Genomic DNA, 72,089 nt, shown 5'->3' with positions numbered 1-72,089 from the left:
TTGTATGGAAACCAATTTGACAATAAATTTCATAATAAATAAATTAATTAATTAATGTTAAAAAATTAAAAAATTAAGTTAAAAAACAACTAGCATGGATGATTTTCCATTAAGCCCATGGATAAAATAACCATCAGTCTATTCCTACAATACCCAAAAATACATTCCTTAATTGCTTCTCTTAATTTAAAAATCAAATTACATGTAATAGCTTTTATTTTCTTATATCTGAGTGCAAATTCAGCGTAAAGAGGGAACTTAGATGCTTCTATGACACAGAACATACTAGTCTTAAGTTGCATATGTATCATCCTCTACTTATCCATGAGAACTCACAAATGCAGCATCTCTCTGCAGCTATCAATTATATCACATTGCTTCTCACTGACATTCCTTTCCATTGTTTAGTGTTTTATCCATTTTCATGCCTCTATTTTATTCCCTCCATTTAAAATATCTTTCATATCATTTCAAACTTCTTTCTCAACTAGAAAGTTAATTAATTTTTAATATTCAGTTCATATAACTTGTCTTCTGAATAACTTTCTCAACTTACATCCAGATTAACAGAATTAACCTGCTGTACACCATGACCTATTTGGTTGGAGGGAGGGGAAGAAGAGTGAATCTATTTTCTCAGTTATCATATTGTTTTGTCATTATTTATTTTTGTACCTCAACTACAATGTGAACATCATGACTGTGGAGACAATTTTATTTATCTAATATTCTCAGTACATATTAAATATCCTGGCACAGAGTAGGTGCCTAGTAAAAGGTCAATGAATTAATGAATGGAAAATTGACTGCTACTTTGCTCCAGTGCATAAAACTAATAGTCCCTTAAGCAAATCATGGTTTAGAAAGGAAAATGTATTGAAGGAAAAAAAGCCTTGTCTATTTCAAAGGCATATGTAAGTAATGTTGCCATTTCTTCTACTTAAATTGTTATTTGTGACATTGTAATTACAGTGCAGCATGTAATATAAAAAGCAGAGAAAAGTTTTCTTGGTAACTATGCTTAGAAATATTTGGTACATGAATAGTTAGTGATTTTGTAATTTAGATTTAGTAAAAATACTGTGAATTAATTTTTGTTAAATGTGGCTTTCTTTGAACAGGTATTATTTACATGCGTACTGTGTTCCAGTCAGCACTACTTAGTTGCCTTTAATATATGTTGAAACAAACTAATTTTCCTATTAAGTCTAATTTGAAATTAGTTATGACCTGTACAATATACACAAAAACATATAGAATGCAACCTAACTGGAACACTTTAAGAGATTAAAAAATAAGGCTCTTTAAAAAGTACCAATGAAGGGCGCCTCAGTTGGCTAAGTGTCTGAATTTGGCTCTGGTCATGACCTCACCGTCCATGTGTTCAAGCCCTGTGTCAAGCTCTGTGCTGACAGCTTGGAGCCTGAAGCCTGCTTCAGATTCTGTGTCTCCCTCTCTCTGCCCCTTCCCTGCTCATTCTCTGTCTCTCTCTCTCTCAAAAACAAAAAAATAAAAAATAAAAAATACAATGACAAGCAATAAACGGTATCCTAAAAAGGAAGAGCCTTCTTCAAAATTTTCAAGAGAGAATTGGAGGAGAAGATTTCTAAGTGGAAATATGTTCTGATGAAATAGATAAAAGGATATCAGTGTGTTGTTTGGTCTCCTTCAACAGCCTACTTACTAAGGGCACCAAGTGATTCCAAACCACAGAAAAGTCCTCTGTTTTGGGAACAGTGGATACCTATTTCCAAGAGCAAGTAGAGAAAAAAAATTATGACATGGATAGCTGATATTTAAGAAAAGAATAGTTTATTCTAATCCAGAACATAGGAGAAATTATTCAAAACCAATATATCCTTTGCAAAGATTAACCCCCAAATGCTGCCACTATGAAGATCTGCTTGAATAATCTGCCTAAGGCCTGCTTCAGTGTTTTCTTCTATCCTTTCTGAAAAAAGAAAAGATTAGTAAGGCATTTTTGTCTGAGTAATTATCCTTCCAGTCATGCTAGTGATGTTTCTTCTTTCTTGTGCTATCTTAAAAATTACATAAATCAATAAACAAACAAACAAACAATATTTCCATATAGCAACTTCTTGTTCCCTATTGCACACCAAGACTCTTGTTAATGAAAATTGATTTTTGTGTAGGTTACATAGGAGAGTTGTGTACTTCCTGGAATATAGTAAGTCATTTCTGAGTACAGCCTCAGAGAGAGATTCTTATGTACATGTGTGCATAGAATTACACGGAAATGCTAATAGAGACTCTAATGCTTGAAATGCTAGCAGGCAAACTTCACTCAAACTGAATGTGATTCACTAACACCTTCCTGTATCATCACCTGCACCCCCGCCACCTCCACAAAATACCTTAACTCTATTAGTGAGCAGAAGGAGTTTATAGATTAGTATTCAGTTCCACAATTTCAAAAAAATAATCCATTTCAACAAGCCAAAGATGTGAAGGAAATAAGAATAAGTGTCTGGCTGTTTTGACATCTGTGACATCATGTTGTTCTCTTTGTTTTGACATGAAAAAGTAGATCATATTTGCAGTGTTCATTATCCCAATTAGCAGCAGATAATCTTGGTAACAGAGTATTTCTTGCTTTACACACAATTTAAAGCATTAAGACCCAGTGTTCTAAGGCTAGGCCCACATGTACCATCTTATATTAAAATCTCTTTTCATTGATGTTATCCACCAACAAGGTCCAAGGTATTATATAAGATCTCATGGGATGATTACATGCTCGTTTCCTGTGATGATGAAAAATCTGATATACTATATACCTGATATGCATATTTTATATATACTAAAATATAAAAATATTACCATGTATTTTAATTATAACATTTAATATAAATAATTGTACATACCTTTGCTTGAAATCAATACCATTCAAATCATAGGACCTATTTTTTTTTTCAGCCTCAGCACTCAGAGCAAATTCAAGTATCAGATATGGAAGTAAGAATACTTTTCTATCTTGTACTGCTATTTTATGATCCTTCCAGGACATTTTATTTAGTCATAGCTTTATTCTTTTGTATGTTTCATTCCCCACTTGGATTTTCTTCACTCTTCATCTCTACCAATCTATGTGTCTTCTTACCTTACAAATCTGGCCCAAAATTCTAGAGCCTACTCATTCTTCCTCATAGCTTCCCTGTGAATTCTCTCAATTGTTCTGTTCTCTTCTGGATTTTTTGGGGGGCGGGATAAAAAAAAGTGGATGGTTTGGTAAATGTTCAATCATAATTCATTAGTATAAATTGTATATTACCAACTAGGGGTGCCCGGGTGGCTCAGTCGGTTGAGTGTCTGACTTCGGCTCAGGTCATGATCTCACAGTCTGTGAGTTCGGGCCTTGCCTCGGTCTCTGTGCTGACAGCTCGGAGCCTGGAGCCTGCTTTGGATTCTGTGTCTCCCTCTCTCTCTGCCCCTCCCCCGCTCATGCTCTGTCTGTCTGTCTCTCTCTCTCTCTCTCTCTCTCTCTGTGTCAAAAATAAACATTAAAAAAATTTTAATAAGAATAAATAAATAAATTGTATATTACCAACTAATTAGGAATGCCCCTCAGAGGAAGAATCAGCCTTCTTTGCATAACTCCACTTTGCTTTTATACCTAGTAGCATTTGTCCCTCTGAGTTCCTACCCCTTTATATTAGTTTTTATTTTACTCTTCTCTCTTCTTCCCTAGGATCCACCCTTTCTTACTGTTCTGCCTTTTTTTCTAGCTTCTTTTTTTTTCTTTTCTTCTATTTACTTTTCACTGATCCTTCTCAAAACATGACATGTTTTGAAATATGACAAAATATTTTTAAAATGTACTTCAAAAATAAAATTTATTTTTCACCCAAAGATGTAATGCACATTCACTATATACATTTGGAGACCACATAAAAGACAATTATTAACAGTTTCATTGCTAGCAATATCTAGATTATTTCTTCTATATTTTCAATATGATGTTAAAAACAAAAACAGTTGGAGTCATTCTCTATCTACATTAATTGCACCTGGGAATGTGTAAATTTTTCAAATTAAAAATTGTCATTATTGCTTCTTAACCTCTAAAGTGTGAATGTCTAAAGCCATTTTATTTATCTTAAAAAGAAAACCAAGAAACAGACTCTTAACTACAGAGAACAAACTGATGGTTACCAGAGGGAAGGTGGATGATGGGGATTAAGGAGTGCATTTGTTATGATGAGCACTGATTATTGGGGTGTTGTATGGAATTGTTAAATCACTATATTGTACACCTGAAACTAACATTACACTGTATATTTACTAATGGGAATTTAAATAGAAACTTTAAAAAAGAATAAATTTGAAGGCAGTATTTTTTTGCATCTTAAATACATTTTATACACTATTTAATAAAGATTATTATTTGTGTTTATATAGTATTGGGGGAAGAAGGGGAAGGTAAAGTTGTGAGTTACTTAATGCTGATTATTGATAATGAATTATTCCTTGTATTTCCTAAACCAATTTACATTTTATGCTGATATTATACTACAATGTTTTCTTTAGAATTAATGGATCTCTTTTAATAAAGTATAAAATGTTCTTTAGACATGAACTTCTTGTCTGAGATACTCTTTTGATATATATGTAATTTTTATCAAGGTATATATAGAGAGAATGCAATAATAGCTACATGGAGTGTTTAGGATATGGTTATTCAATAAGGTATGATACAAAAGGTCACTATAAGGTGAGTTCAAGAAATCATTATATTTCTTTCAGTACAGCTGACCTAGAAGACTTTTAAACGCAGAGTATGTTTCTTTGTCAGTGGTTAGGTGATTCATCAAAGGAAAACATACTTGCCTTCTCAGTTTAATGCCATCTTCTGGAGAATTGTCCCTCATTTGACCCCAATATCAGAACTCTTCTTCTGTCAGAAGACTTAAATGGGGATTGGAACATGATGATGGACTCTTCATTTTAGCCACCAGTTACCATGCCTCTTTGTCTTTTGACGTTAATCCTATTTCCTAGCTTCTATATGTTTGGTTTAATGGGTTGTTGAGTTTCATGCTCTCTTGCTCAGATCCTTTTACAAATTTTTCTTTCCTGAACAAAGCAATAATAAAAATACTTCTGCAGTTTTTTTGCCAGACATTACTTCCAAGTTCCACATAAATCAGAAAATATCTTTACCCTTGTTAGATCTTATCTCGGAACTTAGATTGCAATTTTGAATGTCTGCAGGACACTTAAAGCTTACTTTCATAGACTAGGGATGTTTGAAAAGCAGATCTGCTGGTTCTGAATAAAAGTTGTAGCTACAGACCCAAGATCGCTAGAAGAATAGGTTGTCTGAAGGCTTACCAAATAGACAGGGGTCAACTTATTTTATAACTACCTTCACCAGAATCTCAGGATCAGGTGAAAGTTTTAGGTTGGAAATTTTAAAATGCATGTTTCTAAGAGTTTCTTCAAATGAAAACAAATTGATCATCTAAATGAGCATTTTCCACTCCACAATGAAAAACCAAAAATAAAAGCCCCCTAAAATTAAAAAAAAAAACAACCCACCTCCCTAGCCCTATATGACCTAATAGTTCTGATTTATTCTTGCTTTCTAGGAACTCAAATTTCAGCCAACTGTCACATGATCTTCCAGTATAGGTATACGGATCATGAAAGAATAAAAACTGAAACCTAACAATAATATCCCCTACATAAATCTAGAGACCATCCATATATATAATGTTGATTGTAATCACTGGGAACCTTGAAGGAAATTCTCTCATTTGACCTGCATGAACTGCAGAGAACTGGTTGTACTCCAGAGAGCATGTAACTGCAAATATGCTTATGCAACTATGTTAACAGCAATGGGGGTAGGGATGCTGTATATATGAGATGGGGAAACTTACCTAAGAAATTAAAGTTTATAAGGTCAAATTACCCCCGAGTATAAATAAAATTTGGGAAATGACATATGCTTTTGTTATTTTCTATCCAAATGCCTGGTTGTACGTATGCTACCAAGTCTTCCATTTCCAATAATATTCCTTGTCAAACATGCTAAAAATCAATCAAAACAGCCCCTCTTCATCTGAAATTTTTGCACTAATCATGTGATTTTTTAAAAAAATAATATAAAGCATGCATCACTGCCTCAGTCCCCACCAGCGGGGTGAGTCAAGGTGAACACACTATTTGTGCCTCTAAGTAAAGAGAACAGTTGTACCAAGGAATTTGTTTATTTATAGTCAGTCTGCACTCTTTACAGGCAGTGAGCAGTCCGTTGAAAACCTCTGCAACTGGTGCATTATTCAGTAACTAGTTCCCTTTACATTTTGCAGTTATTGTCTATTTATAATGGCAATGGATTTTAGCTCCATTTAAAAAAATAATAACACTTTGAAAATTTAATAATGACTAATATAATGTCCTGACATTACCCAGACTGTATCATATTACACTTAAAAGTATAATTTCATATAAAAACTTCATTTAATGAAATATTTTGTTGCCTTAAACAGTATTCTCTATATGTTCTGAACAATTTTCCTTCTACCCAGAAATGATGTCCATTCTATTGTATGTAGTGTTTTTACTCCAGACCCATGTGTTTAATCTTAGATGCTTTTTGTTCAAAAGGGAAACTTATAAAATGATTATATAAATTAATATATGATATTATGAACACGTTTTTCAAATTCTGAAAATTGGAAATATTATATTCAATATATTTCTCTTTTCAAAATTTTGCCTAATATACAAATACTTTATGCACAAAGTGGATGCATCTAAGTTATAATCAACATTCTTTGATCTCTAAGGATGCACATAACTATTGCAGTTTTAATTAACCAGAAGCAGATTGTTAGTCCATACCTCATACTGTCCTTGCAGGTAGCCTAAGGAAACAATAAGGCTTTCTAAATTACCTAGTTTCCTATATTTGCATAATCTCTGCACGTGGATTCTTTTGTACTGGTTAAATCAAGAGTGCTACTCACCAAGTTGATATGCAATGTCTTTCCTTACACATACACACACACACACACACACACACACACACACACACACACTGACAAACACTTGGGTGCATATTTACTCTCATATTCTCCCCAACTCATAAAACTGACAATTATTGAGTTAAAATCATCTTTAAAATTACAGTAAGACTTGTGTAGTTTGCTGAAAGGGTAAATTGCTAAAAAATCCACAGGGCATGTAAGGGACCTTGGATAAAATACTAGAGGAAGGAAGGAAAGGAGAATGAGGTATAAGTAAGCAAACTGGTTTATTTCATAATTTTTCTTAGTTTCAGACCGTAGAGATGGGGTACAACTAGTAATATGTTCAAGCTATTACTTCTTTTGAACTGTGTATGATTTTTCAGTCTGCAGGACCATAATTGAAACCCAGAGTGTAAACTAAAATACTGTACTATAACCTTGAATAGTTAATTTGTTTTCTTTTATATGTGAAAATAGCACATGGCGTTCTACCATTTACTTATTTTTCTGTTTAGGGAAAAAGACTTTCTGACCTAATTGGAGATTTCCAGCTTTAATGCCTCCATGAGTTAAGCTTCAGCTAATATAGTTAAAGAATGAAATATTGCTTCATTTTTGAATTTCTTTGCTTTCACTGATTCGTAACTACTATAATGTCCTTTTAAATGTACTTTCAGTATGTTAATTATCATTAAGATAACTGACTGGCTGTTAACAATTAGAGTACTATGGAATAAAAAAATTTGATGTATGATTGTGTCAAGCCTATTTATAATTCAGTCATTCAGAACTCAGTAATGATATGTTATTCAGCAAAACTATTATTCCCAGTTTCAGGTCTCATTGTATTTCCTATTTTTGGTGAAAAGCATCATTTTGTTCTCATTTTGTTCTAATAAGGACTATATTATATCCATGAAAACACTGTTCTTAGATGTATAATCTATCCCTTTAAATAACAGAAGACTAGAAAACAACTTTGTTTAGAGAAAAGACTATCACCATACAGGGGGGTAAGTTACAGGGCATTTTGGAAAAGATATAGGACTTTCACTGCTCTTACATTTCTTGTGCTGAATCAGGCAATCTTGTGTTTCAGTCAAAACAGGTATACATCACATAATTTCAGGGTATATATACTGAAGATTAAAGCATATAAGCAAGGGTATATATACTGGAGATAATTAAAGCATATAAGCAAGGGATAAGGGAGATGGTTCTTAATAATTATTACCCTACAATTCTGTGAAATATAATATATTTTTGATACTGTTATATTTAGTATTGTTATATTAACTGTATATTAATAATGTAATTTATAATAATATTCACATATAAATATATATTACATATCTCAAATTTATTACTCCTAACTAAAATTTATAACTAAGTAACACCACTCAAACCCTTGTTTAGTCTTCAAAAAATTTCTTTGTAATTAAATCAAATTTCAGCAAGTTTCATCATTTATAAGAGCCATAGCATTTTCTATCAAAAAAAGATATAGAAATTATATACTCCCATCCTTAGAGTTTAGCAGTAAGCAGGCTAAATCTTGCAGATCCTCTCAGGTTAATAGCTACTTAAATGCGGTATCATGGCTCAAATCCACATTGCCTGTTTTTCATTCAAATATATCATGTTGTTTCTCCCCATTTTCCTGCATCTTAGCAAATTGTCAAATCTCTTTCCTACCTTTTATTCCTCATCTAGGTAAAACAAACAAATAAAAAAATATTTTAGCTTTAAGAATTGACTTAATATCTAGTAGAGGAGTACTAAAAGTTTGCCTCATTTGCTCTTTCCTGCCCTGCTTTTACCAACTGTAATTCCTACCATGCAGCTTTTCTAGGCTTAAGGCATATTACTGGGAGAAGTAACACAAAACTATTATCACCAATCAACATCCTAAATCGAAGTATCTCTTCAGATGACATAAATATATTCATTTTCTATTACTGCATAACACATTACCACATTTACTGACTTAAAACAACGCAAATTTATTACTTTGCAGTTCCCATAAATCAGGCTTTTGGGTCAACCAAGTTACCTATGTTCAACGTCTCACCAGCCTGAAATCAAAGGGGCAAGGGGCTGCAATCTTATTTGGTACTTGAGGTCATCTTTCAAGCTCATGTGGCTTTTGGCAGAATTCTGTTTTTGAGGATGTAGTAAAACTAAAATCCCCATTTTCTTCCTGGATGTCAGCTGGGGGTCATCTCATTTCCTTCAGGCCACCAGCCATTCCCTCCCACATGGATCTCTCTACAACATGACAGTTTTTTTTTCCTTCAAAGACAGCAGGAAAATATCTCACTTGCTTCAAATCTCTAGTTTCAAGAAGAGCACTGTTCCTTTTTTGGCTCACCTGATTGAGTCAAGCCCACCCAGCATGATCTTCCTTTTCCTTAACTCAAAAGTCAACTGATAAGGGACATTAATTCCATCAGCATAATCCCTTGAACTTTGTCACATTATATGACTTAATCATAACAGTAAAATCCTTCATATCTCCAGCAGGAATCTCTGGGGTCATTTCAGAATTTTTCAGAATTATGCTAATTGCAATAAATAGTTACAGAGATAAACAATGGGTGCATTAAAAATTTACAGAGATAAACAATGGGTGAATTAAGGGCAAAGATGAATAGCATATGTATGCTTAGGGAAGATGGCTGTGAGACAAAACCTTGCCTGCTGGCACTCGTAACCAAGGCCAACCCTGCTGTAAACAACTTCAGCCCTTTTGTGAATCTTCTCTAAATTCTTTGCCTAATTACATTAAATGAATGCTTATTAAAATAAGGATATTTGGGGCGCCTGGGTGGCTCAGTCAGTTAAGCCTCCAGCTTTGGCTCAGGTCATGATCTCGTGATTTGTGGGTTCAAGCCCTGTATCCGGCTCTGTGCTGACAGCTCAGAGCCTGGATCCCGCTTCAGATTCTGTGTCTCCCTCTTTCTCTGTTCCTCCCCCACTCACACTCTATCTCGCTGCCTCTATCTCTCAAAAGGAATAAAAAAAAGAAGGATATTTATAAGCACCTATTATGTACTATCACAAATTTATTTTAACACCCACAAAGACCAGGAAGGAAATATATTTTTGTTATTTTAAGAGATTATGCATATAATATGTTCAAAGGAAAGTATTACCAGCTAAGAGAGTAGAGCTAGACTAGAACTCAACTCTTGTGCTTATAAGTCCACTATATTTCTACTAAACCAAAGATCCCTCAACTCACTTGCTCTGTACACTGGGCTTCACTAGCACACTTAAGGTATTATCAGCATATATTGTAATCCTTGCCCTCATGGAATATAACACATAGTTGGCCATACATGCCACAAGAAAACATATATAATAATGCAAAAGTTGAAGAATGTATAAAGTGAATACTAGTTAAGTCACAGACATGTTTGTAGTACTGTAGAATACAAAGCATAGTTTTAATATAGCTTTCATCTTCTTCTTACTTCTCTGTTTCCACACTAGACCATGAGTTACTTGAGGACAGGGACCAAATCAAATTCTTTGTATTCACAAAAGTTAGCACAGAACTTGGAATGCAATAACATAATAGGCCCTCAATTGATGTTTGTTAAGAAATAATACTTATTTTCCATACTCAGCAATTCTGTATTATAATTGAGGTAATTTTTATTGCACATGTTCTTTTCTAGCAGAAGTACTAGGTTACACTTGGAAACTAAGAAGTTTTAGCTGATATTTAAAATGATAATTTAAAATTTAGAAAAAAGATACATTTCAGAAAAGAAACATTAAATAAAAAATAAGAAAAAGAAATATATTCATTTTTCATTCAGCCCTACTTTAGGTAGTAATGAACCAAAGATGATTAATATGAGATCTCTGTCCTTGAGAGGCTTATAGTCCTGTGGGGGAGAGAACAATAAACAGAAATTATGATAGAACATGAAGCATGTACCAACAGTGTCCACTATGGTAGTATTGAGGAAGAAGTAGCTAGCTCTGCTTGAAAGAATATGAACAAATGTATCTTTGTCAGTCCTATGTCAGTATTTCATAGAAAAAGAGATCATCACCTTAAGTAAATTAGCATGGTTTGCAGTTTGAGCAGAAAGAAAAAATATGTCTCTTTACGTTTTAGTTTCTAAGACAAGGGAACCATAATTAGAAATTAAATGCTGAATACACATAGGGAAACATTCATTCAATTAGATGAAAATTATTTGAAATGACTCAGTTTTATTACTTCAATGGAGGACAGAGTAATTTAAGAATGGTGAAGATCCCATATATCAATCAATGCACATATAATTGAATATATCGTATGTATTATGTATATAAATAAATCATTCTATATACTAAAAGGCATTAAAATTTTTATCATATTGATTTCATAAATATTTTCAATGCTAAATGACAAAATTGTAAAACTGTAATTAATCCTTTCTAATTGGCAAATTTTTCAAAGTCTGTTATATGGGAAGGTCTTTAGTAAAAGAAGGTCATATAAATTGCATAATGAAAGTCAAATCAGATATTCTAATAACTGTGAATATGACAGAAGAGGGATTATGTGGAAATAAATGCACACATTGTTACTGATCCTAATGAAGCATCTCTATTTTTATTCTGCAAATGTTTTTAGCTTGTAATTAATCATTTTGTGAAATTATTTTCTTCTGAAAGCCAAAAGTAAATGTTTTTTCCCCCCTCTGACCATTCATCAATTTCATCTTATCAGATAACTATTTCCAGAATAGTCAGAGACAAAGCAGTGTATTTTATACACACCAAATGTGACTTCTATTGCTACAATATAAAAATAAATGTGTCTTTCTGTATAATTTACAAAAAGATAAAATCAAAAATTATATGTGGATAATCAGTTTGATTTGATCCAATAAAGCTCTGAGTGCCAAATGCATAATTCCCTTGTTGAAACTCAAAGGAGTTGTTTAATAAGTTTACCCAGAAAGGTAATATTAGTTGGAATTATAATCAAACTCAAGAAGGGTTAGGTGTTTTCATTCTTCTTTAACCTAAAGCCTAGAATACTGTGTGGGAGTTCTCAATAAATGTTTGGTTCAATGAAGGGAAGAATTAATAAATGTGTTCTTGGCCGATCACTCCATAGTTGGTTTTATATTTGTTTAAAGAGCCAGGGGTATCTTGGGCATATCTCTAAGTTTAGGAGTTAAGTATATAAAGGATAATTAATTGTTCTAACATAAAATATTAGACCATTAGACTGACCATTTTCATCTCTATTGCTCATTTCCTATGTTATTAAGTTTTCACAATTTTTCTGAAACTTAAGAGCAGTAGAAGCATAGAATGTCAAAGCTCCACAGACCAATGAACCAATGTGAGGGTTCTGTCAACTCCGAAGCATGTCAGTTGTGATTATAAATTTGGAAATCAAAATATGACCACCAGGCAAGTCTGTGGACCCAGGAGGCAAACAATAATTCAAATGTAGGAAGCAAATTTATTTATTACCTGTATCTTCTACATATCCCCTACTCCAGACATTGATACTTTGGGCATCGATGTTGACTCATATCCTACATGCAACAGTTCTTGAAATGTTGAATATTCCTTTTTTCCCAATGTAAAACAACAGAAGCAAATGGTCATAGGTCCCTCTGGGGAAGGACTGGGGAAACGAATACCATATATACTTGTGTTTAAGGTCTTCCTTGTGGATATACAGCATTCCCCACAGTCAATTGGTCTTAGCCTGAGAATGGCTCACTGCAAAACTAGGATCATGGCTTTTTATTGGAGCAACTGGCCCCAACTTCATAATCATCCATACTTGATTATTTTGGAGCATATAGATTGGGCAATACCCTATTTAACTGCCCACCTACATTGCCCCTGGAAATACTGTGTTCTATTCACCATCTCTTGCTCTCTGCAGGTCAGATTCTACAGGCTACCATTTTGACCCTATTAATTGATATCAAGGTCAGTTATATAATAGTATCTCCTACTCTCATCCCAGGACTTAGGGGATAGCCATGTTTGAGATCCTTAATAATACTTGTGCCCCAACGTCAGTGCATTCCTTACTACTTTATCAATGGAGTATCTCCTGGGATTACATTCACCTGGAGGAGTTTCTAAACTTACACAGCATATCCACATCAGTATATGCCTCTTCTCTGAGTCTTTGATTCTTTCTTCCACTGTTTTTCAGGTAAGTTTTGGCATTTCTACTTCACTTTGTGAGAGTCATCACTTTTTTCAAGGGTACAAGAGGCAACCTAGTAGTGTACTAGAACCAATTCCCATTGTCCTTGTCAAGATATTAAATCCTGTATTATAAGAGAATCCCTTTATTCTGATACACTCTTCCTTATCCAACATTATACGTTGTCTCATTTGAATCAACACCCTTAGGGTCCAGCCATATATATATATATATATATATATATATATATATCCATCACATTGTAGTCAGTTATCCATCACATTGTAGAGTCTGTTCCAAGGAAATTTCCTAAAGTTCCTAACTCTTTTATGTTACATTCCTCAGGAAGCAGACTCTGAAGCACTCGGAGTTATTTCTAGGAGATTCATTAGTTAACACTTATGAGAGGGGAGGGAAGCAGGATTGGGCAAAGGGGTAAGTAGAACACTGAAGAAGTTACAACAGTGGCCTTGGCTGATCCTATAGGGAACTCTGGAGCAGGAATGGCCCTCCAGAGATCTTCCACATTGAGACAAGAAGGTCAGGACTTTATGCTCCATCACAGAAAAGTCGCTGGATGTGAGCTGATCCTATGGAGGAGATAAGGCAGTCAGTGAAACATCTCTTTTCTGCTAAGGGAAATTCACAAAAAGATATTCAGGTGAGAGCCATTAGTCACAAACCCTCCAAACTACTGGGGTCATTACTGCTTCTTCCTGAAAGGGGGACCTGGGATGATCACCATAGCACCCACGACACTTTTCCCAGAAAAGATTTGCAATTTTACAGGGGCTTTCTGGAAAATTTAGGCTTTACCACAATGGAATAATTTACAACAGCAATTCTAAGAATTGGAGTAACTTGAAAGGAAAGAGAATTTCAGAATAGGTATCAAAGTGTTTCTTCTGCCCTTTCTGCTTACAGTTGCCATATTTCAGCTCACCACACAATAATAACTGCTAGCTGCATGCAATGATTTTATAAGAAATGATAATTAAAATTCCTAAGAGAAATTATACTGTTAAAAGGCAAAACTCAGAAAGATTGATAAAGTGGACAAACTATACTCCTTCTGACTTGAATATGTAATTAAGGAATTAGCTTTGTCCTTTAATGGAGAAAGGTGGTCCACCATAACTTAAGAACAAGTAGGAAGAGCGTAACAGAAGCTAATTTTAACGTGTGAATAATAATTAGATACTATCCTATATTGTACCCACAAAATTCAAAAATTCTTCACTATTTGTCTTTATTTTTTCTTAGTTCAAATAATACCTCACAAATATTTAGTAATTTGAAAAATCCTCGCTATGGCAATATGGTTATTCAACTGAAAAATTAGCACTTTAAGGGACTTCCAAGCCCACAACGAAATGTTTCTTATAACAATCTCCTCACCGTTAAATTGGATTCATTTTCAAGTCAGTCTCCTTTCAGGCAAAATTACCACATGTAATTAGCTTACACAGAGACTTGCTCTAGCTGAATTAGTCTGTCACTTTATATACAAAGTATATTCTAACGTGAAGGGTCAGAGACCCTCATAATTATAACTGCAAAAGATTTTGTTAATGATAATAATACCCTTGCCTTTAATGGGACTGAATTTTAATTTTAACTAAGGTCTAGTAAACCCAGAGATAATGTATGGTTGAGGAATGGGGTGGGTAGAATTGATTACCTTTCTGAAACAAATTATCCCTGACTTTCTTCTCTATGGTTTTATTCAGGATGGTTTGTTACAGGTTATTCTTTTTCTTTCTACGTCATAAATAGTTTACAAAATCAACAAGCAATGACTATAAAAAAGTCCACAGCAGTTTAACACAAGCTTTCCTAAATTCCTGACTTGGACAAAAATTTCTTGGGAATAACTGACAGAAAGAAATTGAGTATTTTGTGAGAAAACCAATGCAAATCACAGAGAAATTGGTGTGAGAATAGCTGAATGGTAACTCTGTAAATAGAAATAACATTTCTGAAGCAGATCATACATTAAGTGGGACAGGCAAGACATGAAATGAAAACATCCTATCAAGACTATGGAACTTTTACTTTTCCAGCCAACAATGGGTAGCCCTTGTGAATGTTTTCCCCTTCTGGAGAATTGGCAATACTTGCCACAAAAGAATATATATTTGAAACAGGAAAGGAGGAAACTGAAGTGACCTATACAGTTTGAATGGGAACAAGTATGTAAATGAGTATGACATAATGCAAGAGGAAGAAATTTAATAGAAATAAGAAGTCCCTAAAAGAATGATATATTTACTATGAGAAATATCTTGGTGGCATATGTATGGAAATGACAGTATCTCACAATTTATCTCTGCTAGGTTGGCGCATTCTGCCAAACTTTAAGCAATACGCTCATGTTCATAATGTCCCTGTTGTGTGAGCCACACAACCTCAGATCTTCACTTCTACATCCCATGTATCACTCAGGCAAATTTGCTTGATAGAAGCTAGTCATATGATTACACTTTGGGAAAAATTAACACTGGAATTTACTTAAAATTCTATGTGTGAAAAGCAACTTTAGGAAACTATTAAAATGGGAAGGGGATTTTAAAAGATATTGGGCAGGCACAAATTTCATAGTTCCTCTAGGGCAATAAAGATGATTTTCCAGTCAACAGTGAAGGGAACAGAGGTCCCTGGACAAGAGATATGTTGGAGTCCTAGAGAATCAACAGTCCAGACTGGAACAGGAGGACAGAGGACTCAGGTAAATGGAATCCATAGATTAATCATTCTTTAGTATGGCTGGGATTTTAAATTTCTGTCAAAGGGTTTGGTAGAACTGATAAGTATGCAGACAATTCAGCAAATGAAAAAAGTAGGAGATAATGTTTAACTTCAAGGATATTTTTTTAAGTTGTTCAAAAAGAAGGTAAGACCACTGTACACTATTTGGCTCAGCAGTGAATTATATTTAAATAATTATAACAATGTAAACATTTAATGATGACAACAAAAAGTGATGCTGTATTGAGAGGATGGGTGGAAGGAAAAGGGAGGATTAAGATTACTAAAACTTTATCATCTTAAATATCATAAATGTAACTGAGAAACTAGAAATATAACCAAAATGTGTCATTTAAAAGTGTAAAAGTTAATCCTATATAAGAGGGTAGAAAGCATAACTGAGATAGGACTACTATTTACTGGTCTCCTTATAAACTTTACTGTACTATTTGTGTTTTGAAACTACCTGCATAATGCTTTGGTAAAAATAAAAATTAGTTGAAATTAATAAGAAAATCACAGATCCACCTTGATAAAGAAAATCATTATAAAATTCTACAATGCTAACACAACTGGTACTACTATTTTGATACATCTACTTCCCACAGGATTTTCCTAAGTATTTTCCCTTCATCACATTAAAAATATGCATGTGATGTTATATCATGCTTATTCACTTAGTATTACAACCTTAGAATTTTTCCATGTTTAACCTTTCTATAATCATCACCTTCAATGGCACACTATCACATTAAGTATATGCTCCAAAAACTACTTAACTAGTCCATTATTGGTCTGTTAATTCATATTCAATATTAACCATTATAAATAATAATAAATTAAGGCCTCTCTATCTATATATAACTTTTTTCAATAGTTTTTAATACTTCCCCAGGATAGATTCCAATAGTAGGATTACTGGATTGAAATATACAAGATAAGTGAACTAATGAAAAATATGGGCAATACACCAAGTATAATATCTAACAGTTTTCAGTGATTGTTAAATATTTACTGCCATCTCCAAATAACTCACAATTCCAAACTGCTTTATAAATGAGTAAAACCAATTGGCAAAGTCACCAATGATGAAGAATTTAAAACATATACCAAACAAGTAGTAATATTAATATTAATTCATTAAATAAATATTTATTGAGTACCAATTATGTCCCAGTCGCTCTTCTAGATGATGGGCCACTAGACTAATATCCTATTTTAATGGAGCTTACATTCTAGTGGGAGAGATAGGTAACAGACAAACAAAAATATAAAATAATATATTATAAAACAATGTGATATATTCTTAAGTGCTATGAAGAAACTAAAGCTGGGTAATGTTGAAGTAAATGAATGAGTGGAGACACAAGGAACTATTTTGAATAGGGTGATCAGGGAAGATAACTCTGAAGAAGTAACATTTAATCAGAAAGCTGACTGAATGAGCTATATGGTCAAATGGGGAAAGAATATTCCAGGCAGAAGGATGTGTAAGTGCAAATGTACTAAAGCGGAAAACAACTAACTTCGAGAAAAAAGAAGGCCAGTGTGGTTGGGAGGTGGTGAGATATGGAAAAAGTGGTATGACATGAATTGAAAAGGTAGACAGGCCTACGTAGACCAGAGTAGGGAGTTTTGATTTTATTCCAATGTATAATGAAGCTACTACATGATTTTGAGCAAAGGAGTAACATGAACTAATTCATGTTTCAAAGGATTATGTTGTCTACTTTGTTGAGAATAGACTACAAATGAAAGATGATCACAGCTTAAATTAGAGTGATAGGGATGGTTAGTAGTGGTCATTTTGGATAAATATTTTAAGGGTAAATCTTAAAAGACTTGCTGATAGATCAAATGGATTTATGATGGAAAGAGAGGAACCAATGAAATTTTGATATGCACAAGGGATGACAGATGGTGCCATTTCCTAAAATTGTAAAGTCTGAAGTAAGGGTAGTTTTGAGGCTGGGAAATCAAATGTTTTTTTTTAATGTTTATTTTTGAGAGAGAGAGAGAGAGAGAAGTGCAAGTGGAGAGGGGCAGAGAGAGAGGGAGACACAGCACCTGAAGCAGGCTCCAGGCTCTGAGCTGTCAGCACAGAGCCCCATGCGGGGCTTGAACCCACGAACTGTGAGATCATGACCTAAGCCAAATTTGGACGCTTAACCCACTGAGCCACTCAGGTGCCCCCAAATGGTTTGTTTTGAATATTGTTTTACATTCCTATTAGACATTCAGGTAAATATATCAAGGAGGATGTATTGCTTTATTCAAACTTATTAGATTATTAGTGACGTTGAGTATTTTTCCATATGCTTTTTATGGTCATGTTTTCTACTTTGTAGTATATTTGGTTTATGTCACTTTTATATTGGAGTCTTTTATATTAATTATATTAAGTGGACATGTCAGGTTAACATATTTGTGCAAATTGTATGTGTTTTTTATTTTTACATCAGATTTTAAGGACAAAATATCTAAAGAATAAATTATCAGTTACTTTAATTGCAATTTATTTTATTGCTTTTAAGACATTGTATTTCCAATGTTTTGATGAATATTCAATTTTATTTATTTTTTAAAAGTTATTTAACTTTAATTCCTTGGCACTCATTGGATTGTTATAATCTCACACACAAAATAAACTATAATTATTAATATAAACTATTCTAGGGATTCTTAATACTAAATAAAATGTTAATGCATTTCATTTATTTATATATTTTATTTAGAATATAAAATTCTTAAGAGAAAAGAACAGTTTTGTGCTTAATACAGTGAATGACTCTTGGTACCTGTCTTATACACATCCCATGGCTTAGTAGTTATCTTATACTACTCCCCTACAGTTTTTTCTTCAGGTGTATTTCCTGTAAGCAGCTCTCATAAGAGTATCTCAGACAATTGGTGAAATGAATAATTTTCACAAAAACAGCATTGTTGTGTTTATTTTATCTTTTGAATTCCTGATCTAGGTATTTTCCATTTTAGGACTCAAGAGTTTAAGCTCATGCCCTTCCACAATGACCAGCTGTTGAATACTTGCATTTTGGTACTTGTGCATTCTAGACCCTATTTTCACTATTCTTCTCATCATTTGTTTATCTTGGCTGTTTTAGAGAGTCTTACATGGTCTCCTAGTCTATTTACTCTGTACACCCTTTCTTCTACTGTTTTGCAAATGACTCTGTCATTTTCTACATTTCTTTAAATGCTTGGATATTGATTATATAATTAAACCTTCAGAAACACAAAAATTAATTAAGCAAAGTAATGCTCAGAAAAACATTCACATCTACTAGATTTTATTTTAAACAAAGAAATGATTCTTTTTTTAATGTTTATTTATTTATTTTTGAGAGAGAGAAAGAGAGCACACAAATAGGGGAGGGGCAGAGAGAGAGGGAGACAGAAAATCTGTCAGCACAGAGCCCAATATGGGGCTCGAACTTACAAACCAGAGAGATCATGACCTGGACTGATACCAAGAGTCAGACACTTAGCCAACTGAGCCACTCAGGTACCCCTCTACTAGATTGTTTTACATGTAGTATTTTAATCTCAGAATTGGTGACATGTGTTTAATGTTATATGTTGTGGAACTCTGGAGGAAAATTCAAAGTGTTGTAGTTCTTAGACTGCATTACAGTTTCATTCATAAAGGTGGGCTTCTCGTTATTTTTTATGTCTTACACATATTTTACAATTAATCATTTGCATGTATTCAATACTTAATAAAAATTAATCTGAGATTAGAAGTTACTATCTTTAGTAATAGAAATCTGGACAGAACTACGGACTCTAGAGTTCTGAGAACTTAAAGGCCACAATTAAGCATTAAATTTTGTTTCTATTGACCACAAAAAAGGGAATATATACATAGTGTTTACTAGAGTATTGAAGGTAAATCAACATTTAATATTGAATTTATGTCTATGTCCTAAAATGTTCAGAGATCTCGTGTAAAGTTTAGGTTTTTATTGAAATAATTCAAAGACTGACTGGAAAGCCAGGTTGAATAGTTGTTATTATTGTTGTTGTTGTTGTTTTGTTATGTTTTGTTTTGATGTTGGAGTTCTTATGGTAATGTCTTTTCCTTAATTTCGTTCCCAAATGTGATAAATTAATGAGACAATGCGAAGGCAACAATTTGCTTCTTCATCTGCTCTTTTTCTAACTGGTCCATGGCTTTTAATTTATATTTTTTATTTTAATTTTTATTTCTTTTTTTTTTATTTAAATCCAGGTTAGTTACATATAGTGTAATATATTACAGGAAAAAACTTTAGGGTTTCATCACTTACATATAACACACAGTGCTCATCCCAACAAGTATCCTCCTTAACGTCCATCCCCACGTAGTCCATCCCTACACCTTACACCCCAGCAGCAACCCTCACTTTGTTCTCTGTATTTAAGAGTCTCTTATGGTTTGCGTCCCTATCTATTTTTATATTATTTTTGCTTCCCTTCTTCTATGTTCAACTGTTGTGTATCTTAAACTTCACCTATGAGTGAAATCACATTATATTTGTCTTTCTCTGACTGACTTATTTCGCTTAGCATAATACACTCTAGTTCCACCCACGTTGCTGCGAATAGCAAGATTTCATTGTCTTGATCACTGAGTAATATTTCATTGTGTATACATACCACTTCTTCTTTATCCATTCACCAGTGGGTGGACATTTGGCACCTTCCATACTTTGGCTATTGTCAATAGCGGTGCTATAAACATTGAGGAGCAATTGGGGTGCATTGGGGAGCATTGGGGGACCATTGGGGTGCACCTTCTAATTAGCATTCCTGTATCCTTTGCATCAATACCTAATAGTGCAATTGCTGGTTCGAAGGGTAATCCTATCTTAAATTTTTTGAGGAACCCCCATATTGTTTTCCAGACTGGCTGCCCCATTTACATTCCCACCAGCAGGGCAAAAGGGTTCCTCTTTCTCCGCATCCTCGCCAACATCAGGTGTTGCCTGAGTTGTTCATCTTAGCCATTCTGACAGGTGTGAGGTGATATCTCATTATGGTTTTGATGTGTACTTCCCTGGTGATGAGTGATGTTGAGCATTTTTTCATGTGTCTGTTAGCCGTCTGGATGTCTTCTTTGGAAAAGTGTCTATTCATGTCTTTTGCCCATTTCTTCACTGGATTATTTGTTTTTTGGGTGTTGAGTTTGATAAGTTCTTTATAGACTTCGAATACTAACCTTTTATCTGATATGTCATTTGCAAATATCGTCTCCCATTCCATCACTTGCCTTTTAGTTTTTCTGATGGTTTCCTTCTCTGTGCAGAAACTTTGTATCTTGATGAGGTCCCAATAGTTCATTTTTGCTTTTGTTTCCATTGCCTCAAGAGACATGTCAGTCAAGTAACAAGTTACTGTGGCTGAGGTCAAAGAGGTTGTTGACTGTTTTCTCCTCTAGGATTTTGATGGCTTCCTGTCTTAGGTTTAGGTCTTTCATCCATTTTGAGTTTATTTTTGTGTATGGTGTTAGAAAGTGGTCCAGGTTCATTCTTCTGCATATTGCTGTCCAGTTTTCGCAGCACTCTTTGCTGAAGAGACTGTCTTTTTTCCCTTGGATACCCTTTCCTGCTTTGTCAAAGATTAGTTGGCCATACGTTTGTGTGTTCATTTCTGGGCTCTCTCTTCTGTTCCGTTGATCTATGTGTCTGTTTTTGTGCTACTACCATTCAGTCTTGATTATTACAGCTTTGTAAAAAAACATCTTGAAGTGCAGAATTGTGAGGCCTCCAGCTTTGGTTTTCTTTTTCAGGATTGTTGTAGCTATTCGGGGTCTTTTCTGGTTCCATACAAATTTTAGGATTGTTTGTTCTAGCTCTGTGAAGAATGCTGGTGTTATTTTCATAGGGCTTGGATTCAATATTAGATTGCTTTGGGTATTATCGACGTTTTAGCAATATTTGTTCTTCCAATCCATGAGCATGGAATGTGTTTCCATTTTTTGTGTCTTCTTCAATTTCTTTTCTAAGCTTTCTGTAGTTTTGAGTGTATAGATTTTTGACCCCTTTGGCCAGGTTTCTCCCTAGGTATTCTATGGCTTTTGGTGCAATTGTAAATGGGATTGATTCCTTGATTTCTCCTTCTACTGCTTCATTATTGGTGTCTAGATACGCAACCGATTTCTGAACATGGATTTTATATCCTGAGACATTGCGGAATTCACCTATCAGTTCTAGCAGCTTTTCGGTGTGGTCTTTTGGGTTTTCCACATAGTGTATCATGTCTTCTGCAAAGAGTGCAAGTTTGACTTCCTCATTGCCGATTTGGATGCCCTTATTTCTTTTATGTTGTCTGATTGCTGGGGCTAGGACTTCCAACACTGTGTTGAATAAACAGTGATGAGAGTGGACATCCTTGTCACGTTCCTGACCTTAGGGGAGAAGCTCTCAGTTTTCCCCCATTGAGGATGATATTAGATGTGGGTCTTTCATATTTGGCACTTATGATCTTGAGGCATAATCCTTCTATCCCTAGATTCTTGAGGGGTTTTCTCAAGAAAGCATGCTGTATTGACACTTTTTCTGCCTCTATAGAGAGGATCATGTGGTTCTTATCCTTTCTTTTATTAATGTGATGTATCACATTGATTTGTGGACAGTGAATCAGCCCTGCATCCAAGGAACAAATCCCACCTGATCATGGTGAACAATTCTTTTAATGTATTGTCGGATCCGGTATGCTAGTATCTTGTTGAGAATTTTTGCATCCATGTTCATCAGGGAAATTGGTCTGGACTTCTCCTTTTTAGTGGGGTCTTTGTCTGGTTTTGGAATCAAGTTAATGCTGGCCTTGTAGAATGAGTTTGGAAGTTTCCTTCCATTTCTATCTTTTGGAGCAGCTATAAAAGAATGGGTGTCAACGCTCCATTAAATGTTTGGTAGAATTCCCCTGGAAAGCCATCCAGCCCTGGACTCTTGTTTGTTGGGAGATTTTCAATTAGTGATTCAATTTCTTTACTGGTTATGTGTCTGTTCAAATTTTGTATTTCTTGCTGTTTCAGTTTTGGTCGTTTATATGTTTCTAGGAATTTGGTCGTTTCTCCAGATTGTGCAATTTGTTGGCATACAATTGCTCATAATATTCTCCTATTATTATTTGTATTTCTGTGGTGTTGGCTGTGATCTCTCCTCTGTCATTCGTGATTTTATTCATTTGGGTCCTTTCCTTTTTCTTTTTGATCAATCTGGCTAAGGGTTTATCAATTTTGTTAATTCTTTCAAAGAACCAGCTCCTGGTTTCATTGATCTGTTCTACTGTTGTTTGATTTTGATATCATTGATTTCTGCTCTAATCTTTCTCATTTCCCTTGTTCTACTGGTTTGGGGATTTATTTGCTGTTGTTTTTCCAGCTCCTTTAGGTATAGGGTTAGGTCGTGTATTTGGGACCTTTCTTATACTTCCTTCTTATGGTTGCCTTTGCTGCATCCCAGAGGTTTTGGGCTGTCATGCTGTTATTTTCATTGGCTTCCATGTACTTTTTAACTTCTCTTTAATTTCTTGGTTACCCCATTCATTCTTTAGTAGGATGTTCTTTAATCTCAAGTACTCATGGTCTTTCCAAATTTTTTCATGTGATTGATTTTAAGTATCATAGTATTGTGGTCTGAAAATATGCGAGGTAGGATCTCGATCTTTTTGTACTTGTTGAGGGCAGATTTGTGACCCAGTATGTGATCTATTATGGAGAGTGTTCCATGTGTACTCGAGAAGAATGTGTATTCTGTTGCTTTAGGATGAAATGTTCTGAATATATCTGTTAAGTCCTTCTGGTCCAGTGTGTCCTTCAAAGCCATTGTTGCCTTGTAGATTTTCAGTTTATACGATATGTCCATTGCTGTAAGTGGGGGTTTGAAGTCCTCTACTTTTATGATGTTGTTATCAATGAGTTTCTTTATGTTTGTGATTAATTGATTTATATATTTGAGGGTTTGCATTGCGGGCATAAATATTTACAATTGTTAGATCTTCTTGGTGGATGGACCCCTTTAATTGTGCCCTTCTTCATCTCTTATTACAGTCTTTATTTTAAAATCTATTGTGTCTGACTTAAGTGTGGCTACCCCAGCTTTCTTTTTGCGACCATTAGCATGATAGATGGTTCTCCATCCCCTTACTTTCACTCTGTAGGTGTCTTTAGGTCTAAAATGAGTCTCTTGTAAGCAGCATAGAGATGGGTCTTGTTTTCTTCTCCATCCTGATACCCCATGTCTTTTGATCGGAGCATTTAGTCCACTGACATTTAGAGTGAGTACTGAAAGATATGAATTTAGTGCATTGTGTTGCCTGCAGAGTTGGTGTTTCTGATGATGTTCTCTGGTCCTTTCTAGTCTTTGTTGCTTTTGGTCTTTTTTGTTTTGTTTTGTCTTTTCTCCACTCAAAGGGTCCTTCTTAAAATTTCTTGCGGGGCTGGGGCACCTGAGTGGCTCAGTTGGTAAAGCGTCTGACTTGGGCTCAGGTCATGATTTCATGGTTCATGAATTCGAGCCTGGCATCAGGCTCTGTGCTGACAGCTCAGTGCCTGGAGCTTGCTTCGGATTCTGTATCTCCCTCTCTCTGCCCCTTCCCTGCTCATGCTGTCTCTCTCTCTCTCTCTCAAAAATTAAAAAAAAAAACATTAAAAAAATTTCTTGTGTGGCCGGTTTAGTGGTCACAAACTCCTTTAGTTTTTGTTTGTCTGGGAAACGATCTCTCCTTCTATTTTGAATAACAGCCTTTTTGAATCTGTAGGTTTATTTTATTTTATTTATTTTTTATTGGAAAATTGGAAAGTTTTCTGCCATTGTTTCTTTAAATATTCTTTCAGCTCCACTCTGTTTCTCCTCTCATTCAATGTTAGATATTTTGTTATTGTTATACAGATCATTGAAATTTTCCTCATTTTTTCCAGTTTAATTTTCGTGTGTTGTTTAGATGGAATAAATACTATTGATTCATCTTCAAACTTACTGACTCTATTCTCTGTCATCTTCAGTCTACTCTTGAGAAGTTTTTTTATTTTGGTAATTGCATTTTTTTTAGTTCTATAATTTAAATTTGGAGTTTTGTACTTATATTTCTTTGCTGATATCTATTTTTCATTTGTTTTAAGAGAATTTGTAGTTGATTATTCAAGAATTTTTATGGCTGCTGCTTTAAAATGCTTTTCACATAATTTTAATATGTTTTTCATCTTAGTGTTAGCATAAGTTGATTATTTTTCTTCATGCAAATTGTGAATTTCACTAATTCAAAGGGATACATGCACCCTATTTTTATTGCATTATTTACAATAGCCAAACTGTGGAAGCAGCCTATGTCCATCAATAGATGAATGGATAAAGAAGATGTGAAATATACACACACACACACACACACATACACACTGGAATATTATTCAGACATAAAAAAGAATGACATCTTGCTATTTACAACAGCATGGATAGAGCTAGAGAATATAATGTTAAGTCAAATAAGTCAGAGAAAGACAAATACCATATGATCTTACTCGTAAGTGAAATTTAAGAAACAAAACAAATGAGCAAAGGAAAAAAAAAGGAGTTGGGACAAAACAAGAAACAGACTTCTAACTATAGAGAACAAACTGATGGTTACCAGAGGGGATGTGGGTTGGAGGATAGGGATTAGAGAGTACAATCATTTAGCATAACACTCTCCAGTCCCATCCATCCACGTCGCTACAAAAGGCCATATTTCATTCTTTCTCATTGCCAAGTAGTATTCCATTGTGTAAATAAACCACAATTTCTTTATCCATTAATCAGTTTATGGACATTTAGGCTCTTCCATAATTTGGCTATTGTTGAAAGTGCTGCTATAAACATTGGGCTACAAGTGCCCCTATGCATCAGCACTCCTGTATCCCTTGGGTAAATTCCTGGAAAGTGTTATTCTAAGTGAAATAAGTCATACAGAGAAAGACAGATACCATATGTTTTAACTCTTATGTGGATCCTGAGAAACTTAACAGAAGACCATGGGGGAAGGGAAGGAAAAAAAAAGTTAGAGAAGGAGAGAGCCAAACCATAAGAGACTCTTAAAAACTGAGAATAAACTGAAGGCTGATGGGGGGTGGGAGGGAGGGGGGGATGATGGGTATTGAGGAGGGCACCTTTTGGGATGAGCACTGGATGTTGTATGGAAACCAATTCGACAATAAATTTCATATTAAAAAAATAAATAGTACAATCATCATGATGGAAAATAATGATAAAAAATAAATCATTTGAAAACAATACAAATAAATATATAATCAACCGCCCAAAAAAATGTGGGTTTCTTTGCTCTTGCTGTAATGAGTGATTTTTAATCGTATCTCAGACATACTGGTTATTATGTTAGATTTTCTTATTCTATTTAAAACTCCTAATAAGCAAGCCCTGACACTGTTTAGGTTTATCATGTAGATTCTGTTATACTTTTTTGGACTTTAATTCTATTAATACTTTAATTTTCTGAACTTTTGCAATGATATTCTAGTCTGCTTCATCCATGCCAAGCCAATGGGACTCCCACTCAATCCCTGATAGTGCCAACTGTTAGTGCAGAAGGTGATTCCTTGTGTTTGCACTCTGCTATTTTACCCATTTTAAGGATAAATAAAAACTTAATTTTGCATGTTGACAAATGGAGTCAATGTTTTCCCTTTTTTTCTTACAGTTTTCCTATGAGAAAGCTAGTGGTTGTGAATTCTTTTTCTAAGCTAACATTTTTGCTTTGTTTTGTTTTGTTTTTGATATACATGTATATATATTTTAGAGGCTTAGTAACTCTCTTGCCAGGTTACAGACAAGGAATGTTTTTTAAGTGTCTGGGAGTCATCCCTTTCAAATGTAAACATTTACAAAGATAGCAGCTCTAGCTCTTTGTCACAGTGTAAATTTAAGCTGGGCACCTTTCTTTCAGCTGTAACCATCTGCTTGTCACAGAAATGAGAAGATTTAATATACCTTTGGAGAAATGCAATTAACTAAAACAAATGGTTACCTTAATTCCCAAGTAAACTTAGGATGAACTTTATTAAAGAATTAATGCCTTTATTAACACCTTTATTAAAGAATTTGTAGCAAATGATGGTGTTAAGTCGTGTTAGAGAAGACTTGAGAACTTATGTACATAATGGGTTGTGACTGGCTGTATAAATAGGGTGGAATTTCTTTGACGTACCTATGAGGCATTATAATCCGGATATGCTTATTTCAAAATAAAACTTATTTCTGTCTTTCCTACACTTTGGAAGATTCTCTGGGTTGGCAGAATTATTATTTCTCCAAAACTCTACACCCATGACCTGGTTATGATTATATGAATATTGAAATAAGACACACTTGCCAGAATTCAGCCAGGGAAAGTGCACTTCATCTCCAGGTGTTTAATTAGTTGGCATTCCAAATACATTAAATCCTCCTGAGTGATCTCTCCATGAACTACAGTGTACCAAATTCCATTTAATGTGTTATCCTGGGCTTCTGCCACTGTGAAACAGAAATACCCTGTAACAGCAAAATAACAACTCAGTAAATAAATGCACATCTGAAAGAGGAAATGTAAAACAGAAATGCTATTAGTTAGAGGAAATATATTTTTTACTCTTACACCAAATCAAATTATCAAAATCTGCCTTTATTTTCTAATTTTGTTTTATTTGATCCACATTAAACTTATATTTTAGTATACTCTCAATAGTACTTTTAACTTTTGACTCCTCAGTCATCATTAAAAGCAGGTGATACTTGGGAACATATGATCTGCTGTAAGAATTGGAGTTTGGGTAAAATTCTGCATAAGTTTTGTATTATGCAGCTGGATGCTTATGCCATGTACTACACCAGGGTTCTAAGAAAAATTACTTTGAATATTTGATATGGAAATTACTGGAAAATAAATTGCCATAAAATTTAGATTTTTTCAAATTAAGAAAATCTACGATTTGCTCTAACAATTTTTTGGAGAAATATTCTTTTTAATAATGATTATAGATGAAATATGCTCACAATCTCTTCCCCTTTATTAAACTAGAATGTTTTTTAAAAAAAAGCATGTAGGGGTGCTGGATGGCTCAGTTGGTTGAGTGTTTGACTCTTGATTTTGGCTCAGGTCATGATCCCAGGGATGGGGGTTAAAACCCCACATCAGGTTCCCTGCTGAGCATGGAGCCTGCTTAAGATTCTCTCTCCCTCTGGGGCACCTGGGTGCCTCAGTTTGTTAAGCATCCAACTTTGGCTCAGGTCATGATCTCACGGTTGGTGAGATCAAACCTGGTGTCAGGCTCTGTGCTGACAGCTCAGAGTCTGGAGCCTGCTTCAGATTTTGTGTCTCCCTCTCTCTCTGCCCCTCCTCCACTTGTGCTTGCTCTCTCTGTCTCTCTCTCTCTCAAATATAAGTAAACATTTTAAAAAATTTAAAAAAAGATTCTCTCTCCCTCTCCCTGTGCTCCTCTCCCCCACTCGTGTTCTCTCTCTACCAAAATAAGCATTTAAAATTAATTTAAAATTTCATGAGCATTATTCAAATGTTTGCCAGTCACTCTCATGATATAAAATCTGAATTTTAAATAAAGGAGTATTAGAGAAAATTCCAGTTACTGAAAAATTGAAAAAAATTAATTTTATAATAAGAATGAGACAAATGCTCAGTACAAAAGCATCCTAATGCATCCTAACGGCAAATGCTAATTCCCAGGGTCTCTTTGGTGACCATAAAATCAGTACTCATTCAAGTTGAACTACTTGTAACTTTTATTTGCACAGTACAGAATTTAGAATTACAATGAGTACAATGGGGCACTGGGAAGACTATGTAGTGTTTTGTAAATCATAAAAAGTTGTATTTAGTCTAGCTGTAGAGTTAAGTATCTTATACTTTCTAATTTTATTGACTATATACTCTTCTGGAAAAATGATAGAATGTATATAGATGCCAAGGATCTCCTCTTAGTAACCTGTAAAATTGATGTGAAAAAGGTATATGTATTCCATTGGGTTGAAAAAATTAGAAATTTATTTATAATCCTGGCAGAAATTGATACAATCTTCTCTTTATGAGAGGTTGGGTTCATTTATTTTCTGTGACCTATATAGTCATTTCTCCTAGCTCCTAGAGTAACTCGGGTTTCTACCCCGGCCTACTCCATAGTTGATGCTATTAGTAGCTCAGCGGTCATCAAAGAGCCACACCTTGGAGTCTGATTTGCCTCAGAATTTTTTAGGTAGTGCGGTTGAGCCCCTAACATATCCCCCTGCCCTTGCCTTTTTTAAATCTAAAATGTGAGTTTATTTATCAAGGATGATTCCAATTGACCACACCAAAATGTACCTTTGAATTCCTTGGTCTCTCACCTTGAGAGAGAAACTATAATTTGTTGAATCACTGCTGTGTGCCGACAATCTATGCATGCTGCAGGAAATACGCTTTGAAAGCAATAAATAACAGACTTGATGTTGGAGAAAATTGAATCAGTGGTGCAAAGGACAAAATTTCTAACAAATATGAGAATACAGACCAAAAAATAAAGGAAGGAAAATGGGGGAAAGTAATGGATACAGAAGATAGATTATAAAGGTCCAACTGGCAGATAATAGGTATTACTAAAGAAAAGAGAAAAATGTATTTTTCCAAATAATCAAAGAATAAAACTGCTATTGCATATTAGCTGTACATGAGGCAAGTGAAATTAATAGACAAGAATATGTAGTAGTAAAACATTTTCAGTATAATTTAGAAGAGTAGTTCAGTAATGACCAAAAGACAGCCTAGGGGAAAAAGAGAAATTAAACCTGCTGGAAAGGGTAAATAGGAAGATAATACAAAGTTGCAAGTGGGCTATGTGGGCAGAGCTCTTGCGGATGGAACTTTAATCAGAGACCAAGTGTGCATGGGGAGGAGTGAAAGAGCATACACTGAGTCCAGTTTGGCCAAATATGGAGAATAGATGGGCATATAAGAAAATACATAACATAGAAAGAACATAGTCTCAGGAGTAAGAGACACAAATATTAAATATTGTCACTTCTGCTTGCTACCAATGATACTGTCAATATTTACATAATTCCATAGTTCAGCCTAGATATAGATAGATAGATGATAGATAGATATAGACAGATATGTAGATAGATAGATATAGATAGATATTTAGATATAGAAAAAGATGATATAGATAGATATAGACAGAAAGATAGCAGATAATACCAATGCAGCAAATTTTTGAAGAGGAGAGCCAGCATTCCAGTTTTGGATACCTGCTTCAGAAGGGAACAGAGAGATCTTTGCTACCAAAGAATTGCGTTTGTTTGTTTTAATTTGTCTGGGGGTTTCCTAAAAGACTGATGCGAGACAGTTGTTTTTGTTTCACCTAATTTAGAACTCTTTCAGGGCAGAAAAGAAGCTAAGCAGACAGTATTCTTTGAACACATTGAAAGGCAAATGAAGAATTTGCTGCCATCTGGGGCAAGGGATTATAAGGGGCAAACAATTGACATGATGAAAGACTAGTAGACGAACTTGGGAATTACTTTCAGGAATAAAGTCTTGAAATGTTCTCCTGTATAACAGAAAATCTAGCAAGTGAAATGAATGCCAAGAGGAGGAAGAATGGTCAGAAAACCTGAGATAACCCCAGGCTTTCACCCATGGCTGGGTTTTAGGCTCAACAAGCTGAAAATGAGGGTAAAGTTAAAGTTGTAAATAGCATGGCTAAATTTGCAAGTGTCCCAAAACAGAGGCATTTTGTAAAAACTGGAAAATATTTTTGTTTTCTATTACTATGCTTTAAGGAAATTTTTGTCAAGCCCCTAGGTATCCATAAACCAAAGGACCTGAGGCTTCATAGACCAAAGACAACTAAAATATATTTAAAATGTAATTTAAAAAGTAATTAAATAAGCCAAAACCTACAACCCACAGCAAGTAACAACAAACCTTGAGAAAGGGAAAGATTCTGACTACCAAACTTACTAAATTATGACATTCAAAACAACAGTATTCAACAAAATTTATGAGGCATGCAAAGAAACAAAAAAGTACGGATTGGGGCACCTGGGTAGCTCAGTCAGTTAAGCATACAACTCTTATTTCAGTTCAGGTCATGATCTCACAGTCATGATATCAAGCCCCACATCAGGCTCCAAGCTGGGTGTAGTCTGCTTAAGATTCTCTCTCTCTCTCTCTCTCTCTCTCTCTCTCTCCCCCACCCCCTTTCCTAATCATGCTATCTAAAAATAAAAATAAAAATATAAATATAAATATAAATATAAATAAATAAGTATTTAAAAATTTTGGACCAAAGGAAAATAACATATTAACAGAAACATTCCTTGTGGATAGTAGACATTTAACTTACCTGACATCAGCTGTGTATGCCAACAAATATTTTCAAAAAGTTAAAGGAGACCATGGACAAAGAAATGAAGCCAGAAGACTGATGTTCTAACAAATAGAACATATTAATGAAGAGATAAAATTATTAAAAAATAAAGTAGAAATTCTGGGTGTTAAAAGTACAATAAGTGAAATGACAAAATTATTAGAGTGTTTCAACAGCAGTTTTGAGCATCAGAAGAAGGAGAAAATTTGAAAATTCACAAAATACACTGACAAGGAAACAATTATGAAAGCAGCAAGGGAAAAAAGTCCTTAACCTATTAAGGGAAGATAGATCAGGTTCGCAGCTGACCTATGCACAGAAACTTGGTAGGCCAGAAAGAAGTGGCAGAATATATTCAATGGGCTGAATGAGAAAAATATGCAGGGAAGAATTCTTTATCCAGCAAGGCTGTTATTCAAAATAGAAGGAGAGATCGTTTCCCAGACAAACAAAAACTAAAGGAGTTTGTGACCACTAAACCGGCCACACAAGAAATTTTTTTAATGTTTTTTTTTTTAATTTTTGAGAGAGAGAGAGAGAGACAGCATGAGCAGGGAAGGGGCAGAGAGAGGGAGATACAGAATCCGAAGCAAGCTCCAGGCACTGAGCTGTCAGCACAGAGCCTGATGCCAGGCTCGAATTCATGAACCATGAAATCATGACCTGAGCCCAAGTCAGACGCTTTACCAACTGAGCCACTCAGGTGCCCCAGCCCCGCAAGAAATTTTAAGAAGGACCCTTTGAGTGGAGAAAAGACAAAACAAAACAAAAAAGACCAAAAGCAACAAAGACTAGAAAGGACCAGAGAACATCATCAGAAACACCAACTCTGCAGGCAACACAATGCACTAAATTCATATCTTTCAGTACTCACTCTAAATGTCAGTGGACTAAATGCTCCGATCAAAAGACATGGGGTATCAGGATGGAGAAGAAAACAAGACCCATCTCTATGCTGCTTACAAGAGACTCATTTTAGACCTAAAGACACCTACAGAGTGAAAGTAAGGGGATGGAGAACCATCTATCATGCTAATGGTCGCAAAAAGAAAGCTGGGGTAGCCACACTTAAGTCAGACACAATAGATTTTAAAATAAAGACTGTAATAAGAGATGAAGAAGGGCACAATTAAAGGGGTCCATCCACCAAGAAGATCTAACAATTGTAAATATTTATGCCCGCAATGCAAACCCTCAAATATATAAATCAATTAATCACAAACATAAAGAAACTCATTGATAACAACATCATAAAAGTAGAGGACTTCAAACCCCCACTTACAGCAATGGACATATCGTATAAACTGAAAATCTACAAGGCAACAATGGCTTTGAAGGACACACTGGACCAGAAGGACTTAACAGATATATTCAGAACATTTCATCCTAAAGCAACAGAATACACATTCTTCTCGAGTACACATGGAACACTCTCCATAATAGATCACATACTGGGTCACAAATCTGCCCTCAACAAGTACAAAAAGATCGAGATCCTACCTCGCATATTTTCAGACCACAATACTATGATACTTAAAATCAATCACATGAAAAAATTTGGAAAGACCATGAGTACTTGAGATTAAAGAACATCCTACTAAAGAATGAATGGGGTAACCAAGAAATTAAAGAGAAGTTAAAAAGTACATGGAAGCCAATGAAAATAACAGCATGACAGCCCAAAACCTCTGGGATGCAGCAAAGGCAACCATAAGAAGGAAGTATAAGAAAGGTCCCAAATACACGACCTAACCCTATACCTAAAGGAGCTGGAAAAACAACAGCAAATAAATCCCCAAACCAGTAGAACAAGGGAAATGAGAAAGATTAGAGCAGAAATCAATGATATCAAAATCAAACAACAGTAGAACAGATCAATGAAACCAGGAGCTGGTTCTTTGAAAGAATTAACAAAATTGATAAACCCTTAGCCAGATTGATCAAAAAGAAAAAGGAAAGGACCCAAATGAATAAAATCACGAATGACAGAGGAGAGATCACAGCCAACACCACAGAAATACAAATAATAATAGGAGAATATTATGAGCAATTGTATGCCAACAAATTGCACAATCTGGAGAAACGACCAAATTCCTAGAAACATATAAACGACCAAAACTGAAACAGCAAGAAATACAAAATTTGAACAGACACATAACCAGTAAAGAAATTGAATCACTAATTGAAAATCTCCCAACAAACAAGAGTCCAGGGCTGGATGGCTTTCCAGGGGAATTCTACCAAACATTTAATGGAGCGTTGACACCCATTCTTTTATAGCTGCTCCAAAAGATAGAAATGGAAGGAAACTTCCAAACTCATTCTACAAGGCCAGCATTAACTTGATTCCAAAACCAGACAAAGACCCCACTAAAAAGGAGAAGTCCAGACCAATTTCCCTGATGAACATGGATGCAAAAATTCTCAACAAGATACTAGCATACCGGATCCGACAATACATTAAAAGAATTGTTCACCATGATCAGGTGGGATTTGTTCCTTGGATGCAGGGCTGATTCACTGTCCACAAATCAATGTGATACATCACATTAATAAAAGAAAGGATAAGAACCACATGATCCTCTCTATAGAGGCAGAAAAAGTGTCAATACAGCATGCTTTCTTGAGAAAACCCCTCAAGAATCTAGGGATAGAAGGATTATGCCTCAAGATCATAAGTGCCAAATATGAAAGACCCACATCTAATATCATCCTCAATGGGGGAAAACTGAGAGCTTCTCCCCTAAGGTCAGGAACGTGACAAGGATGTCCACTCTCATCACTGTTTATTCAACACAGTGTTGGAAGTCCTAGCCCCAGCAATCAGACAACATAAAAGAAATAAGGGCATCCAAATCGGCAATGAGGAAGTCAAACTTGCACTCTTTGCAGAAGACATGATACACTATGTGGAAAACCCAAAAGACCACACCGAAAAGCTGCTAGAACTGATAGGTGAATTCCGCAATGTCTCAGGATATAAAATCCATGTTCAGAAATCGGTTGCGTATCTAGACACCAATAATGAAGCAGTAGAAGGAGAAATCAAGGAATCAATCCCATTTACAATTGCACCAAAAGCCATAGAATACCTAGGGAGAAACCTGGCCAAAGGGGTCAAAAATCTATACACTCAAAACTACAGAAAGCTTAGAAAAGAAATTGAAGAAGACACAAAAAATGGAAACACATTCCATGCTCATGGATTGGAAGAACAAATATTGCTAAAACGTCGATAATACCCAAAGCAATCTAATATTGAATCCAAGCCCTATGAAAATAACACCAGCATTCTTCACAGAGCTAGAACAAACAATCCTAAAATTTGTATGGAACCAGAAAAGACCCCGAATAGCTACAACAATCCTGAAAAAGAAAACCAAAGCTGGAGGCCTCACAATTCTGCACTTCAAGATGTTTTTTTACAAAGCTGTAATAATCAAGACTGAATGGTAGTAGCACAAAAACAGACACATAGATCAACGGAACAGAAGAGAGAGCCCAGAAATGAACACACAAACGTATGGCCAACTAATCTTTGACAAAGCAGGAAAGGGTATCCAAGGGAAAAAAGACAGTCTCTTCAGCAAAGAGTGCTGCGAAAACTGGACAGCAATATGCAGAAGAATGAACCTGGACCACTTTCTAACACCATACACAAAAATAAACTCAAAATGGATGAAAGACCTAAACCTAAGACAGGAAGCCATCAAAATCCTAGAGGAGAAAACAGTCAACAACCTCTTTGACCTCAGCCACAGTAACTTGTTACTTGACTGACATGTCTCTTGAGGCAATGGAAACAAAAGCAAAAATGAACTATTGGGACCTCATCAAGATACAAAGTTTCTGCACAGAGAAGGAAACCATCAGAAAAACTAAAAGGCAAGTGATGGAATGGGAGACGATATTTGCAAATGACATATCAGATAAAAGGTTAGTATTCGAAGTCTATAAAGAACTTATCAAACTCAACACCCAAAAAACAAATAATCCAGTGAAGAAATGGGCAAAAGACATGAATAGACACTTTTCCAAAGAAGACATCCAGACGGCTAACAGACACATGAAAAAATGCTCAACATCACTCATCACCAGGGAAGTACACATCAAAACCATAATGAGATATCACCTCACACCTGTCAGAATGGCTAAGATGAACAACTCAGGCAACACCTGATGTTGGCGAGGATGCGGAGAAAGAGGAACCCTTTTGCCCTGCTGGTGGGAATGTAAATGGGGCAGCCAGTCTGGAAAACAATATGGGGGTTCCTCAAAAAATTTAAGATAGGATTACCCTTCGAACCAGCAATTGCACTATTAGGTATTGATGCAAAGGATACAGGAATGCTAATTAGAAGGTGCACCCCAATGGTCCCCCAATGCTCCCCAATGCACCCCAATTGCTCCTCAATGTTTATAGCACCGCTATTGACAATAGCCAAAGTATGGAAGGTGCCAAATGTCCACCCACTGGTGAATGGATAAAGAAGAAGTGGTATGTATACACAATGAAATATTACTCAGTGATCAAGACAATGAAATCTTGCTATTCGCAGCAACGTGGGTGGAACTAGAGTGTATTATGCTAAGCGAAATAAGTCAGTCAGAGAAAGACAAATATAATGTGATTTCACTCATAGGTGAAGTTTAAGATACACAACAGTTGAACATAGAAGAAGGGAAGCAAAAATAATATAAAAATAGATAGGGACGCAAACCATAAGAGACTCTTAAATACAGAGAACAAAGTGAGGGTTGCTGCTGGGGTGTAAGGTGTAGGGATGGACTACGTGGGGATGGACGTTAAGGAGGATACTTGTTGGGATGAGCACTGTGTGTTATATGTAAGTGATGAAACCCTAAAGTTTTTTCCTGAAATTATTATTCCACTATATGTTAACTATAAAATCTTACTTGGAAATTTATAAATTTCAAACACAAGATTTTGCTTGTAGAAGCAGGTTTTATAGAATACCCTTACCACAAAAAGACATTACGTGTCCCTCAAAAGATAAGTTAAAGGTAATATAAATAATTCAATGAAAAAAATAATTGGGGAGCAGTTGATAGTAGGAAACTATCAAGCGCTGTGATCTAGCTAATAGATGACCATTTTTCAGCTCTGCCAGAAATGTAAAGTGGTAAACACATGTAATTTTGTCCATTTTTTGAGAAAAGTACATGTGTCATATATTATGTGGTATTGCATATTTGGATACAAATTTAATTAACACACACTTTTGTCACCAATATTTTCTTATTTAAATGAAACTTCATTTTAGGCAATACGTAGCATTTGCCTTGCCAATTTGCAACATCTAATAGTAGTGATATCTGAATTATAGATATTTGAATTAAATGCTGCTGTAAAATTCTTACCATGTTGTAAATTAGATGATTCTATGTTTAAAGTATCAATGGCTGATATTGTGTAAATCTTTCAGCATCTAGAATCTGGAAGCAATTGGTATCTCTTTTTGCAATTGCAGTTTAAAACATGAATACGGTATGGGTCTTGAAAAAAAGAGTTTGTCAGCTATTTTTTTCTCATATGCTTATGGAGAAGTCAGTAACATCTTAAGGTTCCTCTAAATATTTTGTAATAAATGAGTGAAGTGTAAAAAAAGATGTGAATTAAAATTATCCAGTGACTTGTCATATATACGAGATCCTGAATAAAATTAACATAAAATATTTCAACAGAATTCATGGAGGACAGAAGGCAATGGAATGACATTTTTAAAGTGTTAAAAGAAACAAACCTGTCAATTAAGAATACTGTATCTGGCAAAAAAAAATCTTCCAAAAATAAAAACATTAATACATCCTCAGATGGAGAAATTCTGAGGGAGTTTATCACTAGTAAACCCACCTTACAAGAAATACTAATGGAATCTATCAGGCTGAAATAAAAAAATACACTAGACAGTACCTCAAAACTATATGAAGAAGAACAATGGTAAAGTTCACTACACAGGTAAATATAAGAGCCAATAATATTGTATTTTTAGTTCATACCTCCTATTTTTATTTCCTATATGAGTTAAAGTACATATATATAAAGCTAAGTATGAATCATGTTAATGGCCACAAAATAAATAAACATGAAACTGATGCAATAACAATGGTAAGAAGAAGGAATAAAGGTGTAAAGGAGCAGTCTTAATGCTATTGACGCTAAATCCATATCAATTAAAACTAGAGTGTTATACCTTTCACAAATTTGGGATGTTAAATGTAATCCTTATAGTATGCATAATAAAATATATTAAATTATATATAATATATAAATATATAAGAAAACATATTAAAACTGTACGTGAAAGAAAGGATGGATTGAAAATAGAATCTAACTATATGCTGTCTATAAGAGAAACACTCTGAATCCAAAGATACAAATAGGTTGAAAGTGAAATGATGGAAAAAGATGTTCCATGCAAAGAGTAACCACAAGAGCTTAAGTGGCTATGATAAAAAAAAAATAGCCTAAGTAAAAAAGTTATCTTAAGAGAAAAAGAGTGATATAGCATATTGATAAAAATGTCAATTCATTGAGGAGGTTTAATGACTATAACACATATACATCAAACAACAGAGTTTCAAAATATATAAGGCAAACATTGATAGAACTAAAGAAATAGACAGTTCTGCAATAATAGCTGGACATTTTATAAACCCATTTTCAATAACAGACTTAGAAAATCTTGACAGAAAATCAGTAAGGAAGTAGAGGAATTGAACGACACCATAAACCAAGTAGAACAAACTGACATAAATAGAACCCTCCACCCCACAACAGCATAATATACATTCTCCTGAAGGGTATGTGGAAAATTCTAAATTTTTTTAACGTTTATTTATTTTTGAGAGAGAGAGAAACAGAGTGTGAACGGGGGAGGGTCAGAGAGAGAGGGAGATGCAGAATCTGAAAGAGGCTCCAGGCTCTGAGCTGTCAGCACAGAGCCCGATGTGGGGCTTGAACCAAGGAACCGTGAGATCGTGACCTGAGCTGAAGTTAGACACTTAACTGACTGAGCCACCCAGGTGCCCCAAGGACAATTCTAAATGACAAACAAATGTTAGGCCAAAAAAAAAAAAAAAAAAAAAAAAAAACCAAACAAACAAAACGTGTTTCAACAAATATAAAATTGGAAATCCTTGGAGTCCTTATCAGAATGTAGTGAAATTAGATATAAAAAAACAGGAGGGGCGCCTGGGTGGTTCAGTGGTTAAGCGTCCAACTCAGGTCATTAGCTCACCACTCGTGGGTTCGAGCTCCACATAAGACTCTACGCTGACAGCCCAGAGCCTGCAGCCTGTTTTGGATTCTGTACCTCACTTGCTCTCTGCCCCTCCCCAATTTGCATTCTGTCTCTGTCTCTCTCTTTCTCAAAATAATAAACAAGCATTAAAAAAAAATTTTAACAGTCTCTTATGCTTTGGCTCTCTCCCACTCTAACCTCTTTTTTTTTTTTCCTTCCCCTCCCCCATGGGTTCCTGTTAAGTTTCTCAGGATCCACATAAGAGTGAAACCATATGGTATCTGTCTTACTCTGTATGGCTTATTTCACTTAGCATAACACTCTCCACTTCCATCCACGTTGCTACAAAAGGCCATATTTCATTTTTTCTCATTGCCACGTAGTATTCCATTGTGTATATAAACCACAATTTCTTTATCCATTCATCAGTTGATGGACATTTAGGCTCTTTCCATAATTTGGCTATTGTTGAGAGTGCTGCTATGAACATTGGGGTACAAGTGCCCCTATGCATCAGTACTCCTGTATCCCTTGGATAAATTCCTAGCAGTGCTATTGCTGGGTCATAGGGTAGGTCTATTTTTAATTTTCTGAGGGTTGATGGGGGGTGGGAGGGAGGAGAGGGTGGGTGATGGGTATTGAGGAGGGCACCTTTTGGGATGAGCACTGGGTGTTGTATGGAAACCAATTTGACAATAAATTTCATATATTAAAAAAAAATTTAAAAACAGGAGGACAAAGAAAAGCACTTTAAGTATAAAGGTACATAGAAAAGTAAATGGATAGAGAAAGATATAAAATGTTAACACTAACCAAAGAAAGTCGGAGTAGAAATATTAATTTTAGACAAAGCAGATTTCAGAGCAAGGAAAGTTATCAAAGACAGAGAGGGCATTACATATGATTAAAGGGTCAATTCTCAACAAAAGGTGTAATGATCCTTAATATGTGTAAACTTAACATCAGAAACACACCTTAACAAATTTAAAGCTATAGAAAGTAAACAATGTCTGCTCTCAGACTACCATGGAATTAAACCAGAAATCAGTAACTTAAAGGTAGTTGAAAAATCCCAAAATAATTGGCAATTAAACACACTTCTAAATAATATATGGGTTAAAGAAGAAATTTCAAGATAAATTTTAAAATATTTTCAACGAGGGGCGCCTGGGTGGCTCAGTCGGTTGAGTGTGGGACTTCAGCTCAGGTCATGGTATCATAGTTCGTAGGTTTGAGCCGCGGGTTGGGCTCTGTGCTGACAGCTCAGAGCCTGGAGCCTGCTTTGGATTCTGTGTGTGTCTCTCTCTCTCTGCCCCTTCCCCACTCGTACTCTGTCTCCCTCTGTCTCTCAAAAATGAATGAATGTTAAAAAAATTTTTTTAATATTTTGAACTAAATGAAAAGAGATACCAGATCTTTCACTTGTTGTCTTTGTGAGCTACACAAGAGGCTAAATTTCTCCTAGGCACAGATTGCAGTTTCCTCACCTGTAAATTAGGGATAGCATTATTCCTGACTTCTGGGAGTTGTGAAAGTTAAATGAGATATTTGTAAAATGCTTGAAACACTTTTGATGCTAAATAAACATTAGTTCTTCCCTTCCTAGTCCAACCACAATAGATTGCATCCCTAACTCCCAGGATTTTCTAAGTCATTGGTACAAAGGTGATTGAATCCTAAATCACATAGAAACAGTTGATAGCAAACTGACAGATAAAATAATCTCAAATTGGAAGTACAATTTCATACAAATATTGATTAAAATAAAATAAAACTGCTGCATTTTTGACTACTATTTCTCTTATTTCACCATTTTTCATCCTCATATTCCCGGCCCATTTTTTCCTGAGGACTCTTCAGCTTTGATCCAAAGATCTGTAGGCATCTAGAGTACAAAGAATTGATACTGTCTTTTAAATATCTACATGAATAGCATGAGGAAAGAAACCAGATGATTAAAATTGTTTGGCTATAAAAATCATCAGGAAAATGCACTCATTATAAATTATTAGAAAATGATAATGAAAAAATCAAACAAGTGGATAGTGTAATTTTGATTCAATGTTCTTTCTTTGCTGGTTGTTATTGCTGTATTTTTAATGTGTACCAACTTTCACCTTGCTAATTCCATTTCTAAATATAAGTCCCAAAACAATGTTAAATGGCTTATATTCACCATTATTATTCCAAAGTCAAACCCTCTAGAGGAAAATCAAATAGTCTGTTGTACTTATAAAATATACACACATTTTGTCAAGATACAATAAAGAAAATGCATGGAATATTATACTATGTAAACCCTTCCATATTAGAAAAAATGTGTGTCTCTTCTGAGGAACTACTACTGAGAAACCTGTTAAAATAAAAATTATTTTTTCATCTCCCATAATTTTTTTCTGTGCATACAAATTTGCCTGACCTAACATTTTTTTTCTAGGAAGCATTTGAAATAAATTAGACTAAACTCTTAAATTAGTTACAGCATAGAAATTCTTAACCCACTGAAATTAAAATTTTACTTACTTGGCTTCCAATGTCAAGTGTTGATCATTAGATTAATGGAACGACATGCCCCCTAGTGGCTCCAATGGGGGATAAGAAAATTGGACAGTATTGGCTACTGTCACTTTTGTTGATGAATTACTGTCTTCGGAGAAGACTGATTTAATGTCATAGATATATGCATGGCTTATAAGTATCAGAGCTGTATATATAATAAGTCCTAACTCATGAGCATGTGAAATCTAATAATCTTACTAAATCTCTGTGTCTCTATTCAAACATTTGTTTCTTGGGGTGTATGCGTGTGCACCTGTGTGCCTGCGTGTGTGCCTGTATGTAAAATAGAAATGCTGTCTTTCCAGATGAAAGAGGCTGTTGCTGTCCATAGAAATAATTTTAGCAAAAATTTTGTAAAAATATTTTAGTATTTCTCACAAGGACCTAATCTTCTTGTTTTACTTAAAGCTACTAAACTATATAACACCTATAATGTGATGCTCTCTAGAATGAAGAATTGAAACAAACTGAAACCGAACTAAAACAGAAAATGCTCTCTTTTACTAAAAGTGTTAAAGTTAAATAACACTGTAAGGAATATTTAATGGTATTTGTTGCATAGTGTAGAAAGTTAGTCTGGGATTACCTAACTCTAAGTTTAGATGTTGGTGTATCTTGCTTAATGTAGAAGTTTTAATTCTGAGAGGAAGAATAAGTACAATACGTATATTCAGTAAATAGTGTATGTGAATCCTACACTATATTATTTTCTGGAGTTAAAACACCTTTCCATAATGTGCATAATCAATTCTTAATATTTTACAACCTTGATTTTTCAGTATTGTCTCTTCTTAAAGATCTTGAATATTTAGTAGAATTTAGCAATTAAAAATGTTTCCTTGGGCATCTGGTGCAAATGGTCTGCCTGTATTAAGGTTTCTGACCTTTTTGAAAAATCAAAAAGCATAGTAATTTCACCCATATTTTCTGTAAATCCAGCTTTTAAAGTAGCTTTATCTGCAAATATTTTTACACCAATAGTATTTCATACCATATTGAATAATTGTGCTAAAATTTGAAATTAAGGATTAGCATAGTGCAATATTTGATACATACTTATTGAATGAATGATAGAGAACACAATTGAGTATATCCATATAACTGCTTTCTTAACCGATATCAGAAATAAAATTAATTCCTTTAGTAAAGAGGTTATCTTTTGAAAAAAAATATTTCTTCATTAAACAGTATCACCAAAGGGAATATGATCACTCACTCTAAAACTCTCTTCTTACTCATTTTCCAGATACGTTTCAATCTCTATTTATCTTCCTTTTCCTTGTTTGGATTCACCTTGTCTTTGTTAAAAATAAAAATAAAAATAATGCCTTAAAAAATACATGTTGTTTGATTAATTAAGTTGCCTGTCACTAAACTAAATTAATCAAATGAAGAGAATGGAAAATTCAAATTAAAAATCAACATTTCTAGTAACACAGGGAGAGGGTGGAGACAAGGATTTAAACATTTGCCAAAGCAAAACAAGCTTGAAGGGAACTATTCCAGGGGCTTCATTTTAATACTCTTATTAATGAACAGCATATATAATTGAATCCATTGTTGATGTCAGTATGAACTGATAAAATCATTTAGTGACTAGGTGTGTGCTCAAACTCTGTTTCTTATATTAGCTTTCCCCTTTTTAGAGGTTTCTAACATGCAAAATATATTTAATTAGTTTGCCTTTGAGATTCGTTTGTTTAAACTTTGAGTTTGCCTTTGAGATTCGTTTGTTTAAATCTTTAAGTATGTTGTTTATATTACGGTCAATACACTCTAAAGGAAATTTTTTATTGTTTGGAGAACAGTAGTAAAATACATCACCATTAGACCTTGATGCAGCTGAAACAAAGCAAAAACAAAATTATATTCAAATATCCTTGAAATCTTTGTTGTTTTGTAGTAAATGTGGATTGTTTCTTTAGCTTTGTTTTTTGAACAGATGTGTATTTGCATAATGTGAAGATTTAGTTAGACTTCTGAAAGGAAAATCACATCTCTATTTTACAGTGGGACTAATATATGTATAAAGAATTAGATAAAGCAATCCAAAAACAAGCACATGATTTACACTTTAGTTCTAACCCACTCTTTGTACTTGAGGAGCTACACGATGTATCATGAATGTGTAACACTATGCCTAATTTTCAATAGAGTGCAGAAAGGTATACTTCATTGGTAGAAAATTATTCTCTTTGCATCCTTGGGAAATCAACTTGTACTGTTGCACTTTTTAATTTTTTTTAATTTGTATGCTTGGATGTTTCCTTGTGAATGTCAACTACGAATCTTAGACAATATCCAAACCAATAGTAGATAACTAAAAATTTAATATAGTATAACACAAAATTTTAAACAGTTGAGCTACTATTGTGCCCTGAATTATAATATCTAATTACTTTGAGCCCTTTTATACTACAAAGACTTCTGTGCACCAAATTTTCATCTTTCCTCCCTTTTCCCCTCTGGCATGCAAGGAATGATTGTGTACACAGCATGCTCATATTACACATTTTTTTATGATGAGCACAAAAAGCAGGTTGCCTTGTATTAGGAGTATATTTCCTATAATAGTAATGTTTATTGGATGTACTGATAAAGAAAAATAGAAGTTTACTAACTTATTAGGAGAAGGTAGGCTGATATGACACACGTATTAAAATCTATTGCAACTCAGGTCCAGCACAACCTATTTTAATCCAGAGTAGGACAAAGTATATTGTTTTGATTTTAGATTCAATACATTTGGATTTAACATAAAAATAAGGGTTTAAATTGAGGTCACAAATGTCTGAACTAAACTTGAATATTTTCTCGTTTCCCTGTTAAGTTAAAGACTTTTAGTGCTTAGTAGTGTCTGACCTTCAGTATTGAAAATCCTGAATCCTCTCAACTGATATAATGTGATAGAAGCAGAGAGCTTAAAGAAAAAACATTCAACATAACACAACTGCAAAGAAAAATAAACACATTCAACCATGTTACTTTTTGACCTGATTTAAATGCATCACTGTAACAAATTTCTTATATTTACAGTTACAGGAGTCAAAACCACTGACTCACTTGAGGTTAACTTTTGATTTGTCTTAAGAGGACTTCTGGAAGACTTGGGGAGAGATTTTGCAAAAAAGGAAATAAGGTCATAAAGAAAAAGTTATAGCTTCAGGCTTTTATTTTTAATTAAAAAATTTTTAAACATTTATTTATTCTTGAGAGACAGAGAACCAGCAGGGGAGGGCCACAGAGAGACAGGGGACACAGAATCTGAAGCAGGCTCCAGGCTCCGAGCTGTCAGCACAGAGCCCAATGCAGGGCTCAAACTCACAGACCTTGAGATCATGACCTGAGCCAAAGTTGGACACTCAACTGACTGAGCCACCCAGGCACCCCTTCAGGCTTTTAAATAATATATAGAAATCAAAATTCTCTCAAAGAATTATTTTCATTCCTTTTGCTTTAGAATTCTGTACTATTATGCAAACTTTAAGCAGTTTTTTTATTCTAAAAAATTATAAACAAAAGTTCAAGACAGACAATATTACATGAAATATTCTCTTGACTTAATCCAACCCCTTAGTAATAAAAGTTAACAAAATAAAGTGAACATCAAGTAGCTCCTCTGATACTATCTACTTACAAATCTACTGCAGTCAAATCCACAAAACAGAATAGTATTTTATAATACCTAGAAAAAATACAAAACTAACATTAACATAAGGAATTTCATCAAATTGTTTAACTTTGATTAAAACGAGTTCTTTGTGCTCTATTTCTAGCTCTGAAAATCTTAGCAATATGTTTGTTTTATTTTTTCCTGCAATCTGGGAGAGATAAAATTCCTTATACCAATTGGTAAAGAAGTAAAAAGCCTTAGAGGAAATAAATCACAACATGCATGCAAGGCATCTTGTTTTTAGATTCTATTTATTTATTTATTTATTTTATAGATTTATTTATTTATTTTATAAATTTTATCTACTGGACATCTTGTTTTTAGATTTAATATTACACTGTTAAAACAATCGATATTTATATAGCATTCTCATAAGCATTGCCTCAATTTTCTAAGACATATATGGAACATTCAAAATAATTAATGGATATTAGAAACTATTGGTGTTCATAATCTCTTTTTATATTTTCACCTTTTATAAATATTTTCCCCTTCTGAATACTTACCATGAGCAAAAACCTCTCAATGAAAACTATGTTTTTCTTAAATTCATTCTTTTATGTAGGAGAAATTTTTGTGGTGTATACCCAAACTGATGACAGCATTCTTAAATTATATTTCATAGTAAAGCCTATATTTATGTTTTAGTTTCTTATGGTTAGAGTCACATACTTTCTAAAAGCAAATAATAACTTTACTATGCATACTCAAGGGCATAGTTAGGCTATTGTATCTCTGATAGATACAAGCTGAATCACCTTGTCTGGCTTCTTGCAAATGCATTTGCTTCCTTTCTACATTTTGTCTTTTCTATGATAAAAAGGCATGAAATGATCGTGTTTGAAAATTCCTTTTTGGGGGTGCCTGGGTGGCTCAATCAGTTGAGCGTCCGACTTCAGCTCAGGTCATGATCTCACACTCATGAGTTCGAGCCCCGAATCGGGCTCTGTGCTGACAGCCCAGAGCCTGGAGCCTGCTTCAGATTCTGTGCTTCCCTCTCTCTCTCTGCTCCTCCCCTGCTCATGCTCTGTCTCTCCCTGTGTCAAAAATAAATGAAAACATTAAAAAAAATTTAAAAAAAAGAAAATTCCTTTTGTTTATAGTTCATTATGTCTTTTAGTTACTGACTTTTCTTCATTTATTCTATTTTTGGTTTATGTACAAGTGTATTTTTTGAAATTACATAATTTCAATGCCAGAGCACTTTGCTAAGCCACTTTATTTCTTTGTAATCCAGGTGGCTTTGGGGAGGCAGAACTTTTGTAGAGTGGTATAAAGCTAATTCATGAAGTAATTTTTATTAGAGATCTCTGTAAATGTTATAATACTAGTCAAGATAATATAGGTCAAAAACAAAAATACTTTATTGGTCTTAAAAAATTTGTTTCCTTGGTTCTTTTCTTAATTATAATATTAAAAGTAATAAGTATTACAAGCCACAATGCCAATGTACCATCAACGATAGCTAATTTTCCTTTTTTTAAAAGCTTATTTATTTTAAGAAAGAGAAAGAGAGAGAGCATGAGCACAAGAGGGGTGGAGAGAGAGAGATGAAGAGAGAGAATCCCAAGTAGGCTCTGTACTGTCAGCGCCAAGCCCAACATAGGGCTCAATCTCACAGACCATGAGATCATGACCTGAGCCAAAACCAAGAGTTGGATGCTTCATTGATGGAGCCACCCAGGTGCCACACAATTGCTAATTTTCATTGAGCACTATTCTGTACCAGGTGAAAGTCAAGCTCTTTATATAAATATCTCACTTAATCCTCAAGCAACCTTATGAAGTAGGTACCATTATTATATCTCTTTGAAGATAAAGAAACTGGTAGAGTAATAGGAATAAGAACTCTGGAGTCACACTGTCTAGATTTGAACACCTATCACTAGAGAAAACTGGGGATAATGTTTCTAAACCTGTTTTTTATTCATCAATAGGGTGTATGTATTAGAAGATTGTTGGACTTAAGGTTAGAGCAGTGACCTGGGACTGAGTTTTGGAAAACCTTGTATATTCAGCTAAAGATTTTGAATTTCATTCCATAGACAGTAGAGAATGACACACTGTAAAATTTTTTTACCAATTCCTATAATATAAAGATGTATTTTCAATCCAATTTATGACTCATCTTAAACATGCAATTGAAACATTCATGTTTCTACTACTTTTAAATATATGATGTTACATTTATTTTTAATATTCCAGACCTGCTCTGTCCAATAAGTAGCGATTAGCTACACAAAGCTATTTAAATTTAAATAATTAGAATTAAGTTAATTTTAAAAATTGGTTCCTCAATCACACCAGACACTTTTCAAGTGTTCAATAGCCACCTATGTCTAGTGATTATTAGACTGTATCAGACATTTCTTTATCACTGAAATTTCTATTGGATAGCACTGCTCTAAAGCATTTGCTTGTTGGGACTCATCCGAATCCCTTCACCTCCACAGTATTACTCAATTATTTCTTCATGTCCTTAGAGGAGTGCCTCACATTATAGTCTGTAGATTAGGAGGGCTTGCACTATGTTTCCTTTCCTATTCTGATTCCCTTCAGCCAATGTTTTCCTACCTTAAAGCCTTCTCAAAAGGATTCTCCATTGCCACTACAGTGTCCATGTCAGAGTTTTGTCTCCCAGTACTCTCAAAGCACCATTCTCTCCGTAAATACAAACTTTCAATGCACCTTGACATTTGTGTGCACCCAAGAAATTATTTTCCCTTCTTTTATGTCTCTTTCAAAAAGCAAACTACAAAATCCTCCATAATCTGAAGCATTCACAGCAATTTAAATGACCAAACTGAACTATTCAATATCACATTCAGATTACCAAAGTTTACAGTCTCTCTAAAGGCATTTGGAGGTGTGCCTACTTTATATTTGATAATTAAGGAGCCTATTTGGATATTTCCTAAACAGAAGAAACTATTTTCCCTGAAGATGATTTGGAAATTGCTGCCACCACTAGATAAAACAGACCTACAGTAACTTTGAAAATGCCTCCTCCTTTGTTCTCATTTGTATTTCAAAAAGTTAAGATGAATTTATAGACAGAGTATACCATAACTAACAAAATGCTGATTGATACCATTTATATTGATTTATAATGTGAAGTTACACTAATGTCAATATTCCCCAGTTATTACAAATGATAAAAGAAAGAAAGAAAGAAAGAAAGAAAGAAAGAAAGAAGAAAAAGAAAGAAAAGAAAGGAAGAAAGAAAAAGAAAAAGAAAGAAAAGAAAAGAAAAGAAAGAAGAGAGAGAAAGAAAGAAATGAAGGAAGGATATTTGCATTGACTACTTCAGCTATTTCATTACAACACATTGAATTAGATAGCAATTCAAGTACATATTTGGATTTACTATATTTGGGTAATCTGCGTCATAAATCCCCTTACTTTGTCTCCTTTCTACAAATTAGGGGTAATACAAGCAAGGCAAAAATAATTGTTGTAAAGATGTTTGATGTGATATAGTTGTGGTATTCACATAGTAGAAATTGGGTCTGAGCATAAAATGAATTAAAGAAAGGAATGAAAATAAGATGGAAGCAAAAAAATAGTTTAAAAATGAGATTACTGATGATAACCCTAAATCTCTGAAAATGCACTTTAAATTTTTCATAAAAATGTGACATGCTAATAGAGATGCTGAAAAGTGATTTTAAGAACAGCCAACTTCCTTTTTAAAAGTCAAAAAATATCATTAGAAATTGTGATATTATTTTTCCTCACACACAATTGCATATCTGTGGCTATAAACATGTCCATTTTATGATTGCTCAGTGTCTGTCTGCCCAGAAGTGACTCAGGACACTGTGTAAACAGAGGTCAGCATTTATTTCCAGTTTCCAGAGTACTCATGTAATAATATTTTGCTTTTATAAATATAGGGGGCTTGCCATTAAAAAGAAGTATGTGAACATTATAGAGTATTAAGAAAGATATCATAATGGCATGCTACTTCACACCCACTAAGATGGCTATAATAAAAACGACATATGATTACAAGCGTTAACAAGGATGTGGAAAAATCAGAACCCATATATACTGTTGGTGATAATGTAAAATGGTGCAGTCACTTTGAAAAACAGTCTGGCACTTCCTCAAAAAGTCAAACATAGAGCTACCATATGACCTAACAATGTCACTCCTAAGTACATACCCAAGAGAATTAAAAACAAATATTTACACAAAAACTAGCTAATGTTCACTGCAGCATTATTAATAATATCCATAAAGCCAAAAGAACTCAAATGTCTATCAACTGATGAATGGATAAACAATAGGCGATATAGCCATATAATGGATTACTATTCAGCCATGAAAAGTAATGAAGTGCTGATTCATCTTATAATATGGATGAACCTTGAAGACATGCTAAGTAAAAGAAGCCAGTCACGAAAGACCACATTTTATATAATTCCATTTATTTAAAGTGTTCAGAATAATCAAATATATAGTCACAGAGAGTAAATTAATGATTGCCTAAGACTATGGGAGTTGAGGATAAATAGGGAGTGAATGCTACTGGGTGTGAAGTTTCTCTTATGGGTTATAGAAATGTTATAAATTAGATACTGATGATGGATGTGCAATCCTGTGAACATATTAAAAAATAACTGAATGGCTTTTCAAATGGGTGAATTATATGGCATATCAATAAAACTATTTTAAAAATTTCATGGAATAAATAATACCTCATAATCCCCCCAAATAGAAATACCTAGAATTAACATTTTGATGTATTTTTGAGTATTAGGACACACTTCTTATTTTTACGTCAAAACTGCATATAAGAATATAAAATAATATTTTAATTAAGTGAAATATAGCATATTCATAGACTTGATATATAAAAGTTGACAATTCTCTACAAATTAATGTATGCCTTTAATATAATACAAATCAAAATTTCAATAGGATGGATTTAGAAATTAAAAAAATAATTATATAGGTTTTTTGAATAAAAATAGGCAAGAATAGGGGTGCCTGCATGGCTTAGTAGGTTGAGCATCTGACTTCGACTCAGGTCATCATCTCATGGTTCATGGGTTCGAGCCCCACATTGGGCTCTGTGCTGACAACTCAGAGCCTGGAGCCTGCTTCAGATTCTGTGTGTCCCTCTCTCTCTGCCTCTCCTGCTCACACTCTCTCTATCTCTCTCTCAAAAATAAATAAACATTAAAAAATATTCAACATCATTAGAAATTAAAGAAAATAAAATTAATATAAGGTTTTAATTTTTGCATATAATATTAACAAAGATGGAAAGAAATATTGGTATTAATTGCAGGTAATAATGAAGAAATAGTAACTTTCATACATCATTAATAAGTGTGTAAACTCTGTACATACTTTGAAGGTCAACTTAGTACAAAAAGAAAAACAAAACGTCTTTTAAATGTTTCCTTTGAGGCAGGCAGCAATTTTACTTCTAAACATTTAACCTAGCGATAAGGATATTCTTTACTGTGTGGGTTTTAATTGTGAAAAATAGAACCTAATTACCTACCAACTCAAGCAAAATTTTACAGATATGCAATTGATTATTATGCAAATATTAAAAGGAAAGCGCTGAGTTTCTCAAAGATGCTGGTGGGATATTGCTGAGAACAAAAGCAGATTCAACATATTATGATAAAAAGAAAGAGACAGAGACACAGAGAGACAGAGAGAGAAAAGAAACTGGAAGCAAGGAAAGATATACTCCACAATGTCAATAGTCCATTATCTTTGTATTGTGGAATTACACATTTTTAATAACACATTTTTTCTTTACATTTGTATTTTCCTTAAGGAACATATGTTGTTATGATAAATTTTGTTTCCATATACTTTATATTTTAAGAAGGCCATCCCTAGTCCTAATCATTTCCTTCTTGTATTTACATTTTAAATACATAAGAAGTATAATTTGATATAGATTGTGACATAGAATTCTAAGTTATTTTCTGAAATGATTAGGCAATTTCCCCAACACTATTTTTTTTGTTTTGTTGCTTTTTAATTTTTATTTGAGAGAGAGAGAGTGCACGATTTGGGGACAGGAGCAGAGGGAGGGAGAGAGAGAGAGAGAGAGAGAGAGAGAGAGAGAGAGAGAGAGAGAGAGAGAATCCCAAGCAGACTCTACACTCAGCATGGAGCTCCACTCAGGGTTTGATCCCACGACCCTTGGATTATCACCTGAGCCAAAAGCAGGAGTCAGAAGCTCAATCGACTGCATGACCCAGGCACCCCCCAACACTATTTCTGAAAATTTCACACATGCTTGTTTGAAAGAGTGATGAGTTGAACTTGTTGCCCTGAGATTTTGAAACTACCTGCTACTTTAAACTTCCACTCTAGCTCATCCCACTTTCTGGTTTATTTTTAAATGTCCAAAGAAAGCAAATTAATCAAACCTCAATTTAGGAATAGACTTCAACAGCTTTTCTTGGTCTTGTCATGGGGGAAGGAAAGAGCTACCCTACCAAATTCTAAAGCCAAGTAATGATAGCCCATTAGGGCTGCCTAAAAGAAGCAGAAAGTAGGAACTAATTGCCGAGGTGGACACCTACTTATGCAGCAGACTTGTTGATCTGCTCTGTGCCTAACAGAGCAGAATAAAAGTTATCTTGTCAAAGAAAGAGGTTTGGACAAAGAGGACACTAAGGAAAACAGCTGAGCATGAGGGAGCTTGCTGGTAGCCCACCAAAAAAGCTGGCTGTACAGAGTTCCAAGAATAGTACGGAAGGAGAAACATGGGAAAGTGACCCCATAAAAATACTAATCCAATCCTGGGCTCATCCCTGAGCCTCACGTGTATAGATTAGACCCTATTCAGAATATCAAAGACTTTGAGACCTGAACAAACAAATAGACTACAACCCAAGTCCCAAACTGACCAAAGATTAGCTCACAAATGGGGCATATCCAAGTATACTTAAGAATCTTAGTAAGGTACAGGACAAACTAAAAGAAACCAAAGCCAAACATACCAAAATTAGACTGTTGAAAACCAAAGACAAAATTATTTTTTTAAAGAAGCCTGGTAAAAATTATGCATTACCTATAAATGAACATAATGTACTGAACTGTGTTTCCCAAAAATTTATATATAAAAGTCCTAATCCTTAGTACCTAAGAATATGACCCCATTTGGAGATAGGGCCTTTAGAAAAATAATAAAGTAAAATGAAGTCATATGGGTAGGCTCTACTCCAATATGACTGGTGTCCTTAAATAAGAAGAGGTTACAGACACATGAAGAGGAAAGACCACGTGAAGACACGAGAAGAAGATGGCCATCCACAAGCCAAGGAGAAAGGCCTCAGAAGAATATAACCCTGCCAAGACCTTGATCTGAGATATATAGCCCCCAGAATTGTGAGAAAATAAATTTCGGTGGTTTAAACCATCCAGTCTATGGTACTTTGTCATAGCAATACTAGCAAACTAATACAATGAATACAATGACTGATGAGTCTAACTGGATTTCTCATCACCAAACATCGAAGTCAAAGGGAAGTGGCATATTTTTCAATGTACTGAAAGAAAAGAACTGTCAGTCCAAATTCTATTCCTCAGGAATGAAGATGAAATAAAACAATCTCAGATGAAGTAAAGCTAAAATAAATTCATTATCATAAGACCTTTTTAAGAAGAATTGCTAATGAAATATATTCAGACCAAAAGAAAATGATATCAAATAAAACTCTGGAACATCGCAAGTGAGGGAATAGCAATAGAAATGGTAAATATGAGAGTAAATATAATAGACTATTCTTGGAACTTAATGGTTTCCTGAGGCTCACCATTTTGGTCCTGTATTCAGAAATCTGGGGCATTATTTGCCCCAGTCTTCCACATACTTCTGCAACAGCACCTATTTCTAGAGCCGAGCGGTGGACAATGAGGGGGAAAATAAACAGAACGTTTTAAAAGAATGTCTTCCCTCCTCTTACCTTTGACTCCTGTGAGCTCCCACTGGGTGTTTGTAACCACCACCATGAGATTTCTGGGGGTCTGGGTCAAGAGAATTGAGAGAAATAACAGAAAAAGGAGTTTATAACACTCTTTATGACTGTTAAGTGTTTTCTTTTCTCCACCCAGAAACAATGGGCTTCTCATGAAGAAGAAATCTAAAGTTAATATGTCAGTGACTGGAAACAATGGTGGTTGTATGCATTATCCTCTTACTCTTCAACTCCTAGCATTTTACTAATATATAGTAGTGCTAGATACATTTATGAAAAATTTTGTTTAAACGTAAGATATTTACATCGGGTTTACTGATAAAGCAACTATTTACTTAAATTCAGATACAGTTTTCCTGTTGTTTTCCAAAGAGTGGAATGTTTCAGCTTTAGTTTTTGTTTTGCTTTTTATTTTGTTTGCTTTTGTTTGTTTTAGCTCTTTGCATAAGAAAGCTTTAGGTGTATCAGAATGGATAAAGGAAAGAAAAATCAAATGAGTTCTAGCTTCAATTTTATCTCTGGCTCTGTGACCTTGGACAAATAATTTAAACTCTGTTTTATCAGGTAAAAATTATTAGGTTGGGTGAGATAACTAATAATTAATAAGGTTCCTTGGAGTTCTAATACTCTGACCTCTTCAGCTGTGTAGTGGACACTGTAGTGTGCTCCCAGATTCCTCCACTTTCCTGCCCATGAATGCTACAAGTACTCCTGGCTGATATTCATATCTAGGAATTGCTTTCATCTGAGAGTCCAGTCACATAAGGGCATTTCCCTGTATCCAATGACTTGTAGATAGGGAAATATAAATGCCCATTCCCCTCATCCAAACTCAGAACAATTATGAAGGGTCACCCTAGTTTCACAGAACACTGTGAGGTTAACTGAGACTTTTATTCTAAGAACAGCTTTTGCAGTCCAACTTCTCTCTTTTTTAATTGAGGTATAATTTACATATAACATTTTATTAGTTTCAAGTGTAAAAAACATTATATTAGTTTCAAGTGTACAACATAATGATTTGATATTTGTACACATTGCAAAATGATCTCCCCAATAAGCTTCATTAACATCCATCATCTCTTCCCAATCTTGTTTCCTTTCTTTCACATAAAACGTGTAAATTCTGAAAGAACTTCCTAATAAAATTCCAACATGCTAATCTTTGTCTCAGAGTCTGCTTCCCAAGGAGGCCAGACTTCAACAAGCTGGAAGTAGTATTTCCCTCCTCTGGAAATTTTATTTTTACCTCAGTCTCCATGGTGCTTACATTCCATAATGTATATACTTGTTGCATGCTCTTTATGTAGTTATTTCTTTCCTATTAATTTTCAAATTCTTGAAGTCAGAAGCAATGCATTTTTAGAAATTTTTCATAGCAGCTAACATATATTCATTACTTGGTTGGTTGAGTGAATGCATAAATGAAGTGCTATTGAAATAGTCATAATTTTCGCTGCTTGATCTCTCTAGAATCACCAATAATTTTTATAAGTTTTTCTGTTTATTATAGACATTGTGGTTTCTTTATTCCTATGAACTTTGAATTGTTTTCATAGTTTTGTGTGGCTCTGTTAGTTTTGTGGCATCTTTACAATCACATGATACTTAGAGTTTTATTGCTGACAATAAAGGTATTAAATACTGTGATCCCATGATTGCAGTTTCTCAATGGTAAATTTAATCGGTTTGTCAATGGTAAATTTAAAAACTTTAATTGTTAGAACTAAAGAAGAAAATGTAGGCTATATCAAGGATTTAAAAAGAAGGTTGTTAGTTTTTTTTTTTTTTTTTTTGCTTTCTATTACATTTGTAAATCCAGTTGGTGATTTTGTTTCAGTATCCAAGTTTCATTTTTAATCACATATGGTTGGAATAGAAGTTCTTTCAAATATTACAAAGTGATATTACTATTCTTAAAAGTGAAATCCATAGGTATAATCAGTTGCTATTCATTTGAAAGTCATAGATAAGAATGCCATATCATTTGTAATTGCACAATTTCATTCTTTGTCTAGGCTTTCATTTCTAAAGAGTGTTCCATTTAGCGGGGGTTTTCAGAATAATGTAAGAGACCAATCACGTACTATACAGCATTCACATTGTATTAGCCCTTTTCCAAAGCTTTCCCTTCTGTTTTCCAAGTCATGTTTCTGTAATTCATGAACTTACAAGTTCTCAGCAATTTGAATTTCATGTTCAATCTCAGACGCTCTTTCAATATACTGTGCCATTATTCAGTACTCCCCTTTTTTTAAAAAAAGAAAGTAAGTAAAAAGAAAAGCCTTCACACTGAAGATCCATTCAAACCATTCCACTTTTGTATCACTGAAACTCTTCATACTCTTAAAATATCATCTTTGGAATTTTCATTTCAAATAAAAATAGCAACTTCTACCTTGCAGAAAGAAAACAGCATAAAATATGAGCATTTCTACATTGCCACACCCAAACTGCCAGTGATGGACCAAAACTCCCCTTAAGCATCTGTTACCATCAGATACATTTGTCAACATTGGTAACAAAGTCATGACCTATTTTGCCAATGTCAGAATTCTTTCAGCCACATTATATATTGACCTCTACCATGCTCCCACCAAACAGTTCCAAGAAGACACTTCCAAGGAAATATAATAATTTTTTCAAGGTACAGTATAATTATTCTATGGATTTACCCAAAGTGATATCCAGGACATCTTGAGTGAAAAGAAAAGGAAGCATTAGAAAAAAATATTAATAGCCTGATTGTACTAAAAAAAAAAAAAGTAAACTAAGGAGAACCTGCGTGGCTCATTAGGTTGAGCATCTCACTCTTGATTCCGACTCAGGTCATGATCCCAGGGTTGTGGGATCAAGCCCCGTGTTGGGCTCCATGCTGAGTGTGGAGCCTGCTTGGGATTTTCTCCCTCTCTCACTCTCTCTCTTTCTACCTCTCTCTCTCTCCCCCACTCACACACTGTCTCTCCCTCTCTAAAATTAATTAATTAATTAAAAAAATAAACCAAGAAAATGTGTATATATAGCTGGCAATCATAGGATAGAATATAGAGGTATACAAGAAACTATTATCATTGGTTATCTTGGGATAGTGGGGAAAGGGGGATACTTGGGGTAAGAAGAAACCATTAAGCATTTCTTATATATGGCTATAGGGCTATGTGGTTTTAATTATTAAATGGAATATACGTGGCTTATGTAGTTAAAAATGAAGCAAGGTAGTTAAAGGACAAGTAGTAAATATTACCACCTGTTAGCATCCATTAGCTTTTATTCTCTTCTCAAAACAAAATTACTTTCCTTCTTTGGTATATTATAAATGGAATCCCCATCTGAAGCATTTTTACCTATCAGAAAAATATCTTATATTTCATACAGCCTCCTATGCTTCTTCTTTGTTTTAAAACATTAATTATGTTGAATCTCTTCATGAAATTTATGACCAACCCAATGACAACTTCTCAGCACTTAAGAGCAAGATAGGGTGGGCAAGGATCCAAGTACGAAAGACCAATTATCAAATCCATAATTAGGGCCCTGCTTGCAACCTCTTTAGCAACTTAAATCATTTATTGTTTTAACATCTCATTTTATTACAGACAGAAATGATTTTTAGTGAATGGTAATCTGTCTAAATTTCACAAGTATGCTAGAATTTCACAGTCTGCATTTATCAGCAAAACCTTAATCAATATTTTCATAAACCAATACCTTTTACCAGTGTATGATAGATCTTAAGGTAACATGTGGCATTTCTTAGTAACAGTATTTTAGCAGAAATTTTAATCAGCTGATTACCTGTGGTGTTTTCTGAGAATACTTTAATCTTAACTTAGGCTCATATATAACATGTCTGCCTCTCTGTAGCCAATATTTTTAGGTATATTTTTGAGTCTTTGTGATTTGTGTTTTTGTGTGTGTGTGCATATGTGTGTGTGTGTGTGTGTGTCCTTGTGGCTGTGTGATTTTTCCCTTCTTCACTGGATTGCAAACTTCCCAATAGATAATATCAGATTTTCTATTGTAATACCCCATAGTTTCTATTACTTCTTTCCAAAATCTGGTTGACCTACTCCATAAATGGGGTAGAAACAGAACAGCAGAGTTAGGAACGTGGCATGGGGAGGTGTTAAGATAGTGTTGTAGGGGAGAAAGAAAATGTATTTTTCATTTTTTACTACCAAGGTAGGAAAACAAAATGGAGGTCTTAATGCTAGAATTTTAGTCAAATACATTTTCTTGCTTGAATATAAATGTTAATCATGCTTTGTGTGTTAGTTCTTCCTTGGTATAGTAAGATAGATGTTGACAAGTCTTAATTCATTCTTCATATTCTTTGCTATGACAATCAACAAGCAAATTCAAGATGGGTGCTTTCTGCTTAATTCAATACAATAAAAGATGATCTGTCCAAGTCCCAAAATTGAAACTCCGGCGACTATATGCAAATAATTAAAAGAGATGTTAAAATGAAACTATATAAAAGGAAAAGAAAAGTATATTTCTCTATTTTAACCTCAGGCTGGGACCAACCTGAGGTAGTTAGAATGATTTTCAGAAGAATGATGACAGAAAAATGTAGACAAGGCCATACTTTATTTTTGAGTGTTTATCTAATAAAACTTTAACTAAAGTGTCTGAGATGTAGAATATCTTATCCGAAAGAACTCTCTATTCAGGTTTAATGGGGTTTAACATGGAAACATGCTAAGCAGAGACTCTGAATCACTCTTAGGGTAGGAGCCTAAGGAATTTGACTCAAAACTCCCAGAAAGATCGCACAACCAGAATAGGACAAGACTAGAATCAAGATCTTCTGACTCTTACTGCCTTTCCCATGATATTGAGTTGCAGTAAATTGATGTTAAATATGAGTAGGTTCCTTACCTTTTGGTTCCACATTAGAAAATTTGGTATAAGTACTGTGCGCTAACCGATTGCGCCACTGGAAATATGGGCAGAAAACATGAATAGACACTTCTCTAAAGAAGACATCCAGATGGCCAATAGGCACATGAGAAGATGCTCAACGTCGCTCCTCATCAGGGAAATACAAATCAAAACCACAATGAGATACCACCTCATGCCAGTCAGAGTGGCTAAAATGAACAAATCAGGAGACTATAGATGCTGGAGAGGATGTGGAGAAACGGGAACCCTCTTGCACTGTTGGTGGGAATGCAAAGTGGTGCAGCCACTCTGGAAAACAGTGTGGAGGTTCCTCAAAAAATTAAAAATAGACCTACCCTATGACCCAGCGGTAGCACTGCTAGGAATTTACCCAAGGGATACAGGAGTACTGATGCACTTGTACTCCAATGTTTATAGCAGCACTCTCAACAATAGCCAAATTATGGAAAGAGCCTAAATGTCCATCAACTGATGAACGGATAAAGAAGTTGTGGTTTATATACACAATGGAATACTACGTGGCAATGAGAAAGAATGAAATATGGCCTTTTGTAGCAACGTGGATGGAACTGGAGAGTGTGATGCTAAGTGAAATAAGTCATACAGAGAAAGACAGACACAATATGTTTTCACTCTTATGTGGATCCTGAGAAACTTAACAGAAGACCATGGGGTAGGGGAAGAAAAAAAAGGTTAGAGAGGGAGAGAGCCAAAGCATAAGAGACTCTTAAGAACTGAGAACAAACTGAGGGTTGATGGGGGGTGGGAGGGAGGGGAGGGTGGGTGATGGGTATTGAGGAGGGCACCTGTTGGGATGAGCACTAGGTGTTGTATGGAAACCTATTTGATAATACATTTCATATTAAAAATAAATTTGACTTATAAGTAAAAAAAAGAAAGAAAATTTGGTATATACCCTGAATCACAACTGTATGTTTAATGAAAAGAGGATAATTTAGCTCTTATTACATGTTGTCTACACTCACTGTATGCTATTCCATGGAGCCACTAGGTTACTAGCTGGCATATGAACAATTTTGAGTTTGACAACTTTATATCATTTTGTTACCACAAAGGGATAACTTACAGAATGGATTTTAAAACAATTGAACAAACAAGTGAACAAAATTCAGACCCATAACCATAGAAATCATTCAGCAAATACTTTTGAATGTAATCTTAAATTCTATAGTTTATACTTCTCACTATGATGATACTCTCAGTTTTCAGATGATTATGTCTTAGAATCTAACCTTGAAAGGGTTACCTGCTCCAATCTTTTCCTCCAAGTATGAAGAATAAGATCAATTTCTTAATCTGAAATAGATATGTTGCTGAGGATGATGGCAAAGATAGTTCTTATAAACTAGTGGGCAGTAACAATAGTATTCCATTTTGAAACATCTACCATCTGGAGTTCAGCATATTTTGTCTTTTTATTTCTGACCCAATAGGTCCTATTGTTTTAAAAGGTCTCATGATGGATGCCTGGGTGGCTTAATTGGTTGAGCATCTGACTTCGGCTCAGGTCATGATCTCATGGTTTGTGGGTTTGAGCCCCACATAAGCCTTTGTGCTGACAGCTGAGAGCCTGGAGCCTGCTTTGGATTCTGTGTCTCCCACTCTCCACCTCTCTTCCACTTACACTCTGTCTCTCAAAAATACATTTTAAAAAAAAAGGTCCCATGAATCTCCTTCCTGTTGCTGTATTTTTAAAATAATTTAAAATTTTCCTAATGCATGCATTTTAGTTTTCTTTCTCATATTGTTTTTGCACTTATATGGCACATTTATAGCTATTATAAACCAGACCAATGTGACTGGTCAACACTTCATAATAAGGAAACATCTAAATAATCAGAAAATGTAGATGTTAGAAATAAAAAGAAAACTGGGCACCATGTTATTCATGTTCTCAAATAAGAAATTTACATATTTTGTCTATATAAATAAATTAAGATATAAAAATAACTTTCAGGCAATTATGAATAAGCCAGGAGGAATTTGTTGCCAGTTATTATCTAAAGAAAATCTATTTCTTTACTACTAAAATGAAGAGAATTTTTTTAATTCTTTGCAAAAGTTTTATTGACCTAGTATATTTCATGTATGTTTTATATACTTGGAGAGTCTTATAAGCCACTAGTGTTATCTGATGATTTGTTGGCATAACTTCTACTGACTTCAACAGTGCAGCAAGATATGCTACATATTCTTCTTTAGAACATGAGCCACAGAAGGATAAAATAGGGCAGTGTATTATTTCATATTTATTACCCCGTTAAGTATAGTATGTTGCAATGCAGATAGGACACTTGACTACTATTGGACAGATCAGAACACCTGAAGGAGAATTTTACTTCTCAGTTTTCTACCTGTTGATGTTCCAAGTAGAAAGTCTCAAATACTGAGTTTGCTTGTGAGTGTGTGTGTGTGTGTGTGTGTGAAGCATACTATAACAATATCTCAAATTTATCATTGAAATAAAATTGGTAATTTTAAAGCTTGAAAATTCTATGAAGTGTAAAAAACTATGATTAGAAAAGTAGTTTAAGCTCTTATTAAATTTTATATTTTTAATATATTAAATAAATATTTTCTAATTAAAAAATTAATGTTATTTAAACATTTTTGCTATTCAAAAATTTATTTTTTGTTTTCATTTTATTTCCAGTTAGTTAACATACAGTGTCATGTTTGTTTTAAGTGTACAATATAGTGATTTAGCAATTCTACACATCACCCAGTGTGCACCACGCGTGCACTCCTCAATCTTCACCACCTACTTAACCCATCCCCTCACCTACCTCCCCTTGATAACCATCAGTTTGTTTGCTATAATTAAGTCAGAATGCAATCAAGATGGCAGAACAGCATGGAGTTCCTCAGCTTTTCTTGTCCCTGAAACACATCTAGATCAGCACCAAACCATTTTGCACACCTAGGAAATTGACCTGAGGATTAACACAACAATATGAATAACTTAAGCCACAGAACTCAGAAGGTAGGTACATGGTGTGTAGAGGTGAACTGGGGAAGAGAAAAGTCATGGAGGGTAGGGAGTTGTTTCTCTGGAGAAAGGACAGAAAAGGGGGGAGAGTGCCATACATCAGGAGAGCACAGGAAAAATACTCCCCCAAAAGTAGCTGGAGATAGAGAGACTGAAAACACTGGCAAGGCACTGAACAAGAAATCTGTTCTCCAAAACCACTGACAGGAAAAAAGGAGAGGGTTTCAATACCATCTGGATTCTATAAACAATAGAGTGGAGTCTAAAGTTTTGGAGCTCAGTGCTTTGCAGTGATGAAGTAGAGCAAATCCCCAGGAGCAGGGAGCATGGTCTGAGAGGTTCATGTGCCACACAGGGAGAAGCAGTTGCCCTGCTTGGAGTGCATTTGGTGGGGGCCATATGGCCTCCCCACAGGCAAAGGTCTCAGTGGACCCAGAAGAGCAGCCATGTTTGCTGGTATTAGGACAAAAATGCCAGAGTGTGATGAAACCTAGCACTGGCTGTGTGTTGTGATTTCCCATAATCTCTGAACCTCTGCAACTGAAAAATCACATGTATGCTTTCCAGTGAAAGCTGGCACCTGGCCATTGCTCAACAAGACCCTCACCCAGAGATTTGGCATAGGTCCAAGCCACAGGGGTCTCTGAAGTGCAATGTTTTGAAACACAACCCCATCTCAGATAAAACTCTGGAGGAAGGTACCACCTGGCAGGCAGATGGCTTGGACATGGACAGGGTAGAGGTGGGGAATGAACAGAGTCCTGAGACAAAGGAGGGGTGTTTGAGAGTGTGAACTTCCTGTGCCAGAGACTAGGGAGCTTGGTGAAGCTGTTTCCACCTCTCCCACAATCATATGCACCCAGACTGCATGCACGCCACAGTGATTCACCCCAGTAAGCTAAGCAACACCATCTAGCAGAGAAGGAGCTGTTACACTAAGTGCCACCCAACTGTGCCTTCAAGCACATCCCCTAGAAGACCAGCAAAAGTCCCTCCACCTGGTTAGTGTACAGACTATAGAGTGCATCATAGTTTCAATTCTAGGGGAAACTGGATATAAATTCATTCAGCTTTCATTCTGGTTGTTGGTTCATTCATTAGATCGTTTTTTTTTTTTTTTGCTTCTGTTTTTGTTGGAATTGGTTTCTTTTTTTTTTTTTACTTTCTTTTCCTTTTCTTGGATGCAGAAAGAAAACAATTATTTTTATTTTCTTTTTTTAATTTTTAAATTTTAAATCTTTTATTATTTTTACTTAGTTTTTAATGTTTTTTTAATTTTTATTCTTTTTCTTTTTCTTTATTTCATTCTTTCTATTCTCATATCATTTCTTTTTATTTTTAATTTTCTTCTTAAACTTTATTTTTCTTTTCTTTCCCTGTTTTATCTATTCTACCAAGCTTCTTTCAACAAGCATACCAAAACAGATCTAGGATATAGCTTCCTTTATTTAATTTTTGCCTTGTTTTTAATTTTAATTTTTTATTTTATTAATTTCCTCCAAAATGACAAAATGAAGGAATTCACTCCAGAAGAAAGAACAGGGAGAAATGACAGTCGGGGCTTAATCAACACAGATATAAGCAAGATGTCTGAACTAGAATTTAGAACCATGATAATAAGAATGCTATCTGGGGTTGAAAAAAACCATAGAATCCCTTTCTGCGGAGATAAAAGATTAAAATCTAGTTAGGATGAAATTGAAAATGCTATAACTGAGATGCAGTCTCAAATGGATGCCAAAGCAGCAAGGATGGACAAAGCAGAGCAGCAAACCAGCGATGTAGGAAACAAAATTATGGAGAAAAATGGAGCAGAACAAAAGAAAACAAAGGGAAAAGAGCATGATACAAGGCTTAGAGAACTCAGTGACTTATTTAAAAGGAATAACATCTGAATTATAGGAGTTCCAGGAGATGAAGAGAAAGAAAAATGGGCAGAAGGTTTATGGGACCAAATTATAGCAGAAAAAATTCCTAATCTGGGTAAGGACACAGACATCAAATCCGAGAAGCACAGAGAACTCCCATTAGATTCAACAAAAACCGACCATCACAAATGCATATCATGGTCAAATTCACAAAATACACTGACAAGGAAAGAATTATGAAAGCAGCAAGGGAAAAAAGTCCTTAATCTACAAGGGAAGACAGATCAGGTTCACAACAGACCTATCCACAGAAACTTGGCAGGCCGGGAAGGAGTGGCAGGATATATTCAACGTGCCAAATTAGAAAAATATGCAGCCAAGAATTCTTTGTCCAGCAAAGCTGTCATTCAAAATAGAAGGAGAGATAAAGAGTTTCCCAGACAAACAAAAACTAAAGGAGTTTGTGACCACCAAACCAGCCCTGCAAGAAACTTTAAGGGGACTCTGTGAATAGAGGAACAATGAAACAAAACAAAAAAGATCAAAAGCAACAAAGACTAGAAAGGACCAAAGAACACCACCAACTCTTGAGGCATCACAATTACACTAAAAACAAATCTTTTACTACTCACTCTAAATGTCAACGGACTAAACCCTCCAATCAAAAGACAGGGTATCAGAATAGATAAGAAAACAAGACCTATTTCTATGCTGCTTACAAGAGACTCATTTTAGACCTAAACACACACCTGCAGATTGAAAGTAAGGGGATGGGGACCATCTATCATGCTAATGGTTGCCAAAAGAAAGCTGGAGTAGCCATATTCATATAAGACAAACTATATTTTAAAACAAAGACTGTCACAAGAGATGAGAAAGGGCAGTATATCATAATTAAGGGGTCTATCTACCAAAAGACCTAACAATTTTAAACATTTATGCCCCCAACCTGAAAACACTCAAATATACAACACTCAAATATAAAAAGTTAATCACAAAGAAACCCATTGATAATAATACCATAAAAGTAGGGTACATCAACACCTCACTTACAGCAATGGACAGATCATATAAACAGAAAATCAACAAGGCAACAATGGCTTTGAATGACACACTGGACTGGATGGACCTAACAGATATATTCAGAACATTTCATCCTAAAGCAATAGAATACACATTCTTCTCGAGTGCACATGGAACACTATCCATAATAGATCACATACTGGGACACAAATCAGCCCTCAGCAAGTACAAAAAGATTGACATCATACCATGCATATTTTCAGACCACAACACTATGAAACTCGAAATCAACCGCAAGGAAAAATTTGGAAAGACCATGAACACTTGGAGGTTAAGGAACATCTTACTAAAGAATGAATGGGTTAACCAAGAAATTAAAGAGGAAATTAAAAAGTACATGGAAGCCAATGAAAATGATAACACGACAGCCCAAAACATGTGGCATGCAGCAAAGATAGTCATAAGAAGGAAGTAAATAGCAATCTATGCCTTCCTAAAGGAGGAAGAAGGGTCTCAAATACACGACCCAACCTTATACCTAAAGGAGCTGAAAAACAACAGCAAATAAAGCCCCAAACGAGCAGAAGAAGGGAAATTAGAAAGATTAGAGCAGAAATAAATGACATGGGAATCAAAAAACCAGAAGAGATCAATGAAAGCAGGAGCTGGTTCTTTGAAAGAATTAACAAAATGGATAAATCCCTAGATAGATTGATCAAAAAGAAAAAGGAAAGGACCCAAATAAATAAAATCAAGAATGAAAGAGGAGAGATCACAACCAACACCACAGAAATAAAAACAATAATAAGAGAATATTATGACCAATTATATGCTAACAAATTTTACAATCTGGAAGAAATGATCAAATTCCTAGAAACATATAAACTACCAAAACTGAAACTGCAAGAAATAAAAAGTTTGCACACATAACCAGTAAAGAAATTAAATCAGTGATCAAAAATCTCCCAACAAACAAAAGTCCAGGGCCGGATAGCTTTCCAGGGGAATTCTACCAAACATGCAATGAAGAGTTAACACCTGTTCTTTTGAAGCTGTTCCAAAAAATATAAATGGAAGGAAAACTTCGAAACTCATTCTATGAAGCCAGCATTGCCTTAATTGAAAACCAGACAAAGATCCCACTAAAAAGGAGAAGTACAGACCAATTTCTCTGATGAACATGGGTGCAAAAATTCTCAACAGGATACTAGCAAACCAGATCCAACAATATATTAAATAATTATTCACCATAATTAAGTGGGATTTATTCATGGGATGCAGGGCTGGTTCAATATCTGCAAATCAATCAATGTGATACATCACATTAAAAGAAAGGATAAGAACCACATGATCCTCTCAATAGATGCAGAGAAAGCATTTGACAAAATACAGCATCCTTTCTTGGCAAAAACCCTCATGAAAATAGGTATAGAAGGATCACACCTCAAGATCATAACGCCATAAACAAATGAACCACCACTAACATCATTTTCAATGGGGAAAAACTGAGAACTTTCCCCCTAAGGTCAGGAACACTACAAAGATGTCCACTCACACCACTAGTATTCAACACAGTGTTGGAAATCCTAGCCTCAGCAGTCAAACAACACAAAGAAACAAAAGGCATCCAAATCAGCAAGGATGAAGTCAAACTTTCACTCTTTGCAGATGACATGATAATGTATGTAGAAAACCCAAAAGAGTCCACCAAAACACTTCTAGAACTGATATGTGAATTTGGCAATGTCACAGGATATAAAACCAATGCACATAAATAGGTGACCTTTCTAAACACCAATAATGAAGCAGCAGAAAAAGAAATCAAGAAATAGATCCCTATTACAATTGCACCAAAAATCATAAAATACCTAGGAATAAACCTAACCAAAGAGGTTAAAAATGCACTGAGAACTATAGAAAACTTATGAAACAAACTGAAGAAGATGCACACACACACAAAAAAATGGAAAAACATTCCATGCTCATGGATTTGAAGAACAAATATTTTTAAAATGTTGATACTCAAAGCAATATACATATTCAATGCAATCCCTATCAAAATAACACCAGCATTATTCACAGAGCTAGAAGAAACAATCTTAAATTTGTATGGAACCACAAAAGACCCCAAATAGTCAAAGCAATCCTGAAAAAGAAAAGCAGAGCTGGAGGAATCACAATTCCAGACTTCAATATGTATTACAAAGCTATAATCATCCAGACAGTATGGTACTAGCATGAAAACAGACACATAGATCAATGGAACAGAATAGAGAACCAAGAAATAGACCCATAAATGTATGGCCAACTAATCTTTGACAAAGCAGGAGAGGATATCCAATGGAAAAAAGACAGTCTCTTCAGCAAATGATGTCAGGAAAACTGGACAGCGACATGCAGAAGAATGAATCTGAACCACTTTCTTATGCTATACACAAAAATAAACTCAAAATGGATGAAAGACCTAAATGTAAGACAGGAAGCCATCAAAATCCTAGAGGAGAAAACAGGCAACAACCTCTTTGACCTTGGCCGCAGCAACTTCTTACTTGACATGTGTCCAGAGGCAAGGGAAACAAAAGCAAAAATGAACTATTGGGACCTCATCAAGACAAAAAGCTTCTGCATAGCGAAGGAAACCATCAGCAAAACTAAAAGGCAACTGACGGAATGGGAGAATATATTTTCAAATGACATATCAGATAAAAGGTTAGTATCCAAAACCTATAAAGAACTTATCAAACTCAATATCCAAAAAACAAATAACCCAGTAAAGAAATGGGCAAAAGACAACACTTCTCCAAAGAAGACATCCAGATGGCTAACAGACACATGAGAAAAATGCTCAACATCACTCACATCAGGGAATTACACATCAAAACCACCATGAGATACCACCTCACACCTGTCATAATGGCTAAGATGAACAACTCAGGCAACAACAGATGTTGGTGAGGATGCGGAGAAAGAGGAACCCTTTTGCACTGCTGGTGGGAATGCAATTGGGCAGCCAGTCTGGAAAACAATATGGGGGTTCCTCAAAAAATTAAAAATAGAATTACCTTATTTGGTAAATACCAATACCTTTGGTATTTATCCAAAGGATACAGGAGTGTTGTTTCAAAGGAGCACATTCTAATGTTTATAGCAGCACTATCAACAATAGGCAAGTATGGAAAGAGCCCAAATGCATAAAGAAGATGTCATGCACACACACACACACACACACACAGTGGAATATTACTCTTCAATCAAAATGAATGACAAATGAAATCTTGCCATTTGCAACAACATGGATGGAACTAGAGTGTATTATGCTAAGCAAATTAATCCAGTCAGAGAAAGACAAGTATCATATTATTTCATTCATATTGTGGATTTAGGATACAAAATGATGAACATAAAGGAAGGGAAGCAAAAATAAGATAACAGGGAGGGAGACAAATCATAAGAGACTCTTAAATGTGGAGAACAAACAGAGGGTTGCTGTAGGGGTGTTTGGTGGGGGGATGGACTGAATAGGCAAGGAGCATTAAGGAGGACACTTGTTGGGATGAGCACCAGGTGTTATAAGTAAGTGATGAATCACTAAATTCTATTCCTGAAATCGTTACATCATATGTTAACTAACTTGGATTTAAATAAAAACAATTTTTAAAAATATCTGTTTCTTGGTTTGTCTCTCTTTTTCCCCCATTGCTCATTTGTCTTGTTTCTTAAGAGTGAAATAATACAGCTTTTGTCTTTCCCTAATTTATTTTGCTTAGCATTATACTCTCCAGTTCCATTCATCTCATTGCAAATGGCAAGATTTCATTCTTTCTTATGGCTGAGTAATATTCCATTGTGTATATATCCCACATCTTATTTATCTGTTTGTCAATCATTTGACACTTGGGCTGCTTCTATACTTTGGCTATCATAAGAAATGTTGCTATAAACATAGGGGTGCATATCCCTTTGAATTAGTGTTTTTGTATTCTTTGGATAAATACCCAGTAGTGCGAGTGATAGATCATAGGGTAGTTATATTTTTAACTTCTTGAGGAAACTCCATACTGTTTTCCACATTGACTATAACATTTTCCATTATTAAAATGCATAGAATCTACAAAGTATTATTAAAGCATACCTAGAAAAATAGTTTATTTAAAAATATAAACAGCCAAATAAATAGAAGGCCAAAAGATAATGTTTTGGTCTCCTAATCACAATGGTCTGAATAAATTAGCTGAACTCTACAACACAGTGCCAAAGTAACCAAAATTCAGCATTTCTTCCCTGTGTGAGCTCATTTGTTTACACCCTAAAAGAAAAAATCCCTGTCTCCGGGTTATAGATTCCACCCTTCATAAAAGCCAGCTCATTCAAAACCAAATGTTAGTATTCACAAGTAAGGACTCAGTATAGGCATATCTCCTTACCTGGAATATAATTCAAAGTGCATGCTTTAGGGAATGGGGATTTAGTGATACCATCTTTATATGTGAAGAAGAGTATATACAACTTGATTAGTAAATGTTACATGTAACTTTCACTGTCTTTAACGTTACTGGTGTCTTTTTTTATAGTGGAACATGAACTCTTTGCTGCCTACACTGAGGTATCCGGTAGCTCACAGAATAAGAAATAATTGCATTAACTAGGTATATAATGCAACCCACAATATATTCTCACATTTGAGTCTACCAAAAGGGGGAAATGACTCTTACCTCTTTTCTGTAAAACTCTTAAGGAATTATTATCCAAAGACAGAGCTCTGGATCTTATCACACAAGCACTAAATTGGTTATCACTGGGTTGGAAAAGCACTACAAAACCTTTTACTGTCACAGGAAGGAGACATGTTTACAGTTCTTGAAATGATTTTTTTTTATTCTGAGAAGTGCTAGTGTTTCTATACCAGAAGCTACTTATAGAAATTAAAAGTCAACCACTTTTCCTAATTTCAAAGTGGCCACTAATGAGCCTAAGTGACCAATATTGATGAACACCTGTTTGGAACACTCTATGATCAATATACATTGGATATATGTACAATTTACCTACACAATAGTCCCCCCCATATCGACTGGGGATTCATTCTAAGACCCACAGTACTAAATACAGGTAGTAGTGAACCCCATATATCCTGTGTTTTTTCCAATATATGCATACATATGATAAGGTTTAATTCATAAATTAGGCACAGGAAGAGATCAACAATAACTAATAATAAAATAGAACAATTATAACAGTATACTATAATAAAAGTTATGTGAATATGGTCTCTCTCTCAAAATATCTTATTGTACTATACTCACACTTATTCTTGTGATGGTGTGAGATGATAAAATGTCTACGTAATAAGATGAAGTGAGGAGGATGACATAGGCATTGTCATGTAACCTTAGGCTACTATTGACCTTCGGATGATAGGTCAGAAGGAGGATCGTCTGCTCTGGACCTTGCTTGACCATGGGTAACTGAAACTGTGGAAAGAGAAACCTTGGATAAACAGGAACTACTATAGTAAAAATCAGTTTTAGCAGAACTACAAAAATCAGGTCAGGATAGGAGTTGCCCAGGAAAATACCAACATGAAATATTACAATTTCATTAATTCATCAATCTCTTCTTGTTCTACCTATCGAAAAGTAGCATTTCTCTGCAGTAAATATCAGAACATACCTAATACTCCTGAAGTGTTCAATACATAAAGAGACTATTGGCTTTTTTCAGAGTGAATTTTTGAGACTTGGTTTGCAAGAATAGCATGGCAGTTATTGAGGTTCTTAGTACAATAATGTGTCTTATTTAAGAGAATAAGTAATATGCTGACAATGGACTAGTAGTGCCTTACCAAATAACAAAACAGTCTTTAGAAGGTGTGGGATTTTTTTTGGGGGGGGGAGTGTTACCCACTTAGATGGCCCACATTCATATAATTTACTTTCTATTTATATTCAACAAACCCAATCCCATTCCGCTTCAGATTTCTGTACGTCTTCCTATTGAAATTCAGCTCTTTAAGCATTTTGACCTTTTCAAGAAAGCCAGTTTCATAGTGAATTGTGGTGCATTAGAAAGGTAAACACATTCAGTGCTTGTTATTCAATGGGTTTGGATTTAGAAAGTCATTGTCAATAGGTTAATCCTTTTGTACAGACAGGCTCTTTGGCTAAGAGGCATATTATACAAATAAAGGTTTTACCAAAATGCTAATTTCTGAGTGTTTTTGTCAACTGTCGAAGACTAAATCTCAGCAGAGGCCTTAAAATTGGTTAATTCTAGTTTATATTCATTTCCCATCAGCAGAATTTCAAAAAGAACTTTAGTGTACATAAATCTAGTCACAGGTTATTTGTAACCCAGCTTAAAAAATCATTATATATATATGTATATATATATACACATATACATGTATGCGTATATATGTATACATACACACACATATAAAGAGATACATAGGTGTGTGTGTATACACACACACACACACACACACACACACACACATTCCATTAACACTGTTTTTCTGGAAAACCCTACTACAAGAAGCTATTCCACATTCCAATGCTGGATCAAGCTGAGAGTAAGTCAAAGTTAAGGGTCCTATGGGAATGAGAGAAGATTAAATTTTGGTCAAGTTCACAAGCATTTTGTTCCCATTGATCAGTAAATTCAGCTAATCTTTTAAGAGGTAGAAAATTGGAATTTGGAGGATCTGTGCCAGGCCTTGTCCTAGGTAAACAAGGGGGTTATCCAGAAGTCTTATCTAAGTATCTAAGCCACATTGGGAAATGTGGGTCCTTGCAGTAAATTCCTTCCTAGAAGACAAAGAATGAGAGGACTTGACTATCAGTCGTTCTAGAGCACAAAGCTCTGGTGAATTCAACATTACTTCGAGCATTTAATATAAGTCTATATAAATAACCATTTTATAACTGATGCATAATTAGGTACTGTAAACCTATCAAGAAATATAGCATTTTCATTCATTTTATGTTATTTATTTAAAATATCATTGTTCTTGGGGTGCCTGGGTGGCTCAGTTGGTTAAGCATCCGACTCTTGGTTTCAGCTCAGGTCATGATCTCACAGTTTCATGAGTTCAAGCTCCACACCAGGCTCCAAGCTGACAATGTGGAGCCTGCTTGGAATTCTCTGTCTCCCTCTCTCTGCCCCTCCCCCACTTGTGCTATCTCTGTGTCTCTCAAAATAAATAAATATACTTAAAAAATCATTGTTCTTTAAAAAAATTCTATTGGATACAGTGTATTCTCATGAATACTGTATGTATTCCAAGAAACCTGGGTTTGAAACTTATATTTATTTACTGTTTAAATTTGAGCATGATTTTATAAAAATGGAGATCACTTAGTTCCCATCTCACAGAATTTTTTGGCATTATATATAATCACTTACATGTGAGTCCTGAGAAATAATAGGTGTTAAATAATAATGTTCTTTGCCATTTCATTCCTTACCCTTCCTTCCATGAGGTAAGTTTACTGCACGACCAATATATTATGTAGATTAAACAAGAAGTAACATGTTTTAATGGTTTGAGATGAAAATTGACTGGGCTAAAAACCAGACTCTAAGCATTCTAGCTTCAAAGAAACAAACCCATGAAGGAAACTACTGAGACTATAAAATAGATGTGGCCTAAAAATTACAATAACAATAATAGGTTTATTATCATTCATCATCATTCTTCAGTACTATAAAATGAATGAACCTTGAAAGCATTATTCTCAGTAAAAGAAGCCAGGTACAAGGCCATATGAAATATTCAGAATAAATTAATCCATAGAGAAAGAAAGTATGTTAGTATGTTCCCAGGAATAGAGAGAAGGGAAAATGGGTAGGCTACTAATAATGGGGAGTGACTGGTAATAGGTGCAATGTTTCTATTCAGAGTGATGAAAATGCTCTGAAAGTAGATAATGTCTATCTATGATTGCACCACTGTATTAATATACTAAAACCCACAAAATTGCACTCATTAAAAATGGTGAATTTTATGTTATATGAATTATGTCTAGATTAAAGGTGCTATTAAAAGTAAAAGAGAAATAAATAATTTATTTTTAAAAAATGAGAGAGGGGTACCTGGGTGGTGGTTCAGTCTGTTAAGCATTCAACTTCAGCTCAGGTCATGATCTCACAGTCTGTGAGTTCAAGCCCTGTGTTAGGCTCTGTGCTAACAGCTCAGAGCCTGGAGCCTGCCTCAGATTCTGTGTCTCCCTCTCACTCTGCCCCTCCCCTGCTCACAAATGAGAGAAATCTCTCACAAATGAGAGAATTCTCTCACAAATGAGAGAATTCATCACCAGTAGACCTGCACTTCAAGGAAGGTTAAAGGGATTTTTTAAGGAAGAAGGATATGATATTAGATTAAAAAAAAAACTGAACCTACATAATAAAACAAAGAGTACCAAAATAGAATAAATGAAGATATAAAAAAATTAATATTATCTGAATTAATTAGAACATAACTGTTTGTCCAAAGC

This window comes from Acinonyx jubatus, chromosome X (assembly GCF_027475565.1).
Source record: "Acinonyx jubatus isolate Ajub_Pintada_27869175 chromosome X, VMU_Ajub_asm_v1.0, whole genome shotgun sequence".
NCBI lineage: Eukaryota > Metazoa > Chordata > Mammalia > Carnivora > Felidae > Acinonyx > Acinonyx jubatus.
The sequence above is the reverse complement of the archived record's forward strand: the minus strand, read 5'-3'. Positions refer to the sequence as shown.